Below are 55,617 nucleotides of genomic sequence, written 5' to 3'. Positions count from 1 at the left end.
GTGTTATGTGTTATTGTATGTGTTATGTTTGGTAGGTTGTGTATCAGACGGAAAAAAATGAAATGGAAATGGAAAAGGTGAATGAGTGGGCAATTGGCAACCCACTCACCTGTTTCACCCCAGGGCAAAGCATCCAAACAACTGTCAGTCCTAGACGTTTGGCAGCGGACTTCCAGAGCTCAGACACAAGGCCCTAGCGTAAGCTGGCCACTCCGGCGGAGGTAGCAGGCGTTGCCACACCGCAAACAGACGCAGCCAGGGGGGAGAAACTACCCTTACCATTAGGGACATTTTGGGCATGACTCTAGCCAGGAAGCGAACTGGCAAAGAAGAGACGCTGGCACCAGCAGCAGCAGAATTGGGAAAGGCGAATGAGTGGGCAATTGGCGACCCGCTCACCTGTTTCACCCCAGAGCAAAGCATCCAAACACTGTCAGTCCTAGACGTTTGGCAGTGGCGGAGGTAGCAGACGTTGCCACACCACAAACCACGTGCAACCAGGGGGAGATACTACCTTGAACATTAGAGAAAGAAAACTTTCCACGCTAAGAGCTGGGTAACCCAACTTGGGCAGATTGAATTTAAGAAAGGCAATCTGCTCCATCAGATGAGGTGCCATGCGTGAGCGCTGTGGACTCAGTATGTTTCCAGTCATAGAAAACACGCGCTCACTTTGAACAGTGGTTGGCGGACATGATAGAAGCTGCTGCGCAACCCATGAGAGTGCAGGCCACACACTCTTCTTTTCATCCCAGTAGCTAAGAGGATCAACATTAGGCGCAGAAGGAACTTCACAGAGGTAAAGTTTGACCATTTCAGCAGCACTACTCTCCTTTCTGCTGCTAGCTCTGTCAGATGGTCCAACTATACTGCCAAGTGCCTCTTCCCAAAACGCAGCTGCTCCACTCAGCTGTGTTGTGCTGCTTGTGGCACTGCTGCTGATGCTGCTAGGAGTAGCAGACCACATCATCTCTTCCTCCTCCTGCACCTCTCCCTCCTCGGACAGCATTCCCATTTTACGCTGCCAGTCACGCACCTTGTTGACCAATTGCTCCCGGCAGCTACTGAGAACACTGAATTTCAAAGCTAGCTTTCCCTTAATTCTTGGATCACAAAGGCACGCTAGCATCATTTCGGGACTCTCTTCCATGCGTTTGCGAAGGTGTACTTTTAGCAGATCCTTCAGCTTCCTGGCTATGGCTGCTACGTCAGGATGTAGAGTGCCACCTTGAACAGCCTCACGGTTTCCAAGGAACACATCCATCTTGCTGCCTAGATGGGAGAACACTGGGATTACCTGGGCCAGACTGGCAGTGTTTGAGCTTAAATTTTCTGTGGCATCCCTGAATGGTTTAAGGACTGCCACTAGCTGGGCGATCACTGTCCAATCCTCCCTATTCAATGGAGAGGTAATCCCAATATTGTGCTCTGAGGCAAGATTATGGATTGCCCTCTGCTGCTCCAACGTCCTCTCCAGCATGTCTAACGTGGAGTTCCACCGTGTACTGACATCCTGATGTAGGCAGTGTACGGGAAGACCTGACCTCTCTTGCTCTTCCCTCAAAAGTTGGCTAGCCTTAACACTATGATGAAAGTGCCCAGCGATCTTTCTGCAGCGGCACAGAACTACTGCTGCTACATTAGTTCCTTCTGACATTGCTGCCTTCACTACAAGATGGGTGATGTGGGCTGCACAGCGCACACCAACAATATGACCATCTCGCAGCGCTTTCACCATATTGGCACCTCCGTCAGTTACCACAAAACCAACTTCAACATTGGTGCCCGCCTCTGCTCCCTACAAAAGAAATGAGATCGCTTTGGTTTGGGAAAACCCCTCTGAGTCTTGCTGCTAATTTGGCTCTGCTTGGTACCTTGCATGCTGCTTGTGGATGGGGAAGATGCTGCTTGGGGCAAAAGGCACTTCTTTTTACTCACTGGGCTGGTAGAAGTACTAGTTGTGCTACCCTTTAACGTGCTTCTGGTGCTTTAGGCTTTCCGTAAAAAAACATAGAGCTTGTGGGCCTAGCAGCACTACTACCGCCTGCTTTTGGTGCCTTCTAATCGGGGTCGTCTTCTAATCAGACCTCAAATAGAGGTCTGATTATGAGACTAAGATCCAGATCCCCCGCACCGCTGCAGGAGACCTGGATCCTCCTGTCTCCCCCCCCACACACACACAAACACTTACCGGTGCTTCTTGCTGTATTGCCGGGGCAGCGGGTTGACGTCTACGCGATCCGCGTAGACAACGTCCGCTGCAGCCGGAAGGAGGTGTGGCTAGCAGCGGGGGTTGTCTGCGTCCGTCGCGGATACCTTCCCCGACTGTCAGAGATCAGAGTTCGTCGCACCAGTGCGGGGAACTCTGATCTCTGACAGCCGGGGAAGGTATGCACGACGGACGCAGACAACCCCCGCTGCCAACTCCACCTCCTTCCGGCTGCAGCGGAAGGAGACGTCAACCCGCTGCTCCGGCAATACAGCAGGAATTTGGAAGCACCGGTAAGTGTGTGTGTGTGCATGTGCGTGTGTGTGTTAAATGGGGGCATAGGGCATTTCTGGAATGCCTTATACCCCTATATGCCACTCTGGCACTTAGGGGGTTAAAAGGCATATTATGGGGCAGAGTGGCATATAGGGAGGTATAAGGCATTTCAGGAGGCAGAGTGGCGTTAAGGGGGCATTTAATAGAGCACTCTGTCTCCTGAAATGCCTTATACCTCCCTATATGCCACTCTGCCCCATAATATGCCTTTTAACCCCCTAAATGCCAGAGTGGCATATAGGGGTATAAGGCATTTCTGGAGGCAGAGTGCTCTATACAATGCCTTTTAACTCCCTTAATGCCACTCTGCCTCCTGGAATGCCTTATACCTCCCTATATGCCACTCTGCCCCATAATATGCATTTTAACCCCCTAAATGCCAGAATGGGATATAGGGCTATAAGGCATTTCTGGAGGCAGAGTGGCACATAGGGGGTCAAAAGGCATACCATGGGGCACAGCGGCATATAGAGGGTTAAAAGGCATATCATGGGCCACAGTGCCATATTGGTGTGGCAAGCCTGGGGACAGATGTGCGTAACTGGGGGACAGGTTGGAAAATACAAGGAAATAAAAACAAAAAAAATATTTTTCTCAATCATAGCTTTTATTTAAAAAAATAGTTTACATGAATTAACATTTGCTGGTAAAACTTTTTTCCTTTAGGGTCATCTTATATTCAGGCTTTTTCTTTTTTTCCTAAGTTAATATTCAGATTTTGGGGGGTCGTCTTATAATCAGGGTCGTCTTATAATCGAGCAAATGCGGTATATTATGTTATATAATTAATATTAGAAGAATTACTTATATTATGGATTATAGATAGAAGAATATAGATTATGAATTAGAATTTATATATAATGTTATATAATATATTATAGATTAAGATTAAAGATTAGAATTATTTTAGTACTACAGCTAGTAGCTTGACGCTTTGCTTAGTACAGTTGTCGTCACACAGTCAATCTTTCTTGAAAAGAAATTAGAAATAAAATAAAATGTCACAGCAAAACAGTTAGCTTCACTGCTTGCTGAAACACACAGCACTAAAGCCGCTGCACTCACTAGCCCAACAAGTTCACTTCACTGATGGACTGAGGTGAGCAAAACAAATGAAATAAAATGAAATATTATTAATTAAGAAAAATTTACTTGGTCTCTTGCTGTTGCTAAAACAAAGTACAAAGAACTAAAGAGCTGCAGCACCAGTACTAATAAGATTAGCTGAACTATAAGCTAGTAGTAATTCATTATTAATTTTATTTATAGCTAATTAACTATTAATAATTATAGAATTATTGATATTACTGAATGATTTTAGATTAGACACTAGTAGATGTCTTGAATGTCTACAGTACACTCTACACTAGTATACTATTATTACTAACTATCGTATATATAACTGACAAATATGTTTAATTTTATAATGTATTCAGTTACTAATATTACTGATTTTAGATTAGACACTAGTAGATGTCTTGAATGTCTACAGTACACTCTACACTAGTATACTATTACTAATTTACTATACTAACTATAGTATATCTAACTGACAAATATGTATATAATTTTATATGTATTCAATTATTAATAATATATTCTATTTGTTACTTACCTGTCCTCGGTACCCACGTTGCCGCAACTGCCGCCGCGAAGGAGACCCCCCTCTAACGCACGGCAGCCGCCATGCAGGAGAGGGAGACCCCCCTCCAACGCACGGCCACCTCCGCAGCAGCCACCACGAGGGAGAGGGAGACCTCCCTCCACCGCACAGCCGCTACCGCTGCCGGCCTCGGAAGTGCCGCGCAGGAGAGGCAGACCTCCGGGTACACGGCGTCCTGTACCAGCGCTCCGCGAATCCAGGACACCGGAAGTGACGTTTTGGCGGGAGATTCGTCTTCCCCTGCGGTTCACTATTTAAACCTGCTCAGTTCTATGTTGCATCGCCTTCTGATGGTTGTCTATGCCCTGTGCTAGTACCCAGATAGCGTTTTGATCCTGTATTCTCGTGTATGACCCCGGCTTGTCTGACCGTTGTTTTCCTGATACCCGACCTCGGCTATGTTTACGTTTATCCTGTTTTCCTGAATCCTGACCTCGGCTACGTTATATGACTATCCTGCTCTCCGGAAACCTGACCTCGGCTTGTTTGACCTGTTCTGTCCTGGGGTCCTACCTGACCACGGTGTCTCCTAACTACTTGTACACTTGTACAAGTGACACTATTGAATTATTTATAAATTCTATTATTTAATTTATTTAAGCAGGACAGGCAGTAGGCACTAGTGCCAGCCCAGGGCAAGGGCACCCCAGTGCCAGTGAGGCACTGGGTGCACTGTCAACTCAGCAGCACTACACAGTTGATGACTGTGCACTGAAAAGCACTGAAAAAAAATTAAATAAAAAAATGATTAAATGAATAAAATTATTAATTCAGTAGATGTAAAACTGAACACAGTACACTGTGAGAAATGGCAGGCTGAGGCTTACCAGTCTCACACAGAACAGAACAATCTCTCTCTGTAACGCTCGGATGCAGCACAGCAGTGTTGCCAAAGCAGTCACAGCGAAAAATGAATGGATCTCTCAGGCAAGCTCTGGTCTTATAAAGGCGGTTTCAGAAATTCAAAAAACAGCAGCACAGGCATTGGACGAGACCCTTAGCGTGACGTCACAAGAGTGAGCTGATTGGACAGACGAGATCAGCTCACTCCTGTTTGAAATTTTGGTGGCTGCGCGGCAAAAACGAAGACGATAAATCGCAATCAACTTCTAATGATTCTGATCCTCACCATCCTGCACCCATCTGACTCAAACAGTAAGTACCCATCACTCCCATCCATCACCGCCCTGCTACATCGCTGCCACTAAACCAATCTTCTATTGTGTGTAGTGCAAACAGGTGCCCTGTAACTGGTCAGCATCCAAGTGCCTTCCTGAGGCGGACATCGCCACTCTGGAAACACGACACAACGGTGGACAGGGCTGGAGTCACAGCTACCGATCACTGCAGATTTGCTAACGTGTCTCATAACTTTTTCTCTTGGATTTTGCAGCACGTGGAACCGATGACCTCCGAATGCGACCACGTTCAAATCACTGCCCTGTCTCAAGCGCTGGAGATCTCTCTTCAGGTGGAATACGTGGACGAGATGGACACTGTGATTAACCATCATATATTTCCGGAGGGTGCCAGCCCGTCTGTTTTTATGTTATATAAGAACAGTCATTACACGATCCTGTACAGGGTGCAGCCCCAGGGGGTGGACGATCTGTAACATGCCCCTGCTTTAGTGCAGACAGGTGCCCTGTAACTCCCCCGAGCCCCATACCGGTTTTAACCCTTTTTCTTCTGTCTTTATATATATATTAAACACATTGTTGTTGCCTTACATAACAGTATCCTGCCCGACGCGGTTTGTTGATTGTTGCCCCTTCTTGTCACTCTCTTTCAGTCTGCGGCAGACCCGCTGATGTCAGAATATGGCAGCTTGCGGATCGTTGGAGGAGTAGATGCGCAGCCTGGTGCTTGGCCATGGCTGCTCAGCATCCAAGTGCCTTCCTGAGGCGGACATCGTCACTCTGGAAACACGACAAAACGGTGGACAGGGCTGGAGTCACAGCTAGCGATCACTGCAGATTTGCTAACGTGTCTCATAACTTTTTCTCTTGGATTTTGCAGCACGTGGAACCGATGACCTCCGAATGCGACCACGTTCAAATGACTGCCCTGTCTCAAGCGCTGGAGATCTCTCTTCAGGTGGAATACGTGGACGAGATGGACACTGTGATTAACCATCATATATTTCCGGAGGGTGCCAGCCCGTCTGTTTTTATGTTATATAAGAACAATCATTACACGATCCTGTACAGGGTGCAGCCCCTGGTCGTGGACGATCTGTAACGCGCCCCTGTTTTTATAGGAACGCTTGTTAGTGACCCACCTGCGCCCCTCTCTGGCTGGGTGTAAATAAGGTCTGACCCCATACGGGCTGCTGTGAAGAGTTTTATGCTTTATAAAATAAAAGGTTCCTTATTCCTGAACTACTGAAGTCTTAAACAAAGTTAAAAAAACCATTGAAGTCTTAACAAAGTTAAAAAAAACGGAGGCTGCTGTCATCGACAAAGAGCTTTCTAAATATAGAATTGCGTCTGTAGTTTATTCTCGGGCTCGCGGTGAATCATTGCTGCCGTAGTTTTGTTCGTTTTCCGAAAGGCATCCGAAAGACGTGTAGGTGACGTCCGCCTGGACCGTGATGTCTCATCGTAGACACACCGGTGCTGCCTGCGCTCTCATCAGCCATCAGTTATCAAGGAAACGGCGCATTTGGGATTTGGAGGAAATGTATGAATAACGGGGCAGTTTCTGGGATGTTATTCGCCTGCCTGCAATGCGTATCACAAATAATATGGGGAATAATAATAATATTTTTAAATTACTGATTTGTGCATTTGGATTTCACACAAATGTAAATGTATTTATTTGTTTGAATGTCCAAAAATGAGGAAACAAAGAAAACGAAGGAGAGATCACCAAATTTTTTATGGAAATTTCGTGTTTTTTTTCCTCTCCCTCCCTCCCCGCTCTCCTATTGGTCCAATATCTGTCTGTTATATATACCGTATTTGCTCGATTAGAAGACGACCCTGATTATAAGACGACCCCCCAAATCTGAATATTAATTTAGGAAAAAAAAGAAAAAGCCTTAATATAAGACGACCCTATAGGAAAAAAGTTTTACCAGTAAATGTTAATTCATGTAAACTATTTTTTTTTAATAAAAGCTATGATTGAGAAAAATATTTTGGTTTTATTTCCTTCTATTTTCCAACCTGCCCTCCCAGTTATGCACATCTGCCCCAGAAATGCCTTATACCCCCTATATGCCACTGTGCCCCATGATATGCCTTTTAACCCTCTAAATGCCACTGTGCCCCATGATATGCCTTTTGACCCCCTATGTGCCACTCTGCCTCCAGAAATGCCTTATACCCCTATATGTCACTCTGGCATATCTTGAGGTCCGGGGTCTAAGTTTTTTTTCATATTTTCAGCCATATCTGGTGTCCCATGTAGCTTCCAAAGCAGGCCTCCAATACCATTCCTTTTAACCAGGTTATATCAGCAGTGACGCAACCCGGAAGGGAAGGCCCGATCGCGCGTTTGCAACTGCGCGATCGGGCACTTTCAAATGTAACAGCTTACCACGCCGGAAGCTGTTACAGGAGATCGGGCAGCAGAAAGCCGGCGATGCCTGGTCTCCTGTGCAGCGGCAGGGATGTGTCCCTGACGCTGTACGAAGGGCTGGACGTACCGGGACGTCCATAGGGGTTTCTTAGTGGGCGTCTTTTGGACGTCCCGGTACGTCTATAGGGGATTGAAGGGGTTAAATTATTTTAAATAAATGAAAAATTGACATTCATTTTTTTTATTCGATTAATCGAAAAAATAATTGGCCAACTAATCGATTATGAAAATAATCGTGAATTGCAGCCCTAAATGTCACCTATTTCTGTGCATTTAGATGTTTGCCCCAGAAACCCTCTTTATAAATAGAGCTCAGGGTATTTATGATAAGGATGATAATGTATGTATTTCTGCTAAGCTGCATGTCCATTGATGTCTGTCTGCCATTTTGAAACGAGCCTGAATAGTTAAAGATAGTTCTTGGAGGATTTGAAATGTCAGAAAATGACGTCCAGATAAGATCCATCGAAGTTGTACGTCCAGCATGAACATTGCAGTCCTCGCACTGCTACATCAGCGGCTGGGGAGTCACCAACGATAAATGTGTCTTTGGTTCTCTACCAAGTCCTTAAATTCTGTGTCTGTTACAGGGGAGAATCCTCTCGGCAGACATCCTAGAAGAAGCCAAGGTGAATCAAATCGCTCTGGACAGGTGCAACAGCGCAGCATGAACAAGTCCATGACTACAACCTGTGTGCCGGCTACGAGGAGGAAATGAAACAAATATACATTTCTGTGTTGTTACAAACCAAGGAAAAGTGTCATTAACCTTTTTCTATCTTTTAATCCTGTAGGGAGACAGCGGAGGACAATTTATGAGAACCCCATGTCTTGCACAGAAAGAGGTCACCCCAGGATGGAAAGGCTTAACCAAAGCTACACGACCAACCGTTCCGGCTTTGTCCGTGATGGCACTTTGGTTCTGGCGTTGATCCTAAACTCTTGAAACGGGGAGGGGACACACATAGCCCCTGATGCTGATCACTGGTCGTTAATGGGTTAATCTTTGATGTCTCAACAGCCATCCAGAAGCCAGAGTAAACCAACTCCATCTGGAGAGGTGAAACAGCTCGACGGGCAAATTTACAACTACAACCTCTGTGCCGGCTACGAGGAGGGTGGAATCGATAGCTGCCAGGTATCTTTTTTACTTTATTTTTTCCTTCTTCTTTTCTCTCTCTGTCTTTTTCCAGGCCATTTTTATGCCATTTTTATTTGCCCTTTTCTCTCTTTCTTCTCTCCTTCTGTTTTATTTAGGGGATAAACTCTGAATGCGGTACTATGGAGTGGACAGTATTTGGGATACTGGTATCTCTTTGGGAGGTAAAACGCCACTAGGGCTGAAACAACTAATCGATAACATCGATAATAATCGATTTTTATCGATTATAAAAAGAGGTTTTTTTTCAGAGCAAATGCTCTGAAAAACTCCTCTCTTTTTATAATCCGACCTCAGAGATGGGATTATAACACTAGAATCCAGATCCCACGCAATGCTGCAGGGCACCTGGATTCCCCTCACTGTCAGCCGATCTCTCACTTCCGTCTCTCTCCCCCCTCCCATACACCCCTCTGACTCCTCCCCCCTCCCATACACTGCTCTGCCTCTCTCCCGACTCCCTGGTATTTTGTGAACCTCCGTTGCTGACAGGCACTTTCACTGCAGCTTCATAGAAGCCTCAGCGTAAGTGAAGGTGAGTAACGGAGGCTGTCTGTGCGCATCGTGCAGACCCCCACCGGCTGACAGAGAATCGAGGTCTCCTGCAGAGGATCATCCTCTCTGTCAGCTGGTGGGGGTCTGCGTGATGCGCACAGACAGCCTCCGTTACTGTCCTTCACTTATGCTGAGGCTTCTATGAAGCTGCAGTGAAAGTGCCTGTCAGCAACGGAGGTTCACAAAACACCAGGGAGTCGGGGGAGAGGCAGAGTGGTGTATGGGAGGGGGGAGGAGGCAGAGTGGAGTATGGAAGGGGGGAGGAGGCAGAGTGGTGTATGGGAGGGGGAGGAGCCAGAGTGGAGTATGGGAGGGGGGAGGAGGCAGAGTGGTGTATGGGTAAGTTATGGGGGTGTAATGAATTTCAGGGAGGCAGAATGGCATATCTGGGGGAGTTAGAGTGGTGTATAGGGGGAGGTAGAGTGTACCAGTTTGGTAAATAAAAGCAAATATAAACAAGGTTTTTTTCTCAGATTTTATTAAATATGAAAAATAGTTAACATATGAATTAATATTTACTAATAACTTTGTGTTAAAACCTAGTTTGAGAAACACAGTGTTTGGGTTCTTGTAGCTTTTATTATTATGTCCGTAAAATAAGAAGGTGAATAGCGAGAGGCCATTGCAATAAAGAGATGAAAGTGTAAATTGTACGTTTTTTTATTACATTAATTTAAATTAAAAAAAATTGCATTTTTTATCCGATTAATAGAAAAAATAATCGGCCAACTAATCGATTATTAAAATAATCGTTAGCTGCAGCCCTAAACGCCACATTTGAGAAGTGTGCAGGCATGGGACAGGCAGGAAGGAAAAAAACCAAAATATGGCAGACTAGTTGGGCCAAATGGGTCTGATCTGACTGTGGGTTCTATGTTTCTATGAACGTATCAAAATTTGATTGTCTGAGCCGCATAAATGAACTTGATATTTCGAATACAAACGGAAGTTTGTAAAACTGCAGAGGAAAAATCTCAAGGCGGAGGCAGGATGTGGGAAAAGCTTGACCTGCAAAGATCACAGATAAGGCTTTTCCCACAGCCCCTGTTCCCACATATTCACTGAGCGTCCCGTATTAAGCCTCAAACAGCAGACACCTCCTTCCTAATAAATCTTATAGACGTTAAAAGCGATCCCGGTATAGAAACCCAGTACATCGGCCCCCCGTCTCGTCGCCCGTTTCTCCCGCTCTAAAGACTCAAACCTTAATCAGTCGTTGATCTCGTCTTAGATTCAGGAGCCGTATGTCTATCCCACGCATGTTTAAATCGCTGTATTACCCTCTACCACTTCTGCAGGGAGGCTGTTCCACTTATCTACCACCCTCTCAGTAAAGTAAAACCTTCTTACATTCCATCTGTATTGATGTTATATAACGCTATGATTCTGAATTCCTTTAAATAGGAATGGTCTGGTAGTCATTTAGAAATATAAAATCATATGTTGCAGGCTTGTAATTACACATTCTGATGCATACATCCACATTCAGGACTAAAATTAGTTTAGAAAAAATAAGGTACAGCCAAACCTTTCCAGAGGTTTTGGGTTTTTTTGGTGGATTAACTAACTAGTAGAAGTTTGAAAAAAAAATGTAAATCTAGTTTACAGTACCTGAATATTAATAATTCAGTAATAATAATAAACAACAATAATAATAAAACTTTTAAAGACCCTCTTCAGATTCTGTGGGAACGATCTAATGCCAAGAACCTTTAAGGTTTGGCCCTGAGTCTCAGGGTTTTTGCCCCAGTCTCGGGGTGAAGGGGCAGATTCTCGGGGTCACACAGTCTGACTCCTTCCTATTCTCCCCCCGCTGGGATCATATATAAGACTCTCAGTCAGTGCTTTTGCTCCCAGTATGTTACGGTTGATATCCCTGCTTGAATACAGGTGACTCAGCTAAGTGTATCTTTAAATAATAACAAAAGAAGGTTTCCATGATGACAGGTATTACACAATTTGGGTCACACAATTTGTGAGACGCTACATAGAATCCATAGAATCTTCATGATTAAAAAGGTTAATATTTCGAGAGTCTCAAGGGCAGCTCATTTAGAAACCTCCCACGTAGGCCAATCAGTGCCTGCTTTTTTATCACATGACCATTACGTATTCTCGTGAAAAATACGAGACAAACCTTTACATAATTCCAAAATGGTTTCTTCTCTCCTGAGTCTTTACAGCAAGAGAAACAGGTGGCTAGACGGGGGCCGGATGGGGCCGATCTGCCGGCAGGTTCTGTGTTTCCCTTCCCAGTTTGTGTTAATAGAAAGCAGACATCACTCATGTATTTACTTGTGTATTCCTGTTAAGGCTTTGATCTATACAGTTACACTGATTCCAGAGATTGACAGATAAGGGGAAGGCAATAAAAGGCAGAGCTCTTTATCATTAATTCAACGTATAATTCATTTATCTTAATTTCATTGGGCTGATGCACAGAGTCACCTATTTGTTGGCATGGCGATGAATTGGTTGTTACAGAGGATAATTTAATCCTGCAAATTATCTGATGAATGCTTAGTTTTTGCTTTTTGGCCCTCTGGCCCCCGAGCATGACATGAATCCCATCCCCCATCCCGATCAATAATTATCTGAAAACGAATTTCACTCCTTTAGATTTTGCTTTCCTACCAAATATTGCAATAAAGATAAATAATATGTATATTAAGACTTGCAATGTTATATTTGTGGTTATTACTGCTTTACAACATTAAAAATCTTGCATGAAAATCTCTTAAAAAAACAAACAAACTACTATTGAATGATTTTATTAATTTACCTAATTCAAATATTTTGGAAAATCATCAAATAATTGAATTGGTGTAAAAGCCACAATCTCTGATCGTACTGTTTTAGAATTCCGGAATTCCTTTTCTATACATGCTATAAGAAGCTTTCATTTAAAGTGTGTCTAATTTTATGTATATTTTAACAGTTTTAATGTTTTTTGTTTTTTTTCTTACAAAAAAGGTGGTGGTGGCTGCATGGACCCACTTCCAGATCAACGACGTATTGGTTTTACAAGCATTTTATACACAAATCCAAGAAGAAACCGGGTTGCCTTTTTGGAGTCAAGAAGGAATTTTCCACCAAAAATTAAATTACTGTTTACTGTTACTATGTTACTATATATCGTTTAGAACATTAAAGGTTTTTTATAAAGACGATGTTGTTCAGTAGGGGCTGTTTTATCTCGTGGGAGAAGGAGATCCGGGAGTCATATGTCGTGGGTATTCTAGTGACTTCGCTGCTTTGGAAGATGCAGTAAAATCCATCCGGCGGGTGTTAGAAGACCCAGTGCAAACACAGTCAGCCCAAAGACTGTTTCCTAGGAAATAAGAAAAGGAATAATCGAAAAGTCATTCTTTAATCTACAATATACTGCAGATCCCTGTAATATAGTCCCAACATTGCCTACAGTCAGGGGGAGGCTGCTCACTTCCTGGCCCTTGGGGCAAGTAAAGTCAAGTGGCCCCATCAGCGTCTTGCCCCCGTTAACATCCACACTAGCACACGTGCACACGCTTACATGAACTTACACATTCATGCTTCATTCAACACACATACACATGCATACACTTATTCATAGTCACTAACACACAGCCCCTCTCACACCACTTACACATTTGTCCCCTTACCCCTAGGCCAGCCCGGCCTTAGCTACAGTGTATGTTCATTTGGCCACAGAATATCTCACTTTGACCTAAAGAGCTTGCAATCTGTTATGTAGGGTCACCCAAACCACCTATGTGGTCCATATTTCTATATTTACCCCTTGCTGTGGGAAAAGCCAGACATGGCGCAGGAGCGGCCGCAGATTTTTCTATTACCGTTCTGTAACGCACCATTTAATTGGCTTGTAAATAAGTGACATATGGGAAATATACCACATTAAAGGTCCTGTGCTTGGGAGCTTACAATCTAGAGGGGTTAATGCTCCAGTGAGCTATAAGGTTAGTAAGTATATTAGTTAAGTTATAATGAATACCAGCAGTGAGGTTAGTAGGTTATCAAATATTTGGAATGTTTTATAAGCGTTCATTCTGAACAATTGCTTAAGTGAGTGAATCAGACGATCTGGGAAAATCGTTAATTAGTGGAACAATATTATGGAAGACTAATGAGCGGCTGTACGAGGGGGGGGTAGTTATGGTGATTTTGTGGCACGGCTGACAGGGCAGGAAAAATGTGGAAAACAGAACAATTCATGGGAAAGATAAAAGGATGGCTGAGAAGAAGAGAGGAAATCTAGCGATTGTAATGGTAAGTCTGCATAACAGCTCCACGCCAGGTTATCCACAAGAGGGCCACAGAATATTCATACATTCATACGTGGGCTTGGAAAAGAGACAAGGGGGTCACAGAGAAATCAAGCTACAATTGGGGGAAGGATAAAGGGAAACCTCAGGGGTCCCCAAAAGGAGAAACGCCAGATATCAACAATGGGGTTTATTCACTAAATGGAGGTTTGGCAAAGGCTGAGCTGGCCCTGAATAATGGATGATTTAATGTGTTAAGTCTCGCTAGTTTAACTATGCATTACTTACCAGCGTTAGACCTTCATAACGTATAGTCAAAGACCTGGAACACAACTGTCCTGCAAACGCTCCGTTTAGTAAGTAGACCCCAGTGCTACGCACCGCGTGGTCTTTTGGGGAGAGGGGTCTCATTAGTGAGATATTAGTCTTCTGACAGCGTTCTTATATATCTTCATATCATGTGCGTGCTGAATTATTACATTATTAGATATTAAATAAGGGCAGCATGGCAAAAAAAATATTCCAGATCGGTGCCAGGAAATAATGCAAAAAGGGAATTAACCCTTTAATTACATACAAAAAAACCAATGTAGCACAGTGTGTTTATTCAAATATGGATAGAGATGGGGAAGTTTGAGCAAAACACTAAAACCAAAGAAATATTTAACCTAGTGATTTCATAAACTTAATTTTGTTTCCTAAAGATACACTTGGAATGTCTGATGTCTCATGAAAAAAAACATTTTTTATAGAGAATTCATGTGCAATAAAATCATTATTATTATTAAACTTAATATAATTATAATAAAATGAGTATTATTGTTATTATTATTATTATTATTATTATTACTTTTGTCAGCACAAAATGCTCTTCTGCATGCTAAATCAGTCTTGTTTCTAAACTACATCACAGAAGATAAATGTAACGTAATTAAAGATTAAAGGCTGATCATTCAAATATCAGGCAGAAGTTTTTTGGATTGCAAGCTCTTGGTTGACAATTCTTTAACTGTATACATCAGTCAATCTGGATAACAATGTAATCACCCAAATTAGTCTATAAAATAAAATGTGGGTAATGTAATGAAAGGAAGGTTTACTTTACTGACTGAGATGGTGGTGGATAAGTGGAACAGCCTCCCAGCAGAAGGGGTAGAGGCCAATCCAGAGACGGGATTTAAACATGCATGGGATAGACATACGGCTCCTGAATCTAAGACGAGACCAACGACTGATTAAGGTTTGAGTCTTTACAGCAGGTGAATGGGGCCGATCTGCCGGAAGTCTGTATACAAATGACAATAAATATTGCGTATATAAGAAAACGAAGGGAAGGATATTAAATACAAACTTACGATTGGACCAACTTTTCCTTTGGGTGGTTTGCTATGAATGCTGGTAAACCTTTTCTGTATCATTGCGTGGATTGGGCGAGGAGAGACCTTGAAGAAGACCTTCTGTATGCCAGGCATCATGTTTGCCCCTGGGGTGGCGGGTCGACAGGGAGATGGAGCAGACGACACGGGGCGATATTGGCTTCTGCGCTTGTGTTAGCTCTCAGGAAGCAAGAGGAACAGGGGTCTCCTTGACGTGGGAACTAAGTAGATTCAAACCAAGTGATGGAGTCAGGCGGAGCCTGAGAACGACCGACCCATCCATGGAAACGCCACCGTTCATAGAGCTGCCGGGGACACGCCGATCATCTCCTTCATCTAATCAGCACAGACTGTGAGTGAAGATGAAAGGAGCCGGGGCAGATCCTGGGTAATCTCGTTTACTGCTTGCAGTCAAATGGATTGGCACATTAGGTGTTCACCATAATTGATCATGAGATGGTCCAGAGCAGCGGTACGTGGCTTGGTCTGGTATACAGACCACATATAAGGGCTCCCTACACATGGCAGTTTAATGCCAACACGGCCAAGGGAAGTTTCTGCTGGTTGGCCCATTGTGAAAATATTAGGAAATGTTTGTGCCCCTGAAATCCAGATGTTCTTAATTAGTTCTTATGTAGCCCTTCGCTAGCCATGACCTCAGTCGGCACAGCAGAAGTAGTCAGATGTACGCGTAAAGGACTCAGTGGGCATGAGGGGATGTTGGCCGGGGCCGACGTGGGAGAAGTATTTTGGCGCTGCCCAGTCACCATTTCAGGACGGTCTGTTGGGTAGTGAAGTGACTCTTTGCAGAGACTATAGACAAATAACGTTAATGAGCTGGTGGAACGGAGATCAGCGGGCGCCATTTTCCTGATAAACTGTGATTATTTACAGATTTCTTAAAGAACTGGGAGAACGGCCATGATGACACTGATGGAGGAGATCTTCCACACACTGGAGATACCATAGTGGTTAACATGCTACGTGGATAGAAACCTAGGGTAGTATGCCTTCCAACTGTCCTGCTTTGTGCAGCACAGTCCTCTATCCAGCTGTCCAGAAAAGCATGGCACAGGTAGACCTCAACGGGACAGCAGGATTCGGGGTCACAATCCTGATTTCATTCTCTGGTATATTTGACCTTGAAGAAGGCAAGGCATACACAGTAGCGCTGCCAGTTTGAGTGACACACTACCTCCTGCCCGCCAGCATCCCAAATTGCCAGGGGTAGAAGTTAGGATTTCACGGCACATCAGCCCCATTCGGCCCCCTCGTCTAGTCGCATGTTTTTATGCTGTAAAGACCTTAATCAGTCATTTGTCTCGTTTTTGATTCAGGAGCCGTATGTCTATCCCATGCATGTTTATTCCCTTCACTGTATTACCCTCTACCACTTCTGCTGGGAGCCCCTTTCATGTATCTACCACCGTCAGTAAAGTAAATATTTCCTTACATTACAGATAGAAGTTTTTGGTCACCACAAGGTGGTGTCTGTTACCCAAATCTAAAGCAATGCTTGGAGCTTGTTGAAGATTCAGAGGGGGGTCAAAGTCTTGCCTGAACACCCCAGAGAATGTAATTTAGGTCCACAAAGTTCATCCCTGCTGACAATGTGATGTCGCTCGATGTTGGCAAAAAACTGGTTTTAGCTAAATGTATCCAATAAATTCCCTGGAGCCACCATCGCTGTCAGTCATGTGATATTTTGGGTGATTTTCCCGGCTCAAACACCACACTGAGCTGATGCTTTATGGGAAAGCTAATGAAGTCTGTTACTCCATAAACTTTAATTGGTCAGAGAGTCCAACTATGTGATTAAGACAAGGTCATTCTATATTTCCCCACAGGCAGTATGATAAGGAGTTGGGGTGTTTGTCTAGTAGATTGGGGCTCAGATAACAGAGCAAGAATATAACATTATGGGGCAAAAAGGACAACTGGGGTAAAAAAGAAAAACGTGCAATATGTCTTAAACTTCTTTGTAATCCGATACTAGCAATGAAAAATAAATAGCTGTGTTCTCCTTTAAGTGTCGTATTGTTCTTGGTGTGAGGAGACACCGTCAGTGTCAAAAGGACGATGCTCTCCACTCTTAGAGGGTCTCACCTTTCTGGGGAATAGTGTCCTGTTCCTGATCTGCCCTGGGATTGACAGGTCTAGATATCTCTGTCCTGGCCAGACCCCCCCTACTTCTGTGGTCACTGACATCATCTTAGAAGTCCAGTCCCGTCCCCCCAATTACCTTCCCCAGCTCTGGGGACCCCCTATCCAAACAATGCACATGAAAACAACTTTAGAAGTACTTTTATATTGATTCTCCAAAAACATACTTACCTCAGGGAGAAGCTGCAGCTTCCCAACATTGAGTAGAATCCCCTCCATGTATTTGTAAGGAGGTCACCCCGAAAAAGAAACCTCTCAGCTATCATATGACATGAAGCGCGCATGATGGCTGAAGAGTCCCTTTAATCGACTTGATGCTGAGTTACAAAAACAAACCTAAAACAGCTGTTTGACCGGAACGCCGTCCAGGTCCCTGCCACAAACCAGATGTGTCGGGATAACGTTCTTTCACCCAAACCATTCTGCATATTTCTGCTCCTGACCACAACCTCCTTTTTTTTGGACAAAAAGAAAACATATTTGTCTTCTCCAGCAGGACCCGACAGCGTATTTCTCCCCGTCGGCTCATATTCCCGTCATCTCTGAATCCTCAGCGGCATCTATTACTTTCAGCGCGATGTGAACATTCAGGTCACGTCGCCAATCCTTGGCGGTATAAAAATAGAAATATTCCACGGAAGAGCATTAATAAGAATAACAGATTCGGGCTGAACAGATAAATCGCTCGCTAATTTTATGACGGCGTTATGGCCCATATATAAGATAATTGGGGGGCTAAATGAATTCTACGGGCGCGGTCAAAGAGGCTTTGAACCCCCTAACTCTTCCCTACCTGCTCCAGTGGTTCTTGTGATCTCCACCCTTTCCATCTCTCCATCCATCAGGACCCCTACCCTGTCTGTTTATACTTCTAGATTGTAAGCTCTTTGAGCAGAGCCCTTACCTTCTGTTTCCGTAAGTCCGAATTGTAAGTCCAACTTCCCAGCTGCCCCGACCGGCATCACAAACCGTAGTACTGCTGGCGGCCGCGCATGTGCAATGCTGAAATCTGCTTCTTCCGACTCTACAACACAACCACCATTATGTTCGGGCCAGCTGAGAGGTCTGAACCCCGCGTGATGTCATGAGGTGTACAAAGGAACCCAAAAGCCGCATGGGACAATCATGATTTAATTACTTTAATTAAGGTGTAACTTCTTAGAATTACTTCGAACCTGTGGTTCGCCGGTACCCGGACAGCAGCTAGCGGGCTACCCCTTCCCCGTAATGCTAATTATGAACACATTCATGTTAATTTGAGGTTTTTATATTACGTTCCAGTCTTGGGTTGGGCAGACAGTCCAAGAATGAAATGGAAATTAGACAGAAATATATAATGCGTCGCTGAAAAATACCAAAAAGTAAACAAATGCTTGGCCCACATTGGGGATTAATAAAAGCACACATGGGATTCATTTCCCCCAAATAATTAAGGACTTGTTATGTACGAGGAGCTTCAGCAGCTGCTTAATCAAAACGGAGCGAAAGGATCGTCGGGAACGAAGACGCTCGTCGTGGACGTCTTCACTCCGGCTCCGGATTACGTTGAGTCCCATCTTGTTGCTCACGGCTGGAAAGGAGAAACTCGTCTATTCACTAAAGTGAACTCGACTGTCGGCTCGACTACAGCTCAACTCAACAGGCAGAGAGGATCGCAGTCTACTACTACTTATATCAAAATGAAGGAAGGCTCCGGCTCAGCAAAGCCAAGTTATCGAATCAACAGATGGTGAGCTGACCCAAAATTCTGTGAAATTGAATACGACTGACGGGCTGACTGACGGACTGACTAGACTGAGGGACGGACTGACTGACGGACAGGACGACCACCTCCACCCCCCAGTCTCATGGTCAACAGGGAAGACCACCTCAACAGCCGAGACAGGAGACCCACAAGGTCCAACAGAACTCTAATTTTACGAGTCGAGGGCTCCCATTCTGACCCAACTGAGAACCATAACCATATTGATACATTGTGTCGGGTTTATAATGTGCGGTTACAGTTCCATTGGTTTCCATGGTGATTGGAGATCACCTATGAATGCTCCCGTACGGTTACTGGGAGAGGAGGATCTAAAGTTGGGAAATTGTGTATTTAGTTCATGTTCTGCCGTGAGATCTGTGGACGTGGTGGAGGCACCGCCGCACTGTAACAATCACCATCATTCTTTAATTAACGCTAATTAAGCGTTAGCAATTGTACATAATGTATGGAGGCCACATGATTACTGGCTTGGGATACGTCTGATCTGTATGGGGACCCACTGGATCCATACGGCAACTAAAGGATCATTAGTATTGAAAGTATCTATATGGGGGTTATAGGGATCGTAGTCTGGATCCAGATGATCTATATGAAAACCGGAGGATGATGAGGGTGGGATCTACAGGATCTATACCGGAGCTGTGGGGTCACTAGCGTTGGATTGATGTGATCTATGTGGGAGTTATAGAATCACTAGCCTGGGATCCACATGATGTGAGCTATAAGATCACTAGCCCGGATCTACAGAATATATAAGGTTTCTATAGGATTTAAACTGGATCCGTGGGATCACCACCCTGGGTCCACTGGATCTACTTTTACATTAGAATCTCTGGGATCATCAACCCGAGCATCATGAGCTAGCGTGACGTCGACCATAGGTAGGCGGGACTGGCGTCTGATTACGTGCCCGCGCCGCGCGCCGTACCCTCGGTGACGTAGCCGGAGGTCTGAGGGAGGGGAGAGAAACAAGATGGCGGCTGCGGGGATCTAAGGGATAACCGAGCGACGCCTATCAGCACCGCCGGGAGAAGGAGCACGGCCGCGGGGAGCACACCGGAGCGGCGCAAGCTGTCTGCACGTACTGAGCCTCCCAGGAGTAAGTGACGAGCCGGCCGGTCCGCTGGTGGGGGGGGAGGGTATATTTACTGATACCCCGGGACAGAGGCCGGGCTCCCAGCTCCACCCTGGCCCCTGGGGTATAAGCGCAGGGCCTTCCAGCCGAGGTGATCCCGGGGAACCCTGACCCTTCATTTAACCCTTCAACCCGCACACCAGCCAGTGCCCGCAGGATGTGCATTGGGGTAACCTATCGCCAGCAGCAGCCTCACTCCTCGGAGCTTCTGGTGGCAAGAGGTTGTGCAGTAGCTGCGGCCTGTAACCTCTGTCAGCCCCGGGGCATAGTGATATCCTGCGACCCCCACATACTGACAGGCCCTGGGGCTGATTGTTGTGGTGCGGCTGTATCGCTGGGGGCTGATTGTTGTGGTGCAGCTGTGTCGCCCGGGCACTGGGGCTGACTGTCGTGGGGCGGCTGTGTAAGAAACATTACTGGGAGGTGATGTTTCCACAATACAGCCTGCAAGACATATTTATATATATATATTACACACGCTACCGACCAAAAGTTTGAGGTCACTTAGTTCCTTGTTTCTGAAAGTTCCCCATTAAAATAACTTGAAATGGATAAGAAATCAGGCGCAGACGGGGTTGATGTTGTAAATGACTATTGTAGCTGGAATCAGCTGATTTTTAATGGAATTTCTTCATAGGCGTACAGAGGCCCTTTATCACTCCCATCACTCCTGTGTTCCAATGGCCCTTTATCACTCCCATCACTCCTGTGTTCCAATGGCCCTTTATCACTCCCATCACTCCTGTGTTCCAGTGGCCCTTTATCACTCCCATCACTCCTGTGTTCCAGTGGCCCTTTATCACTCCCATCACTCCTGTGTTCCAGTGGCCCTTTATCACTCCCATCACTCCTGTGTTCCAGTGGCCCTTTATCACTCCCATCACTCCTGTGTTCCAGTGGCCCTTTATCACTCCCATCACTCCTGTGTTCCAGTGGCCCTTTATCACTCCCATCACTCCTGTGTCCCAATGGCCCTTTATCACTCCCATCACTCCTGTGTTCCAGTGGCACGTTGTGTTCACTGATCCAAGGTTAAGTCAAAATTGATGGTTAGAAACCCTTTTGCGATTGCTGCAGCCAGAAATTTCCTCAGTTTCTACTTTTGAATAGTAGTGTGTATATATGTGTATGTATATTTGTGTGTGTGTGTGTGTGTATATATATATGGTAAGTGAATGTGCGGTTGTTCCTCTGTATGAAAGTAACATAAATCCACTCATTATCGTTACATATACAGTATATAGTATAGTAATGACTGCGTATCCTATAATCCGTGCGCCGTGGTGTTTCCCCCTTTATTGTGCTGTGCTTTATACGGTTAATTAGCTGTGTGTTCGGTTCTTTGTGACATTAGCGGACAGACGGACGGGCGGCGTGTCTCCTGTTTCATCTGTAATCATTTAATTATTGAACTATTTGGGTCAGAATCCGCTTCATTCCTGCAGGACTTGGTAACAGGAGCTGAGATTAACGAGATTTCGTGGTGTTTTTTGTATTAATGCATTATTTCTGTTCATGTCGACGAATAACGCAGAATGACTGATCCGGTTTAACCCTTTACACGCGGGCTGCAGCACTTCGTTAATGTCTAGCTCTGCGCAGTCACTTTAAATGCGTCTGCTCTGTGCCCCAAATGATCATATAAAAGAAATGGAGGAAAGTTAGAATAAAGGGCGACCTGGTGATGTCATCGCTCAGAATCAACAAATTAACTGCCGTCGTCGCTTGCTCTATAATTCAGGCAGCGCAGCGGCGGTTTTATACTTGTTCTGCGGGTCGTGCTGTTTAGGTGACCAGTCACGGTATACTGTCTTTTATTATTAGAAGAAAATGAATAGAACAAAATACTAAAAAGCCCCAAATTTGCATTCTCCAAGCCGTAGAAATGATGTTTTACGATTCAGACTGTTGGTTGATTGTATTGTATGTAAATGTGCTCGTTAGCTCTCGATGTCGGTTGCTGTGGATTTGGTTATTGCCGCGGCTTGTTTGCGTATAGAGTTAATTATCGACGCGGCTCTCGCTGGTTTGGGTCGTAGTCGGTAGATACTCGGCACCAACACATGCCGTAGCGCTTCCACCTCTCCCCCGCCGGTGTTAGCGTCTCTCTCCGTGTGAGATGGCTGTGCGAGCCACATATCATCCCTTGTGACTGGCTGAGGTGTGTTGGGGTCTCGGAAGACCGATGGTGGGGCCTGGTGCTTCCCAGTGCCACCCAGTCTATGCCAGACACACACAGTTCTTCTAATGGTTTCGGCAGAAGGGGATACCAAGTGCACCCTCATGGTGCGCGGGCTTCGTCATCCCTCCGTGTACCCACAACAAGCCTGCCCTCCCAGACGCCGAACCCTCGCTTCGCCCGCGAATGGATTCTGTTAAATAAAAGTACTGATAGAGCGGAACGCGCCGGGGGTGAAAGTCTTTGTTCATTTTAACTATTCACGTTGGATTGCGGGGCTGTAACCCCCTTCTTCTGTCTCGGAGGCTCTTAACGCCGTGTGTTGGAGACGCCTGCCGTATATCACAGTCACGCAGTTCACGTTTATTTCCATTTCGTCTTTGCTAAACATCTGGCTCCCAAGAGGTTAAACGCTTGTTACGGGTATAAAAGTCTAAGATCGGGGTAGATTTTTTGTGTTTTTCTCTGCTTCAGATAAAAAGCCCCCCTTATTAGTCTGTGTCGAGTACCGATCTTTATAGCATGTACAGGCTAGATGGCCTGAGTGGCTTTTTTAATGTATAGGGCATAAAAAAATACCAGAAAAGCACGAAGTCCTCCTAATTATAAGATCCGTATGAATGGTAAGGACAGAAAATATTAATTACATAAAGGAAGCAGATCTTTAGGAAATAATGTATGCCGTACGCACAGACGCTCAAATTAAGGGCTGCATGCGTCCAGAATCTTACTATTGTAAAGTATAATTGTATAAGTATTATAATTGGCTGTTTTTGTCTTTATAGAGAGGTTGGTAGATAAGTGGAACAGCCTCCCAGCAGAGGTGGTAGAGGGTAATACAGTGAGGGTATAAAACATGCATGGGATAGACATACGGCTCCTGAAGGCAAGACCAACGACTGATTAAGGTTTGAGTCTTTACAGCAGGAGAAACGGGCGACTAGACGGGGGCCGGATGGGGCCGATCTGCCGGCATGTTTTGTAGGTGTGTTCGTATGGTGATGATGCGATTTCCAGGCGAGGAGTCCTGTCGGGACAGAGAATCAGCTCGCTGGTTGCCAAAGCGTTGTCTACTGAGTGTTAACGGGGATTTTCTGTTTATACGGGAAACGTTGTGGGGGTTAAAACCTCTAATTCTTTGTAAACTATTTTGCAGCTAAAACGTTTGAATTATTATTGGTGAAATGTAATAATTCCGTGAGAGATTCTGTTTTCCGAGGAAGGATTTAGTACTTTCTGCCTCGTTGTAGTTTCAGGAAGTAAATTAATTTATGATAAATGTATAAATTATATGTTTGCTTTCCAAACAGCCTTTTTCTTTTTTTTTTTTTCCTCTTTTCTTCCTTGCAATTCCTCCCCAAAATTCTTTTGGAGCGTGAAATACCTGTTTTTCTTGTTTTGTCCCAATAAACTGGAGGCACCATCGCCGTCAGTCGGTTCACCTCCTTTTTTTTTTTTTCTTTCTAAGCATATGTTCTTTTTCAGAAATGTTTCGGACGTCCGCACGCCAGCCCCGATTGAAGGCCGACGAGGCAATGTGGGAGTACACTTTAACGAGCCATCCGGCAAAATGCCTGCGTGACTAACGACATGGGTGCGAATGCCTCCAACTACCCTCACTCGTGTTCCCCGAGGGTAGGGGGAAACTCGCAGGCGCAACAGACCTTTATAGGTAACGTTGTTGTTTTTCTTTATTCTGTAGCGCCATCGTGTTCCCTGGCGCTGTACAACGCTAAGTAGCGTATAACTTAATTATATTAATTAGACTTAAAGAAACGGGCGAGGGGGATCCTGCTCTTCAGGCATTGGACCAGTCATTCGGTATCCGTCGCCGATGACTACGTTGTGAAACCGCATTCCTGCGAGTCTGCCCTGTAATTATCGTTCATCGTAACCCCTTGAGCGCTCGGCGCCAGCGTTTCGAGGCACTCCCGGCATCTGTTACGGAGAGTAATGAGTGGTTTGCTCTGAACGGCAGATCTATTTATTGCTCACGATCATGGTTGCTTGGGCACGCCGTCCACACGTTTAAAAATACACGCGTCGCCATTGCATCAACATTGCTTTCCTAGAGATTCCTCGGAGAAGTTTCTGGGGTTTTTTTTTTTTGCATTTGAAATCATATTAAATATCTAAGGATTTAAGAAACGCATTTGTGGAGGTATATAAAATATGCAATGGTGTCGCTGAAGCTGAAGTTCCACTTGGCGCACAAATGTGAGAGCTAGGCGTGTTGGTGAAAAGGCGGGCGATCGCTAAACGATGCTAAAAATTCTGTGTCGTTTTCTTCCAGGAACGTCGTCCTATTCTCATCAAGGTTACGGATACGAATCAAAGTTATACAGCCTCGATCATGGCCACGAGAAACCACAAGACAAGAAAAAGAAAACCTCCAGCCTCGCCACCCTCAAGAAGAAATTCATTAAGAGGCGGAAGTCGAGTCGCTCTGCGGACCATGCCAAGCAGATGCGAGAGCTCCTGTCCGGGTGGGACGTCAGGGACGTGAATGCGCTGGTGGAGGAATACGAAGGCACGGCGGCCTTAAAGGAGCTCTCGCTGCAGGCGAACTTGGCGAGACCGGAAGCCAGGACTTTGCAGAAAGACATGGCTGATCTATACGAGTACAAATATTGTACGGATGTGGACTTAATATTCCAGGAAACCTGCTTTCCGGTACATCGTCCCATACTGGCCGCAAGGTGTCCATTCTTTAAAAAGTTACTTTCATCTTCCCCGGAGTACGGAGCGGAAATAATCATGGACATCAACACTGCTGGAATAGACATGTCTATGTTCTCCGCGCTCTTACACTACCTTTATACGGGGGAGTTTGGCATCGAGGACTCCCGATTCCAGAACGTTGATATCCTTGTGCAACTGAGTGAAGAGTTCGGCACCCCGAACTCTTTGGACGTCGACATGCGCGGGCTCTTTGATTACATGTGCTATTACGATGCCATCCTCAGCTTTTCTTCGGACTCTGAGCTGGTGGAAACATTTGGGGCTCAGAGCTGCTTGGATGAGGAGCTCAGAGCTCACAAGGCGGTCCTTTCAGCTCGCTCGCCGTTTTTCCGGAATTTGCTGCAAAGACGGATCCGAACAGGAGAAGAGATAACCGACCGGACTTTACGGACTCCCACTAGAATCATACTGGATGAATCCATAATACCAAAAAAATACGCAAAAGTCATTTTGCATTGCATGTATACGGACGTGGTGGATCTCTGCTATGTTTTGCACTGTAGTCCATCTGTTGGGAGCCTCAGTGAAGTCCAGGCCTTGGTGGCGGGGAAGCCGAGCATGACGCGGGCTGAGGAAGCGATGGAGCTCTATCACATAGCGCTGTTCTTGGAGTTTAATATCCTTGCGCAAGGTAGGAGTACGTGTCAGTTGGGATCTTACTGCCCTGTTTGATCCAGATAGCTTTTGCTAGATTTTGTATGTTTTGAAGACGTTATCTTTTGGGTGGATTCAAGCGGAATAGGTTTAGCACCTTGTTCCATGCCGGGTTCATGTTGGGAGACTCTGGGATCTATTGAAAGCATCTCCCATCAGCTCAAAGGCAAATTACGCTGATCCCAGAGGCTCTCCCCGCAGAGATCTATGTTAATGTAACGTTCGGAGCTTTGAGTATGACCTCATTAGTGTGCCTGGGCTTGGAGTATGACCTCATTAGTGTGCCTGGGCTTCCTGTGAGGGCCGTACGATGTCTATTTTCCATGTTCCAGACATTATTGTAATGCTCTGTTTCAAAAGCACAATCCTAGTTTTTATGGAACCCGTTAAGCGCAGACGTATGTTGAATGACAAACGCACATATGGAACAGATTGGTTCCAGCCGCTAACCGTTCGTCAGACTTCAAAAACATCCACAAGCATCCTTTCAATAAACAAGAGGAGGAAGTAGACAGCGGGGCTCATAAACAAACCTTGTCTGCGTGAAACGGCCCAGTGTGTGTCTAAAAATATGCGCTCGCTTTTCATGGCTTCTTCCTTTTTTCGAGACATTTCCGAAAAATGTTCAATTGGTCCTTTTTCACCCCACTTAAGTATAGTATATGTTGATTTCTAAGAAGTATTCTGGCCTCTCTATATACTGTAGGCAGACAATGCAGTAGAGCAGCAGGTAATGCGAGCAGAATGCTGGTTGTATAGCGAGAGGTATTAGCAGTAGATAGAGGGAAGAGCTCATGCCGTTGTACAGAGGACCGCTGAGACCTCACTTGGAGTATTGTGTACAGTACTGGAGACCGGATCTCCAGAAGGATATAGAAATGTTGGAGAAAGTGCAGAGAAGGGCTACTAAAATGGTTTATGGATTACAAGATAAACCTTACCAGGACAGGTTAAAGGATCTTAACCTATATAGCCTGGAAAAAAAGACGGGACGGGGGATACGATAGAAACATTTAAATACTTAAATGGAATCAACAAGGTAAAGGAAGATACCGTATTTGCTCGATTATAAGACTAGGTTTTTTTCAGAGCAAATGCTCTGAAAAATACCCCTCGTCTTATAATCGGGGTCGTCTTATAATCAGACCTCAAATAGGTCTGACTATGAGACGACTAAGATCCAGATCCCCCGCAGAGCTGGATCCTCCTGTCCCCCACCCCCCCGCCCCACTTACCGGTGCTTCTGAGTCCCCCGCTGTGTAGCCGGGGCAGCATGTCGAGCTCTACGCGATTCGCGTACACAACTTCCGCTGCAGCTGGAAGGAGGTACGGCTAGCAGCGGGGGTTGTCTGCGTGTATCGTGCAGACCTTCCCCGGCTGTCAGAGATCAGAGTTCCCCGGACCGGTGCGGTGAATTCTCTCTGACAGTCGGGGAAGGTCTGCACGATGCCTACCAGACTGGATGGGCCTACTGGTTCTTATCTGCCGTCACTTTCTATGTTTCTGTATGAGGCAATGATAGAGGTGTAGAAGTATCCAGCAGTTTTGTGCTATGAATGAGTGGCCCTACCACATAAACAGATTAAACAGATATTTAGGGCCCCCTTTGGTTTAAAGGACCACGTACATGACAAATTGGAGATCTCTTATTATACCTGATTTGGGGTCATAAACACCGTTTTCCTTAATTGATCAATGAACTGACGTCTGACGATAAGGACTCTGACCTCATTATTATTATTATTATTTGTTTTATATAGCACCATCAAATTCCGTAGCGCCATCAAATTCTTACCTCATCACCGAACCCTGCGAGCTTCTGAGCCGAGACAAACATCGGACCCAAACTGTTGCCGTGCTTTGCTCTGTTTGTGGAAACCGCTATTGTAACGCCTGGGCTTTGTTTGGTTCTTTCCCTCTCAGGCTGCGAAGATATTATCGCAGAGAGCATCTCTCTGGACACGCTAATCGCCATCTTGAAATGGAGCTCTCAGCCCTACGGCTCGAACTGGGTCCACCGCCAAGCTTTGCATTTCCTCTGTGAGGAGTTCAGCCAGGTCATGGTTTCCGACGTCTTCTATGAACTTGGCAAGGACCACTTGGTAACAGTAATCCAGTCGGACTATCTGCAGGTATTTGGCTTTCGTGACTTTATCGTGGCTGCAGACTTCTTACCCCACTGAATTGGGGCTATTTTGTGTATTTGCCGCGTATGTTCTCTGTGTATAGCAGGCAGGTTGGTCTAATATGGTGCTTCCAACCCGGTTCCATTCGCTTACCAAACAGGGGTCGGTTTTCCAGACCCGCCATAGATAAATGTTGCCGACACCAGCGGATCAGATGCAACAATGAGTTTGCTGACCGCGTGTTGCGTTTGCATGAGCCAAGCCGATGAGCGCACATACGTGTTACATTTCCATTGTCAGGATTTACCGGTTTGGAGGTGTTTTTTGGGCTATTAAGAGGAGTATTTTCATTTTTATTTTCTTTCTTTTGTGGAGTTTCGTCTCTGGGGGTTTATTTATGTATTCCTTGGTTATAGAAGCTGTCTAGATGATAGGGTGGCATGCTGTCCTGTGTCCCTCTGCGTCCTCCGGTCTCTTATCTGATTGCGCAGTTTGTCTGCAGCTCTTTTTTTTTTTTTTAACTTTTCTTTTTCTTTCTCCCAAGGCGAGTGAACAAGATGTACTCAAGTACCTTATTAAGTGGGGAGAGTATCAGCTAATGAAAAGAATAGCGGACAGAGGTGAGATTTTATTTTCCGTTTCTCCCATTACTCTGAATGAGAGTGAAGTTCTAACGCGTTCCCCTTTACCCCAGAGCCCAATCTGCTGAGTGGAACGGCTCACAGCGTCAACAAGCGAGGAGTTAAAAGGAGAGATCTGGACATCGAGGAGCTCAGAGAGATATTATCTCCCCTGCTGCCGTTCGTCCGCATTGAACACATTCTACCCATGAACAGCGATGTACTGAGCGACCCTGTAAGTGACGCGGGGCGTATGGCCGTGTTCTGACCGTTTTTAAAACACCCGGAATAATCTATTTTATATAGAAAGGGGTACTTTGCAGGGTGACTGGATAGGCTCCTCATCTGATTGTAATCTCATGCTTTGTCTCTGATGCTATTTAATTACTGTTCTAAATCTTAGAGGTCCTGCTCCAGCTTCTCTAGGTTTAGCACTCATTAATTATCCTTTAATCATGTATAATTTTGCCTCCAGGGCAAATTACATACACAAAGCTGCCATAAAAAACTGCAAACACTCCTTAAAAGCTTTTTTTTTTTTGCTTTTAAGTGATTAAACATTTAGAGGAGTTAATAAATTGACCAATCTCCTAATGATTTGTCTTGGTCTTTAACCCCACATTATTTATGTCAGAATGAATGGTATGGCGTGGGCATTGTGAATGACACGGTAGTATCGGCTTATAGATAGCGTGGAGATCAATGCTGCAAACTAAACAAAATTGTTAAATATTGTGGTCAGATGGGGACGGTGCCCTGCGCTGCTCTCCCTCATATAGTTAGATGAATGGTCCTTTTCTTTGATGTCAGTGTGTTAGTTCACAATAACCGTTGATGTTTAATGTGTAAAGGAAGAGCATCTGGGGCTATAATTTACTTCATCAAATTATTATAATCTATTTAAGTAAAACACATTGTAGTTTCTGTTCCCGGACACGTTTTGCTCCCTCTGGCGGCACTTGTGAATTTATATTTATTTTTTGCCTGTCTAGATGAAGAGAGGCTTGATAAGCACCCCCCCTGCAGATATGTTACCGACCTCGGAGGGGGGCAGATCAAACGCGTGGCTGCGGCAGAAGAGCGCTGGCATATATGTTCGACCGCGACTGTTTTCGCCTTATGTAGAAGAGGCCAAGGTAAACTGAACTAGAAACATGTCGTGTACGGGTAGGGACACATCCCATGGACGCTGTGTAAATTGGCACTCAAAATGAGGCCAACGACACAAGGATTCAGGGGTTTGCCCAGTCCACCCGTCTGGAAATCATGTATTGAATGAGCTTCTATGTTTAACGCTTGAGATTTTCTCCATTAGAGTGTGAGCCTTTAAGCTGTGTTACCAGCGCATTGCACGCCGAGCTTTCTTGTTTCATGAAGGGTGATTGTGAGTTAATTGCCCTTCGCTGTCCTTCCAGTCGATGCTCGATGAGATGATGGTGGAGCAGACTGACCTGGTTCGATTGAGGATGGTCCGGATGTCCAACGTCCCGGACACGCTCTATATGGTTAACAATGCGGTACCCCAGTGCTGTCACATGATTAACCACCAGCAAATGAGCAGCAGCCAGGCCAGCCCTCCTACTGTTGTAGCAAATGAGGTGCCAGGTAACCGACTTTAGACACTTGATTATTGCTTAAACAGATCGCCCTGAAACCCCGTTTTCTGCGCTCGGTATTTCTGTTCCCGGGTTAATTGCAGTTTGCAGACAGATTTTCGAATCCAATCCGTGCCATAAGTTGGAAGCAGCACGTAATGTGCCTGTAAATGACAAACCTAAGACTGAAACTCTGCTCGTTGGTGTTTGCCTCGGTGTAAGTGCTGAAATGGCAACATAATCCTCAAATGATGAAAGGGTTAAAAGGGGTTTAATCTTTGTTACAACATTGGGGAGTAGTGCATGCAGGTCTGCGGTTCCATGGACTTCGTGTTGATCCAATTGTCTGTCTGCCCGTGATATTGGACGTCGTAAAATCTCTGTGGTTCTGTTTTTGTCCCCAGTTCCTCCGCTTGGTGTCGTGAAGGACATGATCCGGCGTCTCCAGGAGCTGCGTCACACCGAGCAGGTGCAGCGCGCGTACGCCTTAAACTGCGGGGAGGGCGCAACCGTCAGCTACGAGATCCAGATCCGGGTCCTGAGAGAATTCAGTCTTTCGGACTCTGCGGCAGAACTGTTACAGGTAGAGCCGCTTCACCCTATAAAATATCAAATGCAACACAAATACGGCGCACTTGGGTCTTGCATTACCCTTTCCTAGCAGACATGGCCGCTTACGTTAATGCCGGCCCGTCTCTGTAACAAGGCTGTGGAGCCAGGGACGTGTATTCAGGCACAATATATTCTGCTGGGAAACGGATCAATGAAATTATATTTATTTCTCTAAGTTTTTCTCTGGCACAAAATACTTTCGAAATGTTAAGGTTTTTGTCTCGGTGCCCGCAGCATACAGACTATAAAATATTTCTTTTACTCGTTTGGTAGCATCTAGTCTGTAATGGTGTAACGGTGACACTTCAATACAAAGTGTCTCATACATTGAATCAGGCAGTTTTTCCCCTTTATTTCTTTTTTATTTTAATATGTTTGCCAGCGTGTATTTTTTTGTTTTATTTTAATGTTAGCACGACTCAAACCACTGTTTCTTATTATTACCTTTTAGAATCCCCACAAGTTCTTCCCCGATGAGCGGTTTGGGGATGAAAGTCCGGTTCTAGCAGTGCGACAGCCTGGGCGATGTCGCGTAAACAGCACGCCTGCTCCTGAAACCATGTTTACGGACATAGACTCTTACGTGGCCTTCCATCCACCGTTACCCCCTCCGCCTCCCCCCTACCACCCCCCGGTGACCCCGATACATAATCAGTTTAAAGTTAGCTGGAAACACAGGGTGCCCAGCCAGCATCCATCCCGCTCCTTTTCATACCCTTGCAATCATTCCCTCTTCCACTCCAGGACGGTCCCCAAAGCTACACCGCTTGCCTACTTACCTGGTGTAAAAGCAGCACCGCCTGATTGCACTAACAATACCGGACTCGGGAGGCAAACTGTAGCAGCGGCAGCAGCGGCCATGGCTGCCGAACAGCAAGCGGTAAGATATCGCGTGACCATTAATATAGCTGCAGATATATATATATATATATATATATATATGTGTGTATATACATATATATATGTATATACAGAGGACCCAACGCTCTGCTTTCAGTATCTGCCGCCGGATTTGGGGCTGAGGTTCTGTTGAGAGGAAAGGGTTAGTTGGGTTTGCATGTTAGATCCTTCTGGTTGGTTCAAAAATCTTATTTGGCAATCTGATCTGTTGTACATTAAAGAGGTTAAGAAAGCTAGCATTTAAACAGATGGTGTTTTGTAATGTCACCTTAAAATATTAGAATTTTCCACAAATTGGTAAAATCGGTACAGCTACCTAAAAAAGAAAAAAAAAAAAACCCCTAGAAGTGTATTATGATGTGTGGTTAATTCTACAAATTATTACTTTATAACTGGAGAGCCTCGAGGTATCGAATCACTTCTCTAAATATTTTTTCTTGAAAGATGTAAATTTTTAGTATTAAAGCCCCTTTGTGCGGAGGACTTCACTCTCCCAGAGTCAGAAAGTAACCTCTATCATCTTTCCTTTGTTGTTAGTGCGGCGAGCCCGTTCTGAATGAGTTCATGCCGGATATTGCCATGGGGGTATCTACAATGTCCTTAAAGGAGAGGAGGCTTCCCGAATTAACAATCGATACGCAGATTGGCCACCAAGTGTCTGACATGATGCCTGGTCCTCCCCAGCACCTCTCCTGCATGCCGAGCAGGCACATGCCGAGCTCCCGGAAGAAACAGATCGTTGAGCAAAAGATGGAAACGAGAGAGAGCCAGCCGGAGTACCCCAACTTCTATGACTTTTCGAACTCTGCGTGTAGGCCGTCAACCCCAGTCCAAAGTAGACATTCTCCCTTGGCCTCACAGGGTCTGTATTTTGGCCCCGATTTATACAGCCACAGCAAGCCACCTCCCAACACGTTAAAGTCTGTTTACCTATCAAACCAGATCTCGCCTAAGAAACTGGAGGATGGGAGGAGAGAATATCTGTTTCCCCAAGAGGGTCATCCACACAGACAAAAGCCTGAACCGTTACACCTCGATGTCTTAGAGCAGCCTCCTCAACGCTTGGACCTGGCCCTGGCTGCGCAGGAGAACGGCGGCCACGGCACTCATCACGGCCGGGGTAGAACAAAAATGGAAACGGACCTGACTTACGGCCTGACGTCTGCTAGACCTTCGTATTCTGCCTACGGCTCCGACTTGCAGGACGAGCGATCTTTCCGGAGAATTGTTGACGGTGATTTGCTGGATCGCAACGCACAAAGAAGCATGGAACTGGAACGGGAGGAGACGGCGGGCAGGGAGAGGAGGTCTCCAAACAAATCGGACTTTCTGTACAAAAAATCCGCTCTTTAAATATAACCTCTCGACATTCTCTCTGTGCCTCTAACCCGATAGATACGTTTCTTACAAATCAGCCTGAGCAACGCCATTGCCGGGGGATCACCCGCTCTTCAGAACGTCTTTCCTGAATTTGTTCCCTTTTTTTGTTCCATGCTGAATTAGAAGCCGCACGCTTCCTTTTTTTGTGCTGCTTTTGATGAATTTCCTTTTTTAATCCTTTCTGTATATATTTTTTTTGTGTGTTTTTCTTCTAAGAAAAAAATGAGCTTGCACTTTTCTCTCCTAATTTCAGATTTTGCTTTGCATCCTTGCATCATTTCTTGCTTTTGTTCTTACTCCGTGTACTTCTGTTTGCGTCATATTACGATATTCAGCGGGTTAAATGTGATGAGTGGAAGCTTCTTGGAAGATGTTTAATGTCATTTTTTTAGACAAATCCAAAGAGCACCTTGGCATATTACTCTGTTAGTCTTTTCAGCACCGTGATTGTTCGAAGGGTTAACTCGCGGTTTGCACGCGATCTGATAACTTTATCGTCGCCGTCCACTTCTTGTATTACAGCCCTAAACGCTGCGGTGAGATTCTAGAACTCGTTGAATGCGTTTTGTGTAATCAAGGACTCCATCCATACTAACGAGACTAAGAAAGCTTCGTACATTTAGGTGGGCAAATCTATGAATTGCTTGTTTTTTGAAGAATTTCATTAGTTGCTTAGCATGGTTAAGCTTTAAAGAGGAGCTGCCACGTTCCAGGTTATCAACGTCTCATTTTTTTCTAATATATATAATATATATGTTTCACTTATTTATAGATTCAAGAAAGTACCAGCACTGCATATGGAAACCCCGTGTTACTTGTGCATCAGTGTAATACTCTTATTTAGTCTTAAAAATGGCTTTGGGGGGTAACCAGAAGGATATAAACATTTTCTAGCACTTGAGATTCATATGCAGTCTGGAAGAGTCCAGAAGGTAGATTACATGTTCACATTTCTGTTCCCCTTTCTCACTCCCATCACTCCTGTGTTCCAGCGGCCCTTTCTCACTCCCATCACTCCTGTGTTCCAACGGCCCTTTCTCACTCCCATCACTCCTGTGTTCCAACGGCCCTTTCTCACTCCCATCACTCCTGTGTTCCAACGGCCCTTTCTCACTCCCATCACTCCTGTGTTCCAACGGCCCTTTATCACTCCCATCACTTCTGTGTTCCAACGGCCCTTTATCACTCCCATCACTCCTGTGTTCCAATGGCACGTTGTGTTAGCCTTTTAAACTTAAATCAGCAAATTGAATTGAACCTTTTTTTGGTTCAATGAAAACAGCTGACTTTTGAACTTTATTTCCTCTAAGATGTGACAGTTCCTCTTTAAACTTGCGGAATAATTTCATCCGGGTATCGGTATCCGTGAGATTGTTACATGCGAAAAACTTGCTGTCGTATTCTTCCCACATTTAACACAGGAACAAGAATTAACCCCGAAATTGCTGGGCGAGAAGACAAAGTAAAGTAAGCAGTTGGCAGCCAACCACAAAAGAAATCCCCATTACAGCCGACGGCACCTGATGAGATTAAAGGGCACTTTACGTTATTTTGGAAAACCCGCCCAGAAGCATGTATTTGTAAGACGTGAATCTGTGGCTTGGACTGAGCAGGGCAGAAAACGTAGCGAAATTCCGAAAACCAAGGCTATTCTCAGTCTGTTTGGTTTTTTTTCTTCTTCAGGGGGTTGGGGGGTAGAAGGGAGGCATTCATAGAGACCTAAAGTTTGGAGCAATGGGGGCTCTTGGAGTTTGTGCAGTTTTCGGGTAACTAAAAAGACACTTATATTGCTGTTTTTGTAGCAGAGCAATAAGAGAGTCTGACGCCTGTTCCTGACTGCTGGAGTATGAAAGGAAAAGGAACTGCCGCTCTGCCGAGGTGGAAAATGTACTTTCTTTAGTAGTGACTTCACTGTTACCTGAGAGGTTCGGACTCCTGGGTTAAACAGTTTGGGCAGCGTCTGTTTCTGACCAAAATATACCTCGGAGTTGCCTTTAAAGTTTAGATACCAATTGCAGTGCTTCTGAGATGCTTTGTGCGTCGCGGCGTCAGCGTGTCGTAAAGCTCCCAATCCTGTGCCGGACGTCCCAGCCCCCCCCCCGTTCTGTTCTACGTCGCTGGTCTGCAAGCGCATCCGTGGGGGGGGGGGGGGGGGCTTATTGTGAATAAATACCAGTAATAGTTCCTTTATGTTGAAGAGGATTGTATGTGGCTGCCGTAGTTGTGAACTTTATTTCCAGTTAGTGATATTGTGGGTTTTGACCCATTTCTGCGTAAAGCTGCCTCATAGCCGGGCATTGTTTGCCTGCGTTGTGGTCTCTCCTGAACGCGTAGGAAATCATAATTTATATATTTTTTTTTCTGCATTTTTTCCCCCTTAAAACAGCAAATGCCATTTAAGACCCCCCCCAATCGCTCAGTTTTTGCCGTCCTCTCCCTCCTTATTGAGAAAAGACACGTTATCGCCACGTGTGTAAATATGCCGAGAGATTCCCCGCGCGGACGCATGGAGCAGAGCGCGTCCCCGTCCTCCGCAGCGTACCCTGTCTCTGAGAGGTGCTAGCATCGCTGCATTGCCTTTACCCTTTGTATGCCGGAGCGTGAGGTTTGTCTTCATTTCCAAACCTCGAACTAGAAACCTTTAAAGGGCTTCAGTCCGTGTCCGGCGTCTGTCCCGACAGGCGTGATTTGGGTCGCGGCAGCCGCTAGGAGCCCCCGCTGCGTATGCACGCTGCAGGTATTTGGTGCCCGGTTTACTGCGACGCGCATCGCGACTGACGTGTATTATATTTCCTTTCCCGGGTGACTCGGGTGCCGTTTGACGTGTGAATTAGCCGGTGTAAGTAAGTGTTTGTTGGCGGTGACGTGTTGCTGTACGTGAACATTTGGTTTTGTAGTTTTTGTGAAATCTCCCAAAATACTAATTCGGAAAACAGAATCTATAAAGAAAAAACGGCAAAGAATCGGCTTCCTTTGACAATCAGGTCCTTTTCGACAATCTGAAAATGTTTTGTGTTGTATATATTGTGTGTTAGAAACGTCCCGAGCCGAGTCCCGATGGTTCCCTCTGTACATAGGATTGATGTAGCGAAACGCGTGAGGTTGCGCTCGTCCGGGCGAGAGCGTGCATGGCGCGTAGTAATGACTAGTTATCCTCGTGTCCGCGTTGTATGTGTGTAGGCTTGTCATGCAGTAGACAAAGTTATGGAAAACACTTAAAAAGCTTATTTTAAAGGTATTGGTTAACGCTTTGTATTCTGGGGCTGAAATAAATTGCAGGATAGTTGAAGGTCATCCGTTCCGACATGTAGCTTTCTGTGGTTTTTGAAGGCACGGCAGGAACTTTTGTGGACTGATATAAGTTTGTGCGATACTAATGGGTTATATATTCCAGCTTTATAACGTGGCAACGACCGGCTGCAGATAAATGCATCTGACGTCGCCGTCCCCCCCTGTAATTCTCTGAATGATTTCGTAAAGGTGGGTCTTGGCTCTTCCGAGGCTGTGTAAGGGTTAAAGGATATTTTTTCATTTTTTTTTTTTTTTTATAATACACTGAAACCTGCTTGGAAGCGGCTCGGCTGTCGGTCGTACGGTCGCTTGGTGTTGGTAAAGCCTTTAAATACCCGGAGTCATGGTGCATCCATGTTTCTAGAGCACGGGTAACAACGACACCGTTATATCGTCTGTGGTACTTACCTGCATGTTTGCCCATTCTTCCCCATTTCTCATTTGTTTAACCCCTTCCGTTGTGCCATCTTGTTTAGTATTTGTAGACGTGTCTCGGTGTACATCTAGGCAGGCTTACTGCCGATTTATGCAAACAACCATGATACACCTCGGACAAAAAGCTGCTTCAGTTGCAGGCTCTCGACGTCGGCGACCACGTTTCCTGCCAGGCGAGGCGCGAGCTTCAGATGGGCAGGTCTGGTTCAGAAGGTTCATTTTTGGGTTAATACTTGCAGGTTTTGCTGTTAACCGGTTGGCTTCGGGTTGGTTAGAGAGCATCGTTAACTTCCACTGTCAGAATATCCTGGCGTTCCATTACCAGACCGGGCGTTCTGGAGCACGTTATACCAAAACACTCTTTAAACCCCTACCAGCCCCGTTCCACGCCGTCTCCAGGGCCCGGCCGTCGTATAACGAGGGATCTTCTGATTCCGTTCTCACGAGTTTACAACAGTTTGTAAGTTTTATGCAAAAACATCAAGCGTGAGATCCGTAAACGCCTTTCCTTCGCGAAGAACCAGCGCGTGGGGGAAAGGGGATATCGGAAACGTTTACTCCTTCACGTTACAACGACCAAAAAGATACGCGGCTCCTTCTAGGACGTGCGTCGGTCTTCCAACACCAGAAGATATCCGGCTATGCGACGTGCGACAGGGGGACCGGCGTGCGACAGTCACCGTCAAATATTGCAGGGCTCCATTCACGTGATTGCAGCCCTGCATGATGCATACCTAATACGCATTCCGTACTAAACAGGGGATTCAGGGGGTTATTTAGAGTAAGGTCAGCGTTCCTTTGGTTGGAAACAATTCAGTGTTTTTTGAGGCGTTAATGCGAACCGTACATGAGCAGAAAGTGTGAAATTCAGTAGATGTTAAAGTAGCGACTTATAATGCGATTCATGGTGCAAACTTTGAAAAGGGGGCCCTGTTGCCATAGCAACCATGGAATCATCCTGCAGAAGGGACCATTCCATTGGTTGCTATGGTGATAAGACCCTTCTTCGTACGGTCCACCGTTATCGCTTTTCATACATAGCTGCATTCAAAATTGTATCGGCTCAGGGGCCGGTCGGTCTGCCCATCTTTCTTGGTGCTTTAAGACTTCCAAACTTGCTTGGGCTCCTCTAATGCCTGCGCTGGGGCAAAACATTCTGCTCGGGGTAGGCACGAGACTATCCTGATCGAGACGAGAGATTCAGGTTATCCTCACACATGCAGACGGGTTTCGGGGGGGCGACCTGCCCCAGATGGTGTAAAGGCTCCGCTGGCGGTGGTCCTCGTCTGCCTTTACTGCCCCTCTAGGCGATCACATGCTGTAGATATTCCTTAAACTGCTCGATCCTGTTCCTTTTTAGTATCTTTATTACATTCTTTATACAGCACTCTGTAACCTGCTCCAGATTCCTCCAAAACATGTTTTTTCTTCATGTAACTCGTGTCTTCTGCCCCCCGCATGCGGCGTATTAGCGTGTGATGCATGTTCACATACAAAGGGGCAGCTGATCCTTTAACTCGTTAGTTTCCACGGATCTCCCTGAGAGTTATCGCCGTCATCTGAAGTTTATATGGAATGACCGTGAAATCTGTGACTTAGGCGGAGGGCCGTGTTTTATGTACCTGTTGGAGGGGCTTCTGTTTCAGTTTGAAAGTCTTTGGTAAATGACAGTTTTACATTTCCTGTTATAAAGTCCAAGTGCCTTCAACGCTTAAGGCTCCGAATTTACGAAAAAAGAAAAAAAAAAAAAAAAAAAAGCTCTAAGAACTGATTTAACGTTCTATGCAAGTGTTTTTTACAACCTGCATAAACCAGTACTTTGTAAGGTTTGTTTATGATCCAATTGTACAGAGTTTTTAAAGAATAGTATTTTTATTTAGGTACTTCCAGACTTGAATTTGTCTCGTGTGATACATTGTATAACCCCTCTCTCTTTTGAGTACCATTGCAGTTGTACAAAAAGGTTTTCACTGGTTCTATTTTTCTACTGTTACTGACAAGCATGTAACATGGACTTTATCCTGCATATAGTTGGCATTTCAGAATAAATGGCTTGAATAGAAAGTTCTACGTGTGTCTCTCTCATTGAACTATAAATATTCTGGTTGGTATGGATATTATTTTATTATATAAATATTTTATTAAAATATTATATTTAAATATTTGTTTTAATGGTTTTAAAATGTATAAATATTTATTATTATTGGCAAATAGCACGGCTGTTGAATGTCGATTTTAAAATCAGGAGGCTGTCGATTCTACTGTAGCCTTTTTTTCTTTTTTTATAGCATTGTCGTTAAGACTTTTTAAATGTTTTTTATTGAAAGATGCTTTTATATTTTAGCAGGTGGAACGATATTAAGCCTGAGATGAATTCATTATCTTATCACGGTGTGCTGTCCTTTCTAACAATGTATCTATCAATCTCCTAATTCCTCCCCAGAGCCGCCATTACATTCTGGGTATTCCTATACGGTTCCTCGTATCTCTACGACTTGCCTACAAAGAAAGGCACTCAAGGCAAGTACTTAATTTAATCTGCTTGGCGGTATCTACCGTGACTCAAACTCGGATTATGACTCCATGAATCAGGCTGCCTTCACGATTAGCAGTAAGGGGTAAATAAATTGCACTTTTTTGTCAAATAATACTTTTTGATTAGTTTTTAATCATTAAACTGGTTCACATGATACAATCAACCCATACTCGCTCAAGCAGTCCTCTCCTACTGTTCCCCTTCCACCCAATAGATTGTAAGCTCTTGAGATCAGGGCCCTCCTCTCCTTCCGTCTGTTAACTATATTTAAATTCTCATTTTCACTGTCCACTAACAGCGTTATGGAGTCTGCTGGCGCTATATGATTAAAGGTAATGGGCTAAGGGTGTAAACTGCAGTACATTGTTATGGTGCCGTCACACCGCCAGCGCAGGACCCAGTGATGATGTAATGAAATATGCTGCTACTAAAATAACACAGAAAAGGGGAGCACAGCAAGTTTTATTCAATTAAACTCGAATACACATTTCATAATATTGATAAAACCGTTCTGGGTACCCCTCCGGCTGGGACCCGGTACCGGGGCCGAACCGCAATGTTTTTGGGCGGCCTATTTGCGGATGAAAACGAAGCAGCGCGTCACGTGACTAGTTCCACCTGTCACAGCACAGAGCAAACAAACGAGCTGCAGCACTGACAAGAGTGCCTTCGATTGGCGGAAATGATGTCTTAACAGGCCGGAAAGTGTGCGTAATAACCCTTTCTAGGTTCTTGAATCGAGTTAGGGGTACAGTCGGCGAGTGGATCCAGTGCCATCCGGCCATGTGCGCCTTCAGGTGGAAGAGGAAATTTCGCGGACCACTCATGTGTTCTCAGACAATGGCTGCTGGAGGTTCGTGAGGCAAATGAATATATTTAAGGAACATAATGTGGATTTCGGTAAACGGCCTCGTGATCTTCTCCCTGAGACTTACACTTTTTATACAGATATTATATTTCTGAATAGTTATTAGAAGGTCACTACATGTTAAGTGCAGATAAAGCTACTCATTTCCCTTACAGACTGCAGGGATTTGCTGTGGTGGGATCTTTAGGGTTAATCGGTTACCTTGCCTTGAATTAAAGCTAATCAATAATTCGGTTATCGGCAGAGAATAAAGTGCTGAAGCAGCTCAGGTCCCCTACAGTTATTCTTAACGATTATGCTTTGATTTGTATACTTTCACCTGTAACTCTATACATTAACCTATATAAATTCATATTATTATTATTGCAGGAATTTTCACCGCTCCCAACAAAAACTTGCAATCTGAAAACCGTGATAGGTTTCGAGATCGCTGACCGTGATTGGGTGAGTAACGCTGTGAGAATGGGGTCCTAACGTAAAACCTGTCCTCCCACAAAGGCGTGCTGGCGTCTCCTGTGCGCTTGCACGTAAGAAACGGAGGAAGAGAGAAAAGAACGGAGGCTCCTAGAGCGTGCGTCCTCCATCATGGATGCTCTAACATGTCTGTGTTCTGACAGCGGCTAGCGTGTGATCTGCAGCTCTGATCCGTGAGTATGGATACTCAAAGCTTTCTACACTGATGCTTATTTTTCTGTATTATGCAGGTGTATCCTCGCTAAGAAAATGACGCCTTACTGAGCGGGAAAACATTGTCTGTGAAGCTGGCAGACGTCATCTCACCACAGGTAACCATTTTCTATCAAGTGACTAAAACAATCTGGCGACAATCTTTGTATTTTGCTAGTTTTCTTAAATATTCTAATGATAAGGTGTCTTCCCCTCCCACAAAGGCGTGCCTGCACCGTTTAGTACGCAGGTGCGTAAGAACAGGAGGCAGAGTAAAGAGATTGGTGAATATTGTGTTAGTTGCTCAGGTGAGCCCAACTGTGATATCACTGCTCTTACATCATAGAACAGTAAACCTGTCATGATTTAATTTTATATAGTCGTATTTTGTCCCACAGCCCTTTTCACTTTATAATATTTATATTTTCCTTTCTCAGCTGACAACGTTCAGACGTCCTTTGCTGGACTCCATGAACCCAGTGTAAGCTGCAATCATTCCCTCAGGTGCGGTTGGGAACGGCCTGTGGCTCAGCTGCTGGGTTAACCTGCAGATATTTGAAGCACGTCTGACTTGGTTGCAAACATAGTTCATATTATGACGTAGAAGGGTTTCCAGGGTAACGGTGGATTTTCTATTGATGCGATGGGCATATTTGTTTGCAAAGATAAAATATAAGGAGCCGTTCAGCTGCCACCTGCTGGATATCGTCTCACTGTAATGACTGATCCAGGGAGTCTAAATTGTCATTTTGCTCTGAGAGCTTGTAAATAAAGATGATTGTAAAATAAAATGTTTTGTCTGTGTTTATTATAAACTTTTGTGATTGTACTGGTATTTTTGGTCCAAGGAAATTGTATTCTTTGTAAAGGACTTTTTCTTGCATTGCCCTGGAGTCGTCGCACACATCAGGAGATACAAATTCTCCACATCACGGTTGCTTTTGACAGAAGCAACTCCCCTTCCTGGCATAAAGTGACATTTGGCAAGGTTTCCATTTGTGGGTCATAATGATGTCATACGTGACTTGGGGAGGGGATCTCTGCAGTGTATATAGAATCTCACCAAGGTGTTCTGGTAAGTTATGGGTTTTTTATCCTGGGACATTAGCCTGCTATAATGCATAGTAGCGCGGAAATACGCTATGCCAGAAAACACAGAACCTGTTTCTCTGTGGTCAAACGCTCCCTTCTGATTGGGTAACGTGTGCGCTTGCATTCTGGGGGGCGGGCTATTCAGCCAAATGCTCACATTGTAGTTGTTACTCGCCAAAATACACATGAATCAAGTTAATATTTTACCCTTAAATGAGATTTTACAGATTTCAATATGAGATGTTTGTTTCGCATTATTTTGGTGTGCCGTTTCACGTGTATTATGGTCAGCAACTAATTCCTCCCTAAAATAACTGAGGATTTGGCTTTCTCCCTGTATTCAGCCTTTAGAATATACAGAGAGCGGTATTGTGTGTTCTTATCTCTCTGTGTAACGCACGGCAAGAGGGACATCAGATGACGGATTGTACTGTTGAAGTGTTTGTCGACCGTTTAGATGCGTTTTCACTTGGGGCCACTCCAGGTTGTTTGGTTTTATTGATTTTAAAATCTATATTTACCCGACAAGACCCTGTAACAACAAGTTTACTTTTACTGAATTATGTAAGTTAATGTGGATATCATTTTTACTAAGGTTTTCACCATAGAAACTAGTGAAACAATCAGGATTTGACTATTCCATTGGTTGCTGTGGCGATAAGACCACTTCTCAACCTGTGCAAGTGAATCCCACATTGAATGTCTTATACTCCTAGCAGCCGCTCCCCTTCAGTGAACAGCAATGAGTGCGAGCTCCCAGGAATGAGATGCGGCGGGGGAAATAATACACAAGGGGTGGATTGGGGATTTTCGGGTTTTAAGATAAGCGGGGCATCCGGGAGCCCACCATTCTTTCCAGGGGCTTTGTATTAAAAGTGCCATAAGGATAGATTGTAAGCTCATTGGCTGCGTCCTCACAAATCTTTAATTACCAATGTTTTATTTTTTTTTACTTTCCAGAATATACACCCAGTTTTGATTTGTACAGCGCTGTGGTCTATGGTGGCGCCGTATAAACCGATAAATAAGGCATTTCCTGCTATCGTGTGCACTCTCCGTCATTTACTTCCGCAGCGTGGATTCGGCGCTCGGCTGCTTCTGTCTGACTGTAGAGCGTTTGATGGGCTTTCGATTCTGTGGCCTGGGAATATACGTCACTGAGCGCGAGCGGCAACGTTCAAACACAGAGGAAGAGCGGAGCTCGAGGCGGTTAGAAGCTGGCCGGGCCGTGACGGTAAGCGGGGGATGGGAGCCGTAAAGGGGTGCCCCCGGGAGGGGGTATGCAGTAGGGGGGTGCACCAAGGGGTGGGGAATCAATACGCTCATGCACCAAGCAGTGAGGACAGGGCGCATGCGCTAAAGGAGCCTTATCCATGTTATTATTTATTGGGGGTACATGTCCCATTTTATAATTTATTTATATTAAGGTCATTGATTTGCATTCACTCTGAAAAGCCAGTTTAGCCGTGACACAGGTGGACTGAAAATTCACCCATGCCATTGATTGGTGGAGCGACGTCACATGACATCTGCCTGGTGTTTTGGGGTTATTTACTATGTTAGTGACAGTTATTCCGCTGGTGGGTGATCAGTGGGCGCGATGAGGCTGGCCAAGAGGCTTGGAGGAGCGGAGAATACATTTGTATTAAAATGCAGGGTTTTGGGAAAGTGACAGATCAATAAACTGTAAAGGTCCCGTTCTTTGCAGCGAAACAATGGCCGGGACGAAGATCCACGACGAGCAGAGTTTAAACCTGTACATGCAAGAATTCCGGACGAAATTTATCAACAGTAACGACGACGTCACCATCCAGGAAATAAAGGATCCGTACAAAGAATCATTGAAAAAATTAACAGGTAAGCGTTTTTTGGGTCATTCTATATGATTTATGTGACATTGTAGAACGCCGGGCGAAGAACACTTACAATTTCTTTTGCTTTAAAATGTTGAAAATAAGATGTTACAGAACATCAGAAACGGCTTTAAATAGAGGTTTGTTGTCATTGTTTTTGGTCAGCAGCTGATGACCCCCTTGGGGGGGGCTGACCTTTTGGAATTCTGACACATAGCTACAGAATTTTTTTAAATGTAATGTTTTGGTTTTTTTTGTCCCCAGATGTCTGGTCCAAAAAATATAGAGAAGGAGAGCTGATGACTGACAAGGTCCTGGAATTTAGAAATGGTAGGGATGCCTTAAATATGGCTCAGCCAATGGGAGGAAGGCATCTCTGCCATGCTGATCTCCCATTGGTTGTTCGGAACCCTCTTACGTTTATTTTTTTATTTATTTGCTATACGATTATTCTCTTTAGAATAACATGTTATACCCTCTCTGGGTCGGGGACCGTTAAACCCAACTGAAAGGGATTATGGGGGGACGTGCCTGAGATCCTGCTGTCAGTTAATTAACATTCGGTTTCTCTTTGTTCTGCGTAGAAATCAGTCTGCAGAACAAACGTGTCGAGGAAAAGCAGGAGCAAATTTTACAAGAGATTGAAAAAATAAAAGAAAACGAAAGTACGCACCGAGATTTGACTGAGCACATCGAGAAGTTAAAGGAAGAATTACATCGGAAAAGAGAGCGTAAGTCTACGGGACTGGTGCGTTTGTAATTGTAATGTTACCAGGGTCATTAAAGGGGGGGGCCCCGCGCTTTGTTTTTCAGTGGCCTTGGCTAACAAAAAAGCCAATAAGGACAGGCTAAAGGAACTACAAAAATCGGCAACTTTGTTCAAGGAACGTCTTGGGCTCGAGATCCGGAAACTGAGAGGTAAATGTCCGTGGTGGAGGGGGTAACTTCTTGTATTAACCCCAGGATCTTAATCGTCTCTGTGCTCCTAATTTCCTTTTTCCTCGTGATTATTACATTTTTTTTCTGACGGGTATCAGGTTAAAATTTATTGTGCGATTCTTTAATTTCTAGGTTTTGGATAATGTCATTGGACGTTTGTATGATTCTCGCTCTGTTATCTGAACCCCGATATACTAAACACCCCGACTCCTTATCATACTGCCTGTGGGCTGGCGTGGGTGACTCAGTCTTAATCACCCAGTTGGACTCTCTGACTAATGAAAGTCTATGTGGAATAGCATCAGCTCAGTGTGGTGTTTGACTTCCTTTTCTGAATGACCAACTCTTCCGCTGCTCTTAAACTTTGTCTGGTTTGTGAGGCAGAAGTCACCTCTTTGTCTTTTATAAAATGTTTACGCAGATTACACTTTATTGATCTTATTTTGCACATTTCTGGTTTTAGGCGATAAATTGCAGTTTGTCTTCAGATGCATTAACCCCAAAGACCTGGATGAGCCATATTCCTGCATCATTTTCTTTAATGAGGATGGAGAGTATGAAGGTATTTCTGTGAATTCCTGCCCTCCATACAGAGCAACCGATGGGTTCTTGTGTCTGACTCTGAGTTTTGCTTCCAGTTACAGGGTGCGACCCCCCGCTGGACTGCATTGCCGAATTTCAGCAAAAAGTGCGAGAAACCAAGAACTTCTCAGCCCTTCTCGCCAACCTCAGAAAGGCGTTCACTGCATTAAGTTCCCAAGGAAAATAAGTTCTGCCTGTAACGACCGTAGATCGGCCCTTTCTGTGGCCCATGGCTGGGAGAGTGTATGGAGAAACTGTCCTGCGATAAAGGTATTGTCCATTCGGCATTTACACGATGCGAGCCGATTCCATGACGTTTTTGGGGAAAAACGCTTTCTCCATCCCACTAAGTTTTTCAACACTTTGTATTTATATTGTCTGTAGCCTATTCTTGTTATTATTGATGATATCATTAAACTTACCTTTTTTTTTTTGCCAGTCTTGATTGAATGCATTTTCATTGTGCAGGGCTGACCTACGCACGCACTTCAGAAATGTAATCAAATTTAACAAAGCGAACCAAAAATTTAGGGAGCAGTCGCCGCCCCTCCTCAGCCCCCTTCTAATCAACTGTCATTTATACAGCACCAACAATTCCCGCAGCGCTTCTTACCGTCCGTACGTTTAAAGGCTCTGGTGACAATCTGATAATTAGGTAAAGAAGGTCCTGCTTATAAGACAACAGTACGTTTAAACAGCCCCTCTGCGTTAGGCGGCCATGGCTTGTGACCGAATCATATACTAGCCGAGCATTTGCTCACTAGATTTCCATTTAAATAAAACTAAAATAACAGAATTACTAACATTAAAGTATTTTATTGTGATTTCCAAAGCAAGAACAAAAAAAAAAAAATTTACAGACTACGTGAGAAAAAGAAAAAGTCATGGTCTACTTTAAAAGCCGTAAGCAGCAATCACCAAACTGATACAGCCTGGCCTCTTCAACGCTGCTGGCAATTTCCTATACAGAAAATTCACAAGCCGGGAGGCAGAGCTATCTCTACAAGAGAGAAGAAACCGGTCGAGGGGGCAGTTCGTATAATGACAGCCGGTACCGTATAAAATCTGTTATTTCGCTAGAGAGGGAAGGAAATCATGCTGGCTTAATGGGAGTCGGTGTGCCTCTCCTGCCCCCGGGCCTTTACAGAGCGCATGACGAGGATACCATTTAATAACCAAATAACTAAAGGGTAGGATGCGTACCGTACGGGAGTAACGCGCGTCTGCGGCACAAGATGGCTTATTTTTAAGACAGAAGTTTAAGAAGACAGGACAAACTTCATGGGTTTGGAGCTCGAGTTTATGAGACAATCAAACGCTCATTTCTCCGGAGCAAGTGCTGGGTTTAGCTGCAATAATACTGCATTCCCTCCACGCGCCGCCTTTTCCGGGACCTCAGATCGTCAAAGAACTGCTGGATGTCTTCGGTTTTCACAACCTGCGCGGAGGAAAACTGACGCTATTAAAATGGCAAAGGAAACCCCATCATAGATGATTCCACCTTCATACACCGCCAGATCCTAAATTTGCATTAAAGACAATTCCAAGCAAACTGGAGCTGATTTTGCAGAAACTGGAATTTTTACTGAATGTATTTTTTCTGAAATAAGAACTTAAAAAGGTGCTCAATTCTTACTGTACTCAGCGCATGCGAGGCGGTGAAATAGAATAAAAGTCTTACCTTTCCTTCCTCTGCAAACCTTTTCAGGTAGTCTGTTAGCTCTGTCTTCAAGTCATTGTATTCTGGGGGGGAGGGGGAGGAAAACAATTCCTGTTAACACTTTCTGCACGTATAAAGGGGGGTGACACTGGGGCGAAATAACATGAATTTGGAGTGTAGCTATCCTGAGGAAACCAAGGACTGATTACAGTACGAGTCTTTAGAGCAGTAGAAAAGGACAGAACAGACGGGGCCGATCTGCCAGGAAATTCTAGCTTTTTAATTAGAATACGGGCTTCCTGTATTTTGTGCATTTGTGTTGCACATGCGCAGCATTCTTACCACAGATGAGCTCCACCTGCTGCACTCTGTTCATGGAGCTGAGCGCAGTCATCAGGGGGTCTCTCCTCTCCTGGGCTTCGTTGGTTTTCCCTTTATTCTCGTACGCCTGGACCGTGTCGCCTTCATCCACTAAAAACAGCAATTCCAGCTCAGCGTACATTTTCTGCAAGGAGCCGAAGAGAAAGAACAACTTAATATCTATCTTTGTACCTCTAGCAGTGCCAGCAGAGATGATCTGTGAGTGCCGTCCCATACCATGCAGTCCTTGCAGTTGCAGAGCTTCCTGCGCCAGTTGCTCTGCCAGTACGTGGCGGTTTTTGCCGCGGATCCCAGCTGCGTTCTGTACGCCTGCAGTTTACACGTCGCTTCCGGCTTGGCTTCTGTCCTCGTGGGGTGCGAGTCCTCGCCGTTGGTATGTTTCTGTGCAAGACACATTTTAAGTTATTCTGCGTCAGCATTTACAATTTCCAAAACACCTTCCGTATGTCGGCGACATTCACAGGCGAGAAGTTAGATCCCTCATGGGGTTACCTGATCCGAGGCGGCGCTTGTGGACGGACCGTTCTGTTTGTCCTCCTCTTCTTTTATATTGGGATGATACACGATTTCTGCTTTTTGTTCTTCTGTCTTAATATCCAGCCCGTTCTGGACCTTAACTTCCTCCTCTGACCCATCTTCCACCTTAATATCTTCATGGTCCACCTCTGCAGGGGTAATTCTAGTTACAGCGGGAACTAGAAAATATACAGTAAGTCAGCTACAGAATCATCAAAGGAACGTTTCATTTCTATAATGGACGGTTACAAAATGTTTGAATAAGCACCAATCAAATATGTAACACCGGACCAAGTGCTAGAATCGGGCCGCACTTCCAAACACGGCAGGTAGACTCGTCTCCGATAGGATTGAAAAACCAGAGACTAGAATGTAGAATACGACGCACCGGCTAAGTGTGGCACGTAAGCCCAAAGGAAGGCGCAGCGCTCCATGCAGCCTTGACATATCATCTCTTGAAACTCTAGGTGTTCTGGCGGGGAGGCTCCAAGATGCTGCAACAGAATAAAGATTTGTGTTACGGACGACTAAAGGGAGGGCAGACAAGACAGCGGAACCAAAACGTCTACAGATAACCAGTAAATGGCGGTGAAACGTACCCTTCCGTGAAACCAGTCCTCGCAGACCACGCACTGGATCATTTCATCCGGGATCTGAGGAGCATTAAGAAGAGCGTAGTTCAGACAGATATATGACGCGTAAGAAGACTGCCGGCTCCAGCATGCAGCTTCGGATGAGTTCACATCCAGCACTCACCTCATCTTCCGGGTCAGGATATGGCCGTTTGCACGTACAGTACAGGCCGAAGAAGTTTGCGTTATATTTATTTAAAGAGTTAACGTCCTCCTTCTCCTAAAAGAAGCAAAACAAACAAAAAAAAAAAAAGAATTACTTCTCCGGTAAGGCGTGCGTTCACCGAGGGGCTGGGGACGCATTGTGATGTTAGGAGACCTATCCGCCGGCAGACGCAGCTCATCCCAACGATACGTAAAGGCAGAACCCTAAACATCAGGAAAATTCCTTATAAGGGATGATCAATGACCATTCATCGTTCTGCTTCCCGCAGTAACCCCCATTTGGGGCAGAATAGATATTCCGTGACGCTCAAACGAACGAAGTTACGGATTGGATATACGTACGGGAAAGAGCTTGCACTCCAGCTGCTTGAATTTGCTATTCCCACAATCACAGCGGAAGTTCCTGCGGGGAATTAAAAAAAAAAAAAAAAAAAAGCATTTAGGTTTCATCGACATTCAGGCATCGAGGGTCTTTGGTTTAGGAAACCAGCAGCCGTTACCTCTTTGTATAAAGCTCAAACAAGTCATGTCCTTCGTGACACTTGTAAGTACATGCTAGGCAGATTCCCGCCGGCTCCTCTTTGTCGGGTGTGCAGGTGTTACAGGCGTACAGCGCCTGCCGATTCACGTAGCCCTAAAAACAAACAAGGGATGGCCACTGAGCGGCGGGACTGGAGACTTCGCTGGGCAGAGGGGATCACAGAAACAAGAGGCTACACGTAACCAATTGAGGGCGGAAGGACTCGGCTGCAGCACAGGCTGCCGGTGGGTTTCCTTTCCAGTGCTGTTAATTTGTGATGAGAGGTTGGTATATTAATTATTCATGAAGGGGAGGGGATTGCTGATAGTATTATGGATTGCAAGAGGGCATCAGGACCCCCCACATTAGTACTATGGATGGAGAGAGGGTTTAAGGACCCCCATGTTCGTATTATGGATGGAGAGACAGAGTCAGGGCCCCCATGTTAGTACTATGGATGAAGGAGTGAGGACCCCCACGTTGGTATTATGGATGGAGAGAGGGAGTCAGGGCCCCCACGTTAGTATTATAGATGGAGAGAGGGAGTCAGGGCCCCCACGTTAGTATTATGGATGGAGAGAGGGAGTCAGGGCCCCCACGTTAGTATTATGGATGGGCAAAAACCGTTCGGACCCCTTGTTAACATGAGTAGAAAAGGGATGGCAGGAACTCCATGCTGGTGTTATGGCTAAACAGAGGATATTGGGGGGCCCTGTGGCCCCGCAGAGGGGCGACTAGTCAGAGCAGAGTCTTTGTCCGCACCTCGGGGTAAGAGCATTTCTCGGCGTCGCTCCCGGCCAGCACCGCGCAAGCCTCATCCTGCAGCGCATCGTCCTCCTCCAGCACATCCACCAGAGACAGGACCGGGTCGTCCGCGCCCGCCGCCTCCTCCGCACTTCTCTTCCTTCCCTGCTCGTTTGCCGCCATTTCTATAATCATAAGAAGGACGGGAAAGCATCTACGTCCGGAGCCGGCGGGCGGAAGCTGCGAGGGAGGCCAATGGTGTCATAAAGGTGTTTCCGGGAGCGGCGGTCGGAAGTTCTGCTGCTATGCTCGCCTCGCGTTCACCTGCTTCCGGAGCTGATATTACGAGGCGTCTCCATGTTGCTGGGCAACGGCAGAATCAGCGCACGTGGTACGAATCTGCCTGTAAACATGTCAATTTCATGTCACGATAATAGAACCCACAGATTATAGCATAAAACGGATTGAAAATGTGTTTATTCCAGATATTATTAGCTTTCTGGCAGTTGAAGAGGTTAATTTGCCCCGGGTGCACCCTGCTATTGAGGGTTTAGCAACGTATCTCGTGAGAATTGGTTCACCAGGCTCACCCAATGAATGCTGAAAGAACAGGAGGGGGTCACGTGATCTGTGGTTTTTTTTTTGCCCGAATCGAACATGGCGCCGGTGCTCGGGCTGCCAGTGTCGCAGGCTGATGACGCAGGGTGGCTGAGACAAGCTTTAGCATGGAGCTGCGGGCTGAGTTGACCGGCCGGGATGGAACCCGCCGCCCCTTCCAGGTGAGCTGCGAGCCGAGCCTGCCGGGGTTGCTGAGCGGCCTGGAGCAGCTGAAGGGAGAAGTTTCCGCCGTGCTGAGCCAGCTGGTCTTGCAGGAGAAGGGAGAGAACGGCCCGGGAGACGGCGAACAGGAGTCCGCAGGTCAGGGGACGGGGGTAGCGGCGATAATAGCTGGGGAGGGATAAACAATAACAGCCACTCAGCTCCGCGGGGGAGAGATAATAATAACCGCGCCTGGGTAACGACCACCTCCTGGTGGCAAGACAGGAAAAGACTTTGCAAAAGAAGGGGCGATTCTGAGGGTAGGAAGGGACACAGGTGGGGTTGTTGCCCCCTCTGCAGGGTATGTAATGTCACTGATTTGATGGCTATAATATTTCATATGGTTTCAGAACAGGAAATTAGAGCAGGAGTCAGGAGGTCTGTAGTGAAAAGGCCAATAATTCAGTCCGTCTGCTGATATTTTTTCTTGATGAACAGGTAGTACATACACGGAATGGCCTTCTAGCTGAGCCTGCCAGGATACCTAGAAATGTCTGGGATATTTATGTCTATTTGCTGTGCCTGGCTGTCGGCGTAATCGATGGCTCTTCTGCCCCTGAAAACGTTTCTTTCTGAGTAGGTGAAGACGAGGATGATGATGAGGAAGAGGATGATGAAGATAATTTGAAGAATGGAACATCTTCTAAAGGGCCTCCTACAAAAAGGTCAAAGACCCGGGACAGCTGACGCGGGGTCCGCGGCCGGAATAAAAAAACTGCCCATGCTTTGAACGTGCAGGCTGCGGATGTATAAACGGGGTTCGTGTGCGTCGCACCCTGGCGGCTCCTGGACTATAAAGTCCCCCCCAGACACGGCAGCTGCTGGTTCCTGCGCGTCGGCTGGAGGGGGATCTCTGTAACTTTATTACAATGAAGTGGAATGCGGTTCATAAATTTGGCTTTTTGGTTGTTTTTTTGTTCCCCGCTGCCTGTGTCTCTGATCACCGGGAGCCCCGAACCGCAGCGTCGCCCCGAACCGCAGCGTCGCCCCGAACCGCAGCATCGCCCCATCTCATCTTCTCATTCCATCCCCTTAATCACAGGTTCGTAATATCCGGGATACGCTTTTTCTACTCAAGCTACGTATTTTCTTGTTTTGGTACCAATTTCATTTCACCTCTCAATACCTTGGGGGGGGGGTTTCTCCAAAATAGTAATTTTTTTTTTTATTTTTTTTTTAGAAATCAGGCCCAAAATTCAGTAAGTTAATGTATGGAACAGGAGCGTAACAACCAGGGACGCAACTACAATGGGGCCGGTGATTCTAGGGGACCCAGACATCCGCGGCCCTTTAAAAGCAGCAATTTGTGAGTAACTGAGAGTGTAGAGATCATGGGATCAGGTGATTTCACACTCTCCAGCATGCAGGAAGTGACATCACATCCATTTCCTGCATGCAGGATCAGTTTGCATGGAGGGAGAGACACAGGCAGGCTGTTTGGGGGGCTAAGATGGCACCGCGGGACATGTTGTTTAGTGAAGTGGGGGGTTTAAAGGAATCTTTGCACCCGGATCCTGTGGCTTCCAGTTTCTATTGATTGGATCACAAAGTTTAATGCCGGGGGGGTGGGGGGTGGAGAGCGCTTCATTGATCTGTGACGAGGTACACTCGGTGACGCTCCAGGACAGCCCCAATGCCGATACTTCCTACGCGGGCCGCGGTTCAAACATCAGCGGATAAACGGCTCTAGAGACGTGGACCGGAGCGCAGGTACTCATTGCTTAGTAGATCAACTGCTTCGCTCGGTCACCGTTTTGTTTTTTTAATGTATTTCACTGTTTATGGCGATGCACAAGAAGCCAAGTAAAAAAACAAAAAAAAAGTTTTATTTTTCGTATCACAGTGCAATTTATCTCCCCACAACCTCACATTCTTATATTTAAACAAAATGTAAAAAGCCTCCTTTTTCAGTGTAATAAAGTAGCAAATAACCGACACGATAACATTCGGCACTTTCCTCGATACAAACACCAATCGCTCCAAACCCCCTGGACGCTTTCCGTTCCAGCGAGACACTTTATCGGTGTTACACCCGTCCGCTCATCCTCGCGTTATACGATTTAAAAAACAATAGGATAAAAACATGATATAACAACTGAAAATCTCCCAAAATACAAGAAGAATTAGCGACAATTCCCAAATAAAAGCACACTTTGGATCGTGAATCTCTTTCCCGGCTGCGTTGTTGATAAATGAGTAGAGCGTTATATTTGGCAGTGGTTCCCGGTACCGTTCGAGTCCCTAAACAATATAGTATTTAAAGACACCCCACCCCCCCCCGCGCAGATACACAGCGACCGACCAATTACTACAGCGAGGAAAACATTGCAGCATATCGATGAAATTACTTAGTTTGCATCGGTTTTATGATCTCTTTGAAAGCGACCCTGCAGCTGACATAGATGGGAGACGAGGGACAGAAGCTTCCGGGACAGGAAGATCCAGCGCTCTGTTTGGCACATTTGAAAGCAGAGGAACCGATTCACTAAGTGACCTGTGAGTTTAGTAGTCGCTGGCATAGTGTGCCTCCCGCAAAGGATCTAGTGCATCTGCAACGGCGTTTATTCACTAAGCCATGTGTTAGCGGGTTAGCTGAAACATCTGACCAATTCAACTTTATATCGTGAACAGCCAGCCCTGGAGCGTTTCTCCTCTGATCCAATTCTGACCCGTTTTCAGCGGCCCGTGCTGAATCGTGTGGCTGGCTCGGGAAACACGGCACCTTCCAGCAGCCTCTGGATTCCATAATAACCCCTCCTAAGCCGATATGTATCACCGAGTTACAGTAACAGCTGGGACTGTACAGAAACGAGGAGAGTCTAATCTTCCTGGTTTTAATGCTTTGCTACGAGGGGACCTCCCACCCCGTGGAGAGTTTGGGTCAGGGACCTCCTGTCGCTTCCTACACACAATTATCCTACCGCCTGGAGCAAGCAAACTCAGTTCTTCCGCATTAAACCCGCAGAGGACCACAGAGACGCTTCCTTAATTATCTCAAAAATTCCCTTCAGCCGGCGCTAAACGTTCTGTTAATTGAACCAGACTTTGTCGCCGGTTCCAAAATTATTCCTCAAAGCCAACGATGCTCCATTCACCGAGCTACCGGCTGCCCGACTCTAAAATGTGTGATTTATGTTTTATTATATTACACATAATTTAGAAAACTAAGTGACCTGGACGTCGTTCCGGCTGCTTCCCCGGCATTCACCATCTGAGACCCTCGCAACCCAAACTGCACTAAGATGTATCTTCAACAGATCTCCTTAATGGAGAGCCACACCTGAGTGCGAGTGAGTGTCCAGGTAACAAGGCCCCTCTCTTCACTACTCCAAAGTCAAAAGGTGATCCTCAAAAAAAGAAAGAAAACTTTTCTGTAACAAAGATTCTTTAACCCCTTATCTGCTGGGATTACTAATTGCATGGTGTTTTAATTACCTCTAGAATCAGAAAGAAAAGGACTGGAGTTTCAGTTCAGAACAAAACGGTTTTAGGACATAAAAGCAGATATTGGATAACTCTGAGCCGAAATTTATCATTAAAGCTGATAGCAATGATTGCGACAGACAGACCCATCAGGAAAGTCTCGGAGCGGTAAAATAACTGCGGTAACTTCTTTTCCTGTCCTGACTTTGTAAATATAATCACAGATAACGCGCTGGGATCCGAAAATATGAATTCAGAAATTCTTTTCATAACAATAATAAAAAAAATGATATCTTGGATTAAATTATTTTAAATCCCGCAAAAGGTTTATAGCAAGGCAGTGCATAGAGGCATCCCGGGACCCCCGCTCCGTGGGGTTTTTTGGATGAGGTTTAAATACATTAATCGTTAAGGCTTCCTGTGACGCAGCAAAGGGAAATAATTCCAATAAAACCCCAAAGAGTCCGAAGGCCCCACGAGAATGGACGGACAGACAGCCGGCCCTGGAAACAGCATTGCTTTGCTGACCCAACCAGCAGAAAAGGAGTTAAAAATAAAAGAAAAAAAGCAGTCAATGTCCGTTTCCCGGGCGATATGATACTTCTTGCTCGGCGAGATCTAAGTGTCTATCAGCTGCAAGCGGCTGATCTGATTGGAGGCTTTCACGAAGGACTGGTGGCGATTGCAGATCACGGCCACGCAGATGGGGATTATGCAGTAGCCCACGGTCTTCGGGTCGGCTCTCGTGCACGAGTAGAGGAAGAGGAACACCTGGAAATAGGGTATAAGAAAGAGGGCGGCCCAGACCCAGAACGGCAGGGAGAGCAGACGCGCTTTCAGGGAGAGCATCCACGAGGTCCGGCTCAGAGACTCCTGAGGCTTTACCTGCACATGTTCCAGGGCCAGTCTGTTGTAGGTGTCATTGATTTCAAAGACATAGTAAAAGGCAGCAGCGCTCAAAAAGAGGTAGAGGCCGACGCCGATCCACCCCATCCTCTGGCGGAAATTCATCATTCTCCATGCTCTATGTCTGGAGGCGCAGCGTGGCCAGCGGGGAGGAAAAAGAAAAACAACAACATTAATACACAATGGGGGGGGGGGGAAACATCCTATTAACTCATTCTCAAACATCGCACTCTTATACCTATAGTCAGCGTTTAACTGCAGCCCACCGGCCATGATATTTGTTCTAGAAAAAGTTAGATCTAGGGAATTTTTGCCCCCTCTGCTTATGTGGCAAACGCGGAGTTACTCGGCGGAGATCGTGCAGGGAGCCGCGACGACCTCAAACAGGATGCTCTGGTATCAGCCGTCTCGTGACGACGTCTCGTGGTATAACGAACACACAAAAAAGCAGAAGTCTTACTGGATCCTAACGGAGTAAAACGCGCCGCCGGGACCCGCGGGGAGAGCCTTCCGCCGTTTGCCAACCTGAAGTCACAAAGTCACCGCTCAAACTCAGCATCGCTGTCACGAGTC

General features: G+C 45.5%; 4 protein-coding genes across 5 annotated transcripts; 2 read left to right on the top strand and 2 right to left on the bottom strand.

Moving 5' to 3' along the window:
• The first annotated feature begins 23,977 nt into the window (after positions 1 to 23,977).
• On the top strand, positions 23,978 to 32,989 carry LOC149273601 (BTB/POZ domain-containing protein 7-like). Of its 2 annotated transcripts, none has more exons than XM_089506126.1 (10): positions 23,978 to 24,059; positions 24,681 to 25,760; positions 27,707 to 27,915; positions 28,454 to 28,529; positions 28,604 to 28,764; positions 29,522 to 29,665; positions 29,945 to 30,134; positions 30,529 to 30,707; positions 31,188 to 31,616; positions 32,174 to 32,989. In XM_089506126.1, exons 1-10 carry the CDS (start codon positions 23,978 to 23,980, stop codon positions 32,987 to 32,989), a joined length of 3,366 nt encoding a protein of 1,121 aa, XP_089362252.1. The 2 variants fall into 2 exon arrangements, with proteins under 2 accessions (XP_089362252.1, XP_089362251.1); XM_089506125.1 differs by having other exon boundaries at positions 31,188 to 31,628; positions 32,183 to 32,989.
• A 10,630-nt stretch (positions 32,990 to 43,619) lies between these two features.
• LOC149273600 (kinetochore protein Spc25-like) lies at positions 43,620 to 45,465 on the top strand. Its single transcript, XM_089506109.1, has 6 exons — positions 43,620 to 43,761; positions 44,022 to 44,087; positions 44,342 to 44,488; positions 44,571 to 44,675; positions 45,160 to 45,258; positions 45,335 to 45,465. Exons 1-6 carry the CDS (start codon positions 43,620 to 43,622, stop codon positions 45,463 to 45,465), a joined length of 690 nt encoding a protein of 229 aa, XP_089362235.1.
• Positions 45,466 to 46,623: 1,158 nt separating this feature from the next.
• Positions 46,624 to 50,079, bottom strand: LOC149273599 (putative E3 ubiquitin-protein ligase UBR7). The gene is made up of 11 exons (XM_089506136.1): positions 49,915 to 50,079; positions 49,133 to 49,266; positions 48,975 to 49,035; positions 48,592 to 48,687; positions 48,435 to 48,488; positions 48,224 to 48,329; positions 47,812 to 48,014; positions 47,536 to 47,700; positions 47,281 to 47,443; positions 46,960 to 47,021; positions 46,624 to 46,716 (listed from the first exon to the last, which is right to left on the bottom strand). The coding sequence occupies exons 1-11, from the start codon at positions 50,077 to 50,079 to the stop codon at positions 46,624 to 46,626; spliced, it is 1,302 nt and encodes a 433-aa protein (XP_089362262.1).
• A 4,677-nt stretch (positions 50,080 to 54,756) lies between these two features.
• On the bottom strand, positions 54,757 to 55,152 carry LOC149273598 (lysosomal enzyme trafficking factor). The gene has a single exon (XM_089506139.1). The coding sequence runs from the start codon at positions 55,150 to 55,152 to the stop codon at positions 54,757 to 54,759; it is 396 nt and encodes a 131-aa protein (XP_089362265.1).
• Between the last annotated feature and the right edge of the window lie 465 nt (positions 55,153 to 55,617).

Source organism: Sceloporus occidentalis, unplaced genomic scaffold (assembly GCF_023333645.1).
Source record: "Sceloporus occidentalis isolate IW3139 unplaced genomic scaffold, rSceOcc1.0.p SCAF_365, whole genome shotgun sequence".
Lineage (NCBI taxonomy): Eukaryota > Metazoa > Chordata > Lepidosauria > Squamata > Phrynosomatidae > Sceloporus > Sceloporus occidentalis.
This window is presented reverse-complemented; position numbering and strand designations above follow the sequence as displayed.

Bases quoted from the DNA above. Each gene is read 5' to 3' on its own strand.
- LOC149273599 (XM_089506136.1), bottom strand. From the start codon at position 50,079: ATGGCGGCAAACGAGCAGGGAAGGAAGAGAAGTGCGGAGGAGGCGGCG. The intron at 47,701-47,811 runs GTAACCCCATGA...TGTCTTGCACAG, and splicing joins CAAGCGCCGCCTCGGATCAG to AAACATACCAACGGCGAGGA. The intron at 47,022-47,280 runs GTAAGAATGCTG...CCTCCCCCCCAG, and splicing joins GCAGGTGGAGCTCATCTGTG to AATACAATGACTTGAAGACA.
- LOC149273598 (XM_089506139.1), bottom strand. From the start codon at position 55,152: ATGATGAATTTCCGCCAGAGGATGGGGTGGATCGGCGTCGGCCTCTAC.
- LOC149273600 (XM_089506109.1), top strand. From the start codon at position 43,620: ATGGCCGGGACGAAGATCCACGACGAGCAGAGTTTAAACCTGTACATG. The intron at 43,762-44,021 runs GTAAGCGTTTTT...TTTTGTCCCCAG, and splicing joins ATCATTGAAAAAATTAACAG to ATGTCTGGTCCAAAAAATAT. The intron at 44,489-44,570 runs GTAAGTCTACGG...TTTGTTTTTCAG, and splicing joins ATTACATCGGAAAAGAGAGC to TGGCCTTGGCTAACAAAAAA.
- LOC149273601 (XM_089506125.1), top strand. From the start codon at position 23,978: ATGGGTGCGAATGCCTCCAACTACCCTCACTCGTGTTCCCCGAGGGTA. The intron at 25,761-27,706 runs GTAGGAGTACGT...TTTCCCTCTCAG, and splicing joins GTTTAATATCCTTGCGCAAG to GCTGCGAAGATATTATCGCA. The intron at 28,765-29,521 runs GTAAGTGACGCG...TTGCCTGTCTAG, and splicing joins GCGATGTACTGAGCGACCCT to ATGAAGAGAGGCTTGATAAG.